Below are 72,089 nucleotides of genomic sequence, written 5' to 3' on the forward strand. Positions count from 1 at the left end.
CACACTATCACGTTATGGAGATGATGAGAGCTAACGGGACAGGTAGTTTCCATCCTGGCTGGTGGCGCAAGAGGAAGTAATCATGGATTAACACGGTCACTCTGACCATGTGACTTCACTCGGTCACCCATGGAAACGTGACAACGTTATCAAATATTGTGGCGTTTGCAAAAAAACAATGCAAGCGTAATAATAATAATAATATATATATATATATATATATATATATATATATATATATATATATATATATATATATATATATATATATATATATATATATATATATATATATATATATATATATATATATATATATATATATATATATATATATATATATATATATATATATATATATATATATATATATATATTGCACTAACCTGCCTTTTTTAAAACATCACATTGTATATATATACTACAGCACCAATTAATATTGTGGAAGGAAGTACTTGACAGGTGTGTCTTGGTATAAGTGTGGCAGCACCGCAGGCCTAAGAATCCCCCGAAACGACAGCGTCATAGGCTTTTCTTCCCTCCATGGAACTGTAACATACTCGTAAAAGCCTTAAAACATTGTTAGTAGGCTCTTAGAATGTCAACTTTAAACAAGTCATAACTCTCCTTATCATCCACTGACATCTTACAACAGATTTCAAGAGCCTTGCCATTCAGCATATTAGCAACAAGGCCTACCCAGCGTTCCTGAGGCCAATCAAATTAATTCTCAAATCTCCTGAACCATTCAGTAACCTTCTCATCAAACATCGGTATAAACTTCAAACATCACACAATCTGACTTTATTATACTGTATCTTCTTTCGCTCCTTCTCTCCTCAGGCCATATATATATATATATATATATATATATATATATATATATATATATATATATATATATATATATATATATATATATATATATATATATATATATATATATATATATATATATATATATATATATATATATATATATATATATATATATACAGTCAGCGCCAAACGAAACGCGAACTCCCAGTGCTCCTTGCGCCAATTAGTAGAAAAACGGTAATCTATTTGTTTCAGTTTGAAAAACGCACCGGGAGAAAATTAATACATGGCAACTTAACTCACACCCTCACACATTGACAGCTGATTTAACAGCTCCAGTATTTGACTTCACATCTTATAACGAAGTGATTTACTGACTGCTGATCAAGGATTTACTGCTGCCCGTAGCGTTGTGTGTACTTGAAATATTTCGTTGTTCCTCATTGTTGCATAATGTTTGGCAAACATACGAGCCCATTTGACATAATTTGTGTCATTTAGTTGCATAAAGTCGGGAAAAGAAATCGTGAAATAGGCCGTGTTACAGGCATACCCGAAAAAAAAGAGTGAGTGTATTGGTGATAAAATGGCGTAATAAGGGATGCAAGGGTGTTCCTCTCCACAAACATGGGGGTGGACCAGCAAAAAAAGTGTCTGACAATATTTTAAGTGTCATAAAGTAGGAGTCGAACAAAAATCCTTCCATTACAGCAAAACAATTAAAGGAACAGAACCCTCTCCTACTTAGAAATGTATTATTTCGTACTATTCAAAGAAATATACGGAAAAAGTTAGACTAACGAAAACTGAGGGCTCGTAAAAAACCTTTTGTAAATGAAAAGCAACCCAAGGTGAGATGTGTTTTTGCCGGGAGTCATAAAGACTGGGACCTTATGGAGTGCAGAAAAATGCTCTAGACTGATGAAACTACGTTCTCCATTACTGCTAATAAAGGAACAAAAATGTGGCGTCCCCGTGACTTATCAGCCTGTAAACCGTGTTTTACCGTAAAGAGCATTAAGCACAATCCCTACCTAATGGTGTGGGGAGCGTTTGTTTTCAGCGGCTTGTCTGACTTTGTCATCCTTCTTAAAAATCAAACGGTCAACAGCAAGGTTTTATTTCAGCATCCTTAATGATAAATAACTTAGCAAACTGTTTCGCAGTTACTGGTGCAGAGATCTTGCTGCAAGGCAAAGCGCTGTGTCACACCGATAAATCGTGAAGGGATGGCTCCATACCTGTGAAGCTGACTGTATTTCGGACTGGCCTGCTCAGATATATCACCTGCTGATATATCACCAATAGAAAACCTCTGCGGAATAGTGAAAGCAAAACTATGACAGGAAGACACTTCAACCATCCCAAAACTTGAGGCAGCCCTTTGTAAGGTGTGGTTGGAGATTGCCTGGTCTACTACCGAAAACTTATCAGATTCCGTCCTTGATAGGCTCAGATAAATTATGAAGATGAAGGGATTCCCCATCAACAAATAATGGAGACCAAGATGAGTACTGTATATGATTTTCCCTCTTTACTATCATCCAGGTCGTGAGGAAACCTTACAACTTTAGCTAATTACCATTGTTTACATGCAGTTCGCGTTTCGTTTGGCGCTGACTTTATATATATATATATATATATATATATATATATATATATATATATATATATATATATATATATATATATATATATATATATATATATATATATATATATATATATATATATATATATATATATATATATACACACACACACACACACACATTAAGTGAAGGTCGCCAGACTGTTTTACCAGTGCACAGACAAGGAAAATACACCAAAGAACAACTAACACCTACCGCTGCAGAAGAACTGACAATCATTTCTAGGAAAAAACAGTTAACATGCAATAACATGTATATGGTCATGATATAATACCATGTTGGGCTACTGTTCACTTTGACAGTCCTCCCACTGCCCAAGAGAGAGTTATAGACTCAAGCCCAGTAGTATTGTTTACTGGCTCCTGGGTGACAAGCCTTGTCAGGACCTGAGAAATGAGCAAAGTTTACTATGCGGCATTTAAGACAAACATGCAGCATTTAAGACAAACATGGTCAATAACAAGGGACAACAGAAACTACAGCAAAAAAGAATGGTCATAAACACACAGGAGGGTTAGTCATCCTTCACTGCGCCAGCTCAACCTGTACTCTCACACAGGGGAGGAGTAATTTCCTTGGATATAGCATGTAATTCACAATTACACTTACTGGTAGACTACTATGGAGACTCCTAGTCTATATAAGTAGGTTGGGGCGTACAACCCGTAATGACTCACTTATCCCATTAAGGCAACTGACCAGGGTAACTTTTATCTCGCCTTAGTCTCCTTCAAATATCAGAGCACATCTCAGTACGTCTGCTTCTTCCAACTCCTGGGTACTAACTGCGTGAGAAAGCGCTCCAACCACATTCTCGCGCTGCTGCTAAGGGGAGGGGGTACAAAGAAAAAGTGCGGGGGGTGGTGCGACTCACACACTTACAGACACGCACCCACACCCGCTCCCCATGCGGTCTTTACTTGAATTTTTTTTTTTTTTCCCAAAAACTCTACTGATTAAACAAAAGGGGCTAGATGAATACTGATTGTTTCTTTGTCAAGGGCAACTCTTCTGCTGTAAAATATGTGAGACTCAAACTGACTGAACAATGGGAAATAAGGTAAATTAATTAAGAAAAAGGAGAGTCTCTGGGAGCAAATATGCTTATGTAAAGTTAATGGCAAAGAGCGGCCAATCGTACATCTGGCATTCGTACCTAGTTCTCTCTCTCTCTCTCTCTCTCTCTCTCTCTCTCTCTCTCTCTCTCTCTCTCTCTCTCTCTCTCTCTCTCTCTCTCTCCTCGTTTATTATTTCATTCTTTCTAGTTCGTTCCTACTTTCTTCATTTTATGTTGCTTTATCTCGCTGTACATTACACGCTCCCTCATAAACAAACAAAAAAATAAATAAATAAATAAAATCGGAAGATAGATAAGAGCTTACAAAAATTTTAGGAATACACAAATTCACAATCAACATATAACTAGTAGAACGTAACATCAAACTCAAACAAAGGGCTTATTGAAATTACAAAGTATCAATCACGGCTATATCATTGATATTAATAGAATACTATTACAACAGACAACAACAGGACTCCCACTTGGCCCTCCAACTCGGACTGCCGCTTCTTTTTTATCCTCCTCCTACTCCTCCTTCCAGACCCATCTCTGGCACTGCGCCAAGACCTGTGGTCTCCACAGTTCCACTGTTGTGCAAGTTTTCTCCTGCAGGGCATCTCAGTCATCTTTGTTTTCCAGCAGCAACGGCTACTCCAACATCTCCTGTAACTCTGGCTCCATCGTCTTCTCTGTTCTCTGAGTCTCTGGTCCCAGCATCTGCTTCCATGTGAAAGAAAACCTCTCTCATCATCCCCGATACGTTATCGCTTCGAGGAAGCCGACATACATCAACACATGCTACACATCTCGGGCCCAACACCTGACAATCATCAACAGCGTATCGGCCAACAGCACCCCCCCAGCAATATTGAGGGTGCTTCCCAAGCGGCAAGAAATACACTAGCACATACAGCCTCACTCGGCGCTGCCTCTCGACTCTGCGCCATAACGCTCACGTCAAATACATCATAAACTTCCCCCGGAAGGAGGAATCGGGCGAGTAACATCGCAAATCACCCCTATCCTGGAAGAAACAACACTGGAGATAACACAACTGAGAAAAGCCTCAGATGAGAGGTCATCAGGGTTGCCAACCTGACCCATACGGTTACACCAAACAAACTTGGTCACAAAACCAAGCTAAACGCTCCTGAGTCAACCTGATTCCAAAATGGCCAAGCACCAGACTGCTACGTGCTTCCAGCTCCCGAGTCTCCTTAATTGCGGATGGCACATCAGAATAGAGTTCCAAACCTCTGTCTTCCTCTCTCCGCTGGTTATTCACAAAAGTGTTATCTCAACACACACTGACCGACCCTCTGCTTTCTTGCCATCCATTCTTGCCTTGGCAAATAGTGGGACAACACACACATGAGGGACAGAACCCTGCTTAACTACAATGACAACTGTTGCAGCAGCTGCCAGCAGGGGTGGCTCACCACATGAGCAATTACTCACCGTGTCTGTCCCGGCAGGTGAGTAGCCTGCTCCCTGCCTCCGGTACACTCAGCAGTGGAGAAATCTCCATCCTCCCTAAGAGAGTCAAGAGTCTCCCCGCCCTCGGTAGCGACCCCTGACACACCACACACAACTGACTGGGGTGTGGACTGAGTACCGACGCCCACAGTCTCAACACCAGGCGACAACTCAACCTAAGTGCCACCTCCGAGAGGCTCCACACGGTGAGACAAAGCCATCAAATACACAACCCAAACTCATCACTCCAGCCTCACCCTTGGCAACACTCTTACCAAAGTCAGGTAATTTTTGTGGTGGCTTTTCGCTTTTGCAGTCAGCCCCAGCACACTGACTCAAAGACAAGTCTAACTCTAGTTCATCAAAACCCTGACCAGCAACAGGAGAAGCATCTGGGCACTCTACCCCCACTGCAGTCTTGGTACTAAAACTGCGCTCCTTTTGTGGTGGCCCTGCCTTATTGCAGTCGACGCCTGGAGTCACGGATCCAGCGGGCACCAGACACTGGAGAGCTCGTCTCTCCTTAGGGGGAGTAACAACATAAACAACTGAGTTAGCACTCCCAGCAATCTCCACATCCGGATCGGTGTCCATAGACGATAGCTGCACCCAAACTCTTGTACCTGCCAGGTCATTCCTTAGAGGGAAAGTCATCCCCGACACTGGCAGATCCTCAGTTAGTGCCACCCGCGCCTCCTCGGTCTCTAGGTGGCATGACAGCTTAATCTCCACCGTAGAGAAGTTCTCTGCAGCACTAATTTCCCGTCACCACACAGGCTGACTGGAGACAACTCACCTTCCAGTCACATTCCTGCACAGCCACTGCTGTGCGGCGGCCTCTCAAAATTGTAACGAGATACATAACCCCATCAATCTCAACAATGCCTGACACAAATAAGGGCGTCATCAGTCCAAAATCAGACTTCACAGGGGACAGTGAGAGAACAACAGATAAAGGGGCGGCCAAGTCGGCGTTTCCTTCCTCGTGACCAAACATAGTCTGGATCTCATCACTCTCCTAGTCCCAATGCTGGAACACAAGCAAGGCCACCGGCTTCTGGGGCGTCTTTGAAGCTGTGCCAGTTATTAATATGGAATAATTAAATTAGAAGTATCCTGTACTTTTATAATAATATGTGGGCTGTACACCATACCTGGGAGTGTTGTGTTGTATGCTCCCAGACTGTCTCTATTGCAGGCTGGGTGGAGACTTATTACCTACAGGGCTAACTCTCCCTGACTTGTTATTGTAGCCACTATTATAACATGGACTCCGAGACAGATTGGGCGCCGGCCGCGCCACCAGACACATCACCAGCCCCACCAGATGTACCACCAATCCACAATGCCGTCGTGCGCCAACACTTGGTCATCTGCCCACGTAGTTGCCTCCTTCAAGGTTTTAGACATTTTCTTGTGAAGCAGTGGTACCAATTCTTTCTCGGCCACATTAATAAACGGGTCCATTACCATGAGTTCTTTTAACTCACGGCCTGCTCGCTAGAAATCACTTTTCAAATGTCTCCTCAAGATAGTGAGCACACTTAAGGTAAAAGTCACTAAGCCTCTTCTTTCCTCCACAGAACTGCAGCCTGTACGCCTCCGGCAGCAGCTCATAAGGTCTTAGGATATCTGCCTTAAACTACTTATAATCTTTCAAGTCCTCATCTGACATCTTGTCATAAACTTCCAAGGCCTTGCCTTTCAACATATTGACAATAAGGCCAACCCATCTCTCCTAAGGCCAATCAAATTCTGAGGCTTCCTTCTCAAATCACCTAAGTCACTGTGTCACCTTCTTTTCATGAAACTCAGGAATCAACTTCAAACTCATCACCATCTGGCTTTCACTGTATTCTCCTTATATCTTCCTCTCCTCAAGCTTTGAGGTGAATTCACTTCTATTCGAGTCTTCTCCAACTAAAATATCCTTTTATTTATTTATTTTTTTTTTTTCAGATTCTTCCCTCTCATACACCTTCGCCTCCTTCTCAGCCTCAAGACTATATAAGTAGGTTGGGACGTACGGCCAGTAATGATTCACTTATCCTCTTAAGACAACTGACCCAGCAAACTTTTATCCAACCTTAGTTTGCTTTAAATATTAGAGCGCATCTCAGTACGTCTCCTCCTTCCAACTGCTGAATAGTGACTGCATGAGAAGGCATTCCAAGGACTTTCCTCTGCTGCTATTAAGGGATGGGGTAAAAAGGAAAAAGAGGGAGTGCGATTCACACACATACAGACACGCGACAACATCCGCTTCCCGCACGCTCTTTACCTGAATGAAACATTTTTGCTTTCAAAAACTCTACCGACTAAACAAAGGGGGCTAAGTAAGTACCGACTTTTTCTTTGTCAAGGGCAACTCTTCTGCTGTAAACTACATAAGACTCAAACTGACTGAAGAATGGGAAATAAAGTAAATTAAATGGAGAAGGAGATTCTCTGGGCCCGGAAATGGTTATGGAAAGTTAATGGCAGCGAGCAGCCACTCTTAATCATGCTTCTGGCGTTTGTATTCTCTCTCTCTCTCTCTCTCTCTCTCTCTCTCTCTCTCTCTCTCTCTCTCTCTCTCTCTCTCTCTCTCTCTCTCTCTCTCTCTTTCCTCATTTACTAACATTCTTTCTCGTTCGTTCTTCATTTGTCACTTTATCTTACTATACATTATAGTATATAAATAAATAAATAAATTTATTATTATTATATATATATATATATATATATATATATATATATATATATATATATATATATATATATATATATATATATATATATATATATATATATATATATATATATATACATATATATAGATAGATAGATAGATAGATAGATAGATAGATAGATAGATAGATAGATAGATAGATAGATAGAGAAAGAGAGAGAGAGAGAGAGAGAGAGAGAGAGAGAGAGAGAGAGACAGAGGAGTCAGTAGGCACTTGCCAAAACGATAATTACACCCAGAGAGGTCTAAGGCACTGGAATAAGGAAGCACTGTGAATAAGGTGATGTGAACTTATCATTAAGCCCAGGTGTGACCTCACTGAACGTTTCTCTTTGTGTCTAACAAAACAAGGGAGCGGTCACAGCCTGCCCTCTAAAGACAACCATCTTCCTTCACACAAAACTACAAACACCTAATTACACACACACGCACACACACACTTTACCCAAATTCAAAATTATCATGACACCAGCCTCACAATCTGTTCGGTGAGGGACCACAAATATTCCTTGGTCGGACTGCTCTTCTGGTATCGACCCTAATTGTCTTGACACCCCCCCGCCCTCAATTTTTTCTTCATTAAGTTCTGCAATATTCGCGGTCTTAGATCTAATTTTCAACTTCAAGAACACCACCTCTCCTCTACTAAACCTCATTTTTTTTTTCTCACTGAAAAACACAGGCAAATGACATTATCCCATTTTCTGTTTCATACTATTTTCTCTATCCTCATTTTTAATCAAAAGCTGGATGTTACATTTATGTGCGCAACAAGTTAACCTGCTCTCGTGCACATGTTCTGGAATCTCCCGAGTTTTCCACTATCTGGCTACGACTACAGAGTCACTTATACTAAATTTTCATGTGCTGCTTACCTTTCTCCTAATTCCTCTGACCTTAAGAAATTCATAGTGGAACACATTCTGACGTTCTTCCCTTTTGCGGAGATCTCCATTCTCGGAGAATTCTGTGTTCACCACTGGCTTTGGCTTTCCCTTTCACCGACCATCCTGATGAAATACCCTTCAACTTTGCTATTCTCCATGACCTAGGGCAATTAGTGCAATACCCCACTCATATTCCTAACCGTCTTGGAGATACACTTAACATTCTTGACCTTTTCTAACCTTTAGTCTTTCTGCTGATGCTGTTACCTTCTCTTCTCTGTTGGGTTCCGGCAGTCACAATACCATGTCTCTATCTTTTCCTATCGCTCCAAACTCTCCTCAGGATCTCCCTCATTGCAGGTGCCTCGGGTGTGTTGCCTATGCTCGTTGGGAGGACCTGAGGAGGTATTTTGCTGATATTCCTTGGAATGACTATTGTTTCTTTGTCAGAGACCCGTGTTTGTGTGCCGAGCGCATAACAGAGGTGATAGTGTCTGGCATGGAGGCGTACATTCCTCATTCTTTTTCTATACCTAAACCTTCCAAACATTTGTTTAACACAGCCTGTTCTCGTGTTATACATGATAGAGAGGTGGCCCACATAAGGTACTTGAGCCTTCCATCACTAAAATCTCATGCACTTTATATTTCTGCCAGGAACCAAGCCAAGTCTGTTCTCCAGCTAGCCAAAAACTTCTTCATTAATAGAGTGTCAAAATCTTTCAAGATCTAACTACCCTAGTGACTTCTGGCATCTAGCCAAAAACATCCCCAATAACTTTTCTTCTTCTTTCCCTTCTTTATTTTAATTAGATGACACCAATGCTACCATATTTTTCTTTAAAACTGAACTCTTAACTCAAACTTTTGCTAAAAGCTCTACCTTGGACGATTCAGGGTTATTTACTCCCTATCATCCATCCACTACTTACTTCACGCTATCTATTAAAATCCTTCCCAATGATTTTTTGCAAGCCCTCGCTGATTTATAAACCCTCTGAAGGCTTATGGACGTAATGGTGTCCCTCCTATTGTTCTCCGAAACTGCGCCTCCGTGCTTGCACCTTGCCTAGTCAAACTCTTTAAACTGTTAGTCCACATCTACCTTTTCTTCTTGTTGGAAGTTTGCTACATTCAGCCTGTTCCTAAAAAGGGTAATGCTCAAATCACCGTCATAGTGATTAAATTTCCTGCCTATCTTTTTTTTTTTTTTTTAATCTATCATCAAAAGGAAGATTCTTAAACATCAATCACTTCACAATCTTCCATCTTATCACTAGTGTGGGTTCCATTAAGGCCGCCCTTCTGGCTTTGCTTACTAAGCCTTGGTCATTCTTGGTCATTTTGGTGACATATTAGACTTCTGATAACACTTGAAACACTTGAAACACTTTATTATACTTTGCATAAGTTAAAACATAGATTAAATATATTTTTGAATAGCAAAGCAGCCCATATAAAGCCGAGGCTTTTTGGGCTTTTTGATAGAGTCTAACACAAAGCTTTGATTTCCGAGCTACCCTCCTACGGCTTCCATCCTTCACTCTTTAACTGCATCTCAAGTTTGCTTTCTGATTATTATATTGCTGCTGTGATAGACAGTCACTATTCTTCTAATAAATCTATTAACAGAGGGGTTCCTGAGTGTTCTGTCCTGTCACCCACTATCTTACTATTATCCATCGATGATCTTCTAAACAAAACTTCTCGTCCTATCCACTCATACTCTGGTGATACCACCCTCCACCTTTCCACATCTTTTCATAGACGTCCAACCCTTCAGGAAGTAAACACTTCACGCAGGAAGCCACAAAACGCCTGACTTTTGATCTCCCTAAAATTTCTAATTGGGGCAAAGCAAATCTGATATTAATGTCCCAAAAACTCAGGTTCTCCATATATCAACTCAACACAACTTTCCAGACAACTATCCCCTGTTCTTGAAAAACACTCAACTGTATCCCTCTTCTGCATTGAACATCCTCAGCCTGTTCTTTTCTTATAATCTAGACTAGAAACTTCACATCTCACCTCTAGCTAAAATAGTCTCTGTGAAGTTAGGTGTTCTAAAACATCTAAGCCAGTTTTTCTCAACCCCTCCCCTCCCTCAAGCTGCTAACTCTGTACAAGAGCCTTATTCGTCCATGTAAGGAGTATGCTTCACATGTCTGGGGGTTTCCACTCATACCGCTCTTTTAGACAGGGTGGAATCAAAAGTTTTTCATCTCATCAACTCCTCTCTTCTACCTTACTGTCTTCAGGCTCTTTCTCATCGCCGTAATGTTGCATTTCTAGGTATCTTCTACAGCTATTTTCATGCTAATTTCTCTACTGATCTTCATGCCTCCCCTCTTCCCGCAGCCTCGCTACACAGGACTTTCTCTCACCCCTATTCTGTCCACCTCCAGAATTCTCAAACATTCATCCCTTTCTCTGGTAAAATCTGCAACTCCCTGCCTGCTTCTGTATTTCTACCTTCCTATGACTTAAATTCCTTCAAGAGGAAGGTTTTATGACACTTAACCTTCAATTTGTTTACTACCGCTTCGGACCCGATTCGGGGACTGGCATCTAAGTTGTCTTTTTCTTTTATTGTATTTTTATTGCCCTTGGCAATATATATATATATATATATATATATATATATATATATATATATATATATATATATATATATATATATATATATATATATATATATATATATATATATATATATATATATATATAGATAGATAGATAGATAGATAGATAGATAGATAGATAAGAACATAAGAACATAAGAAATAAGGGAAGCTGCAAGAAGCGACCAGGCTTACACGTGGCAGTCCCTGTATGAAACACACCTACCTATTTCCATCTGCTATCCCTATCCATAAACTTGTCTAATCTTCTCTTAAAGCTCTCTAGTGTCCTAGCACTAACTACATAATTACTGAGTCTGTTCCACTCATCTACCACTCTATTTGAGAACCATTTTTTTCCTATCTCCTTCCTAAACCTAAATTTTTCAAGCTTGAACCCGTTATTTCTTGTTCTACCCTGGTTGCTGATCCTAAGAATTTTGCTTACATCTCCCTTGTTATAACCCTTATACCACTTAAAGACTTCTATCAGGTCCCCTCTTAACCTACGTCTCTCTAATGAATGTAAATTTAACAGCTTCAACCTCGTCTCGTAAGGGATACTCCTCATCCCCTGTATCCTTTTAGTCATTCTCCTCTGTACTGATTATATATATATATATATATATATATATATATATATATATATATATATATATATATATATATATATATATATATATATATATATATATATATATATATATATATATATATATATATATATATATATATATATATATATATATATATATATATATATATATATATATATATATAATTTTTTTTTTTTCATTACACATTTTTATGAATTTACAGACTAAAGAAAAAAACTAGAAGGTGATGAAGAATCTGTTATACCAGAGAAGTGTATTAAGTCATGTGTTTAGTGTTTCTTCCCATCGAAATCGAAACGTTTACGCTTCACACACCGATGCCATGACTGAAAGATTTACCATGACAGCAAATCTCAATGCAGCACTGTCTCATCGACTCTTCTCCGATGAACTGAATAATCTCAAAGGAACAGCTCTTAGGGTAAGCTCTCATTTGTTTATTGTTGTTATTATTATTATTATTATTATTATTATTATTATTATTATTATTATTATTATTATTATTATTATTATTATCATTATTATTATTATAATAATTACGGTAAGGTAAGGAAAATCAGACGATCGTTATAACAGAATTGCAATAAAGCCCTTAAATTTTAATAAATATTTAATCGGAATAGCGAACCAAAATTGGGAAGACGAACTTCACTTTTTTCAAGCACTGATATTTTAATAAATATTTAATCAGAATAACAAAGAAAAAACTCGTAAGACTAATCCAGCTGTGAGAGTCTGCTCACCTATCCGCCGCCTGTCCTTTGCTCTTTTTTTTTTTTGCTTTCCTCTCCCTTCTTTTGTCTTGTCTGAAACCTCCTTCCTTCTCACTTCTCTTTCCCCTTATCTGTCAGTAATAAGGGACTAGGAAGTGATTCTCTCTTTCTCTCTCTCTCTCTCTCTCTCTCTCTCTCTCTCTCTCTCTCTCTCTCTCTCTCTCTCTCTCTCTCTCTCTCTCTCTCTCTCTCTAACCCTTATTCTTTTTGTCATTTTCGCTTCATCTTTTTTTACTGTCTTACATGTAATTTCATTTTTCGTTCCCAGTCTTATTCTATTTAGCAAGCCTTAGGGGGGAGAGAGAGAGAGAGAGAGAGAGAGAGAGAGAGAGAGAGAGAGAGAGAGAGAGAGAGAGAGAGAGAGAGAGAGAGAGAGAGAGAGAGAGAGAGAGAGAATTAATGAAGAAAAGAAAAGGATGGGAATGTTGAGAGAGAGAGAGAGAGAGAGAGAGAGAGAGAGAGAGAGAGAGAGAGAGAGAGAGAGAGAGAGAGAGAGAGAGAGAGAGAGAGAGAATTAATGAAGAAAAGAAAAAGATGGGAATGTTGAGAGAGAGAGAGAGAGAGAGAGAGAGAGAGAGAGAGAGAGAGAGAGAGAGAGAGAGAGAGAGAGAGAGAATTAATGAAGAAAAGAAAAGGATGGGAATGTTGAGAGAGAGAGAGAGAGAGAGAGAGAGAGAGAGAGAGAGAGAGAGAGAGAGAGAGAGAGAGAGAGAGAGAGAGAGAGAGAGAGAGAGAGAGAGAGAGAATTAATGAAGAAAAGAAAAGGATGGGAATGTTGAGAGAGAGAGAGAGAGAGAGAGAGAGAGAGAGAGAGAGAGAGAGAGAGAGAGAGAGAGAGAGAGAGAGAGAGAGAGAGAGAGAATTAATGAAGAAAAGAAATGGATGGGAATGTTGAGAGAGAGAGAGAGAGAGAGAGAGAGACGAGAGAGAGAGAGAGAGAGAGAGAGAGAGAGTGGATGCTTCTCTTACGTGTACAAGCTATGGCCCAGAGATACCGTAACTTTAGTGTAAATTTAAAGTTAACCTTCCTCTTTTTTTTAAATTAGCTCCCTTCCTCCTTTTTTTTTTTTTAAGAGTTGAGACTACAAAGGTGTGTAGAGGAAGAGGTGCTCTACCCTATTTGGTACTTTGTTTTGATTCAGCTAACCAAATAAAGCCTCTAGATTTAATTTTTTTTTTTTTAACATAAATGATTTACTGTGATACACAGCAGCGTAGAGTGATGGGTGTGCCGGTGTAGCATCAAACAGGGGACCTTTTGCAAATCTGGGAACAGAAGGGATCTCCGCATACGTGGGATGTTGCTTCCAGCAGATATCGTACAGCATCACACCGGAACCCCGCCTTCCAACCTCTAGCCAAACCTGCTTTATGCTTTGTAACAGCCATTTAAGTGAATTATGCGAATAATAATCTCTCTCTCTCTCTCTCTCTCTCTCTCTCTCTCTCTCTCTCTCTCTCTCTCTCTCTCTCTCTCTCTCTCTCTCTCTCTTGGTTCTTTGTACTTCTCGTTATTTCGCGTGTGTAACAATATATTGTTACAACCACAAACCCCTGTCCTTTCCACAACTCCCTCAACTCCCTCAACTCCCTATGCGACACGGCCGGTCGTAACGTCAGGTCAGACTAATGAGGTCGCAAGCCTGTTTTTACCCACTCACAGGCTAAGGAATATAATACAACAACTACAAGTTCCAACAGCTGGGAAACAGTTGACCGTCATGCACAATAAACATCGAACACATATAAGGTCAAAATATAATAACCCGGGGGAAAATCACCCTCATAACGGATCGCCCAATTCCGGCGAGATATTACAACATTCTCCCTGCACCGTAATACAGTATCCCTCGCCCCTTAGAAGGAAGAGAGATAAATTACTACCGAGCAACATAATGTCAAAAAGGGAGTTGAGGATGCCGCTCCCCCCCACCGGATCGCAGTAGTATTAAACATGACACAAATACAGAGGAGTGCCCACGCACGAACAGGAGAGCAATTCAACTCTCACTGTAACAGAGCTCGGCCCTCACACACACACGCAGTCGAGGAGTTACTTCCCTGAATATGGAATGCGTTATTATTAATTACATTCCCTGGCTGAGTACAATGGAGACTCCTTTACTACCCATATAGGCCGTGGGATACGGCCAGTACTTACTCAATTATCCCATTAAAATAACTGACCCGTCTAACTGTAAAAATCCCCACAACCTCCTCCAAACCATGTGGTATGACTTCGTTCGTATGAGTGGTAGCTGAACTGTAACTGCCCGTAGGAATGCCTCGCACATTGAGCTCTCAGTGGTCACGAGTGCATGATTCATGCAAAAAGGAAGAAGGGTAGGGAGGGTGCACCCCACCCAACCGCGCTCGCCTCGCCTCCCACTCATGGGCTTTTAACTGAGATAGATAAAACGCTTTGTTTCTGAAAATTCTAGTTACTAAACTATTGAACCGGGATGAAATTTAATCACTTTATCTTCAAGAGCAACCCTTTTGCTCTTAACTACACGAGGCTTAACAGGAGGAACGAAAGGGAAAGTACTGAAATTAATTTGAGAAGGAGGTGGGGTCAAGAGTATAAAACTGTTACTTTCACTGGAAGCGAGGCAAAGACTCATCGCACAGCGTGCACCTTCTACCTCCCTCTTGCCCACTCGCTCACTTACTTGTCTATCTTTTATCGTCACTTGGCGTCTCTCTCTTCCTTCATTTTTTTTTTTTCTGTTTCGTACTCTCACTTCTTTCATTAGTTCTTACTTCTCTTCGTTTTACATCGTCGCTCACAAAAAAAATAATAAATAATATATATATATATATATATATATATATATATATATATATATATATATATATATATATATATATATATATATATATATATATATATATATATATATATATATATATATATATATATATATATATATATATATATATATATATATATATATATATATATATATATATATATATATATATATATATATATATATATATATATATATATATATATATATATATATATATATATATATATATATATATATATATATATATATATATATATATATATATATATATATATATATATATATATATATATATATATATATATAATTTCTTGAAGGCATACAAGATTGAAGGCTATAGCACATTTTATTTATTTTCTTCTGTGTGGTTTCTATTTGCCGTAGTGTTCCTAGACATCCTCGTCACGGCAAGCAACACCGGCTTCAAGACAAGTCTACACCAAATTCACAAATAATAGACTCTGTCTACACAGAAACAGGGAGTGCCCCAGGCGCTACACTTCACCATCAGCCCCTATGCCAGAAGAGCCCTCACGCATTGTTTCAGCTGGAAAGACACACACCAAGAACTACTCGTACAACGTGTAATACAAGTTATCATCAACAATGATTACGCAGACCCGGATGTATCCCATATCATAGAGATGCATTGAAAAATTATATATATATATATATATATATATATATATATATATATATATATATATATATATATATATATATATATATATATATATATATATATATATATATATATAATGAAATGATAAAACGAGTAAGAGCGAAAAAAAAAGTCTCTTCAGGAATGTTAATTAGGTGTTGTGTAATCTAGAAGGTAAAAGAGGAAAAAAAAAATAAAGAACAGGTGAGGGTTGTAGGGAAGATTTAGGAATAACAAGTCGCTAGATGTCATTCTCGTGTGTGGTGCACTCTTTATGAGACACCAAAACCGGTTAATATTTAATTCCGGCATTGAAAAGAAGATACAAAGGATATTCAAATTTAAGTTTGGTTTGACATATAAAGTTTTATATGAGCGCAATGTCACCAACACTAAAATAAAGGGGATTTGATATAACGAGTGGTAAGCCGAGTATTGGAAGAACTGAGATAGACAAGGATAGCTTGTCTATCCTAAGTTTTAAATTGTAACTTAGCATAGTCATCTAAATTATACAGAGGAAGCAAAACTTTGTAAGACATGCGTTTCTCTTTGACAGAGAAGACGAAATGAGCTGACTCATTGATACTAGAGTTAAAGGAGAATTTATAGATAATGCAATATCGGAAAGCAAAACATCCCACGTATGAAGAGAGCCGTCCCTGACATTAAAAGACATTCATTTTCTTTTGTTTTTTTTTAAGATTTTTTTTTTTACCGAGGTCATTAGAGGTAAAGTGATACATGTCCAATGATGAAAGACTGACGAATGCTGAAAGTTACACAGGATTTGGCAGCTCATATATGGCAAATAAAACAATTTGTTATATGAACATCAAGGTCGTGTGCCGTTGAGGACGGAGTGTTATATCCATCAAATGAACTAGTATGACGTAACGAGAGAGAGAGAGAGAGAGAGAGAGAGAGAGAGAGAGAGAGAGAGAGAGAGAGAGAGAGAGAGAGAGAGAGAGAGAGAGAGAGAGAGAGAGAGAGAGAAAAAATTATCGGCACATATAAAAACTAGCGTGTGAAAGTTGCAATAGATCTACACGTTTATTTAGGTAGGGTGGAAGGGAAGGGCTGTCTTAGTATACGTATGTCGAGCATGGGACATATGACATGAGGATGGTAACGACGAAAGGATTGAGCGCTCGACGCCTTAGATTGCTGTTTGAGCAGGATCGTGAACCATGAATAACCTCTCAAATAGAAAGGAATCAGATATAATATTAATACCTCGTCACGACATGGACAAAGAGACCGTCATACAGGTTAAATTGACCAGCAGAATGAGTTAAGGAAGATATGGATGATCAATCACCATTCTCAAGTCAGTGAATAATTCAGCCTCTTAGTTCGTCACTTCGTTGTGCATACACAAATAGATGGAGATGGAAAAAGTAAAAAAAACAGGCTGCAATGATAAATTTACAATGACACTGAATTTGCTAGGAATGTATTCGATGATGAAACTCAAGACTCACCATCCATCACACAAGATGTCCGGTAAGATTATAAATGTATAAGTTGTTTACAGCGGTATGGTCCTGAAAAATTGAAATCGCAGAAGTCGTTACATTAGGATCCATCCCACCGCTGCATCCATGTGTTATGTTTGGAAATAATACACAATGTAGAGTGTTGCATACATAATGAATAATAGACTGTACAAGTTAGTACGTGGCAGGAAACTGCATGTCTCTCACGCCGGGGTGACGGCCAATGATTAGTAAGCACTGAGTAAACTGCTCAGAAAGTGTGATTTGGCTTTCTATCAAGACCCAGAACGTTGATATTATCTCGCCATCACCAGATAAATAAAGTGACGCATCATTCAGAAATGCAGATAAAGGCCTTGACTCGCATTTATGTAGCGGGCGAACTACTCATATGAAGATTCATTGATAGGGTGACGATGGGTGGTGTGGTCATTGGTACGACAGATAAGCCGAAGGTCAAAGCAGTAGTCAAAAATTGATAAATAAATGTCTTGAAACCTCCCTCTTGAAAGAATTCGAGTCATAGGAAGGTTGAAATACAGAAACAGGCAGGGAGTTTCAGTGTTTACCAGAGAAAGAGATGAATGATTGAGAGTACTGGTTAACTCTTGCGTTAGAGAGGTGGAAAGAATAGGGGTGAGAGAAAGAAGAAAGTCTTGTGCAGCGAGGCCGCGGGAGGAGGGGAGGCATGCAGTTAGCAAGATCAGTAGTTAGCATGAAAATAGCGGTAGCTAGAGATGCAACATTGCGGCGGTGAGAGAGAGGCTGAAGACAGTCAGTTAGAGGAGAGGAGTTGATGAGACGAAAATCTTTTGATTCCACCCTGTCTAGAAGAGCAATATGAGTGGAACCCCCCCCAGACATGTGAAGCATACTCCATACATGGATGGATAAGGCCCTTTGTAGAGAGTTAGCAGCTAGGGAGGTGAGAAAAACTGGCGGAGATGTCTCAGAACACCTAACTTCATAGAAGCTGTTTTAACTAGAGATGAGATGTGAATTTTCCAGTTCAGATTATAAGTAAAGAACAGACCAAAGATGTTCAGTGTAGAAGAGGGGGACAGTTGAGTGTCAATGAAGAAGAGGATGTATATATATATATATATATATATATATATATATATATATATATATATATATATATATATATATATATATATATATATATATATATATATATATATATATATATATATATATATATATATCTCCAATCTCTACTCAAGATCCCCCTAATTGAAGATACCTCTGGCGTTTTACCTCTGCTAGTTGGGGGAACCTGAGGAGGTATTTTCTGCTTTTTCTTGGAATGACTACTGCTTCAATGACAGGGATCCGTCTCTGTGTGCCGAGCGCATAAGAGAGGTGATAGTGTCTGGCATGAAGGCGTACACTCGTGACTCTTTTTCTCGACCTAAACCTTTCAAGCCTTGGTTTAACACAGCCTCTTCTCGCGCTATCCATGATAGAGAGGTGGTCCACAAAAGGTACTGAAGCCCCTATCACCAAAACCTCATGAACCTTATATATTTGCCCGGAACCATGCCATGTCTGTTCTTCAACTAACCAAAAACTCCTTCATCAATAAAAAAAAAAGTATCAGAATCTTTCAACCTCTAACTCCCTTTATGACTTTTAGCATCTAGCCAAAACCATCGACAAAAAATTTGCTTTTTCTTTCCCTCCTATATTTCAACCAAATACCACCACTGCTCTCTAAATCTGAACTCTTCCCTCATACTTTTGCTAAAAACTCTACCTTGGATGATTCAGGGGTTGTTCCTCCGTCTCCTCCACCCTCTGATTACTTCATGCTACCTATTAAAATTGCTTGCAATGATGATTTCCATGCCCTCGCTGGTCTAAACCCTCGGAAGGGCACTACCTATTGTTCTCTGAAACTGCGCCTTCGTGCTTCCAACTTCTCTAATCAAACTCTTTCAACTTTGTCTGTCAATATCTACCTATCTTACTGGAAGTTTATCTACATTCACCCTGTTCCTAGAAAGGGTGACCGTCCTAATCCTTCAAATTACCTTCCTATTGCTTTAATTTTCTGCATATATATATATATATATATATATATATATATATATATATATATATATATATATATATATATATATATATATATATATATATATATATATATATATATATATATATATATATATATATTTTTATTATTATTATTTTTTTTTTCAATCTATCCTCAACAGGAAGATTCTTAAACATCTTCACAACCTTCTATCTGATCACCATGATGGGTTTCGTCAAGGCCGCTCTGCTATTGGTCTTCTGGCCTTCCTTACGGAGTCTTGGTCATCCTCTTTAGAGATTTTGGTAAAACTTTTGGTGTTGCCAACGAAAAATTTTGTTAGAGTCTGGTACAAAGCTTTGATTTCCAAATTATTCTCTTACAGTTTCTATCTTTCACTTTGTAATTTCATCTCAAGTTTCATTTCTGACCGTTCTATTGCTGCTGTGGTAGACGGTCACTGTTCTCCTAAATATATTGACAGTAGTGTACCTCAGGGTTCTCTCCTGTCACCCTCTCTCTTCCTATTGTTATTCATCAGTTATCTTTTAAACCAAGCTTCTTGTCTTTTCCACTGAACTTTTCCATGTCTTTTCACAGACGTCCAACCCTTCAGGAAGTAAAGAGTTCACTCAGGGAAGCCACATAACTCCTGACTTCTGATCTCTCTAAAATTTCTGATTGGGCAGTGCAAACTTGATGTTCTTCAGTGCCTCAAAAACTCAATTCCTCCATCCATCAACTAGACACAACCTTCCAAACAACTATCTTCTCTTCTTCAGTGACACTCAACTGTCCCCCTCTTCTACACTGAACGTTCTCGGTCTGTCCTTTCCTTATAATCTAGACTAGAAACTTTAAATCTCATCTCTAGCTAAAACAGCCATGTATGGAGTATGCTTCACATGTCAGGAGGGAGGGAGGATTCACTCATACCTCTCTTTTAGACAGGATGAATCAGCTTTTCTTCTCATCAACTCCTCTCCTCTAACTGACTGTCTTCAGCCTCATGCAGCCGTTATGCTGCATCTGTAGCTGTCTTTTACCGCTTTTTCTATGGTAACTGCTCTTCTGATCCTGCTAATTACATGGCTTTCCTTCTCCTGTGGCCTTCGCAACACAAGAGTTTCTTCTTTCTCTCACCCCTATTCTGCCCACCTCTTTAATACAAATATTTTCAGTCATTCATTTTTTTTTTTTTTTTTTTGTAAAATCTGGAGCTCCCTGCCTGTTTCTGTATTTACAACTTCATATGACTTCATCTCTTTGAAGAGGGAGGTTTCATGACACTTATCATTAAGTTTATGACCACCGCTACGGACCCTTTTCAGGGACCTACATGTCAGCAGGCATTTTTTTTTTTTATATTTTTTTTGTTGCCCTTCGCCGGTGTCCCTCGTACATAATATATATATATATATATATATATATATATATATATATATATATATATATATATATATATATATATATATATATATATATATTGTTATGACCACAATTTCTGGCCCCTTTGCGCAGCTGCCGCAACTGGGTTAGTTTCCCTGAACCACCCTCTGCGTGAAATCAGCAGTTCCTTGTGACTCCTGCACCCATTTCACAACAGGTCGTAACGCAAGGTCGCACTAATGAGGTCGGCAGTCTGTTTTACCCACTTATAGACAAGAGAAATACTTTAATAGCATTTAACTCCCACAGCTGTGAAATGATCGACAACCAAGTCTAGGGAGAAACAATTACAAGCAATAATACATATATGGTCGAGATATAAAACCCTGTTGGACAATTGCCCTCATTAACAAATACTTCCATTTTCCAAAAGCGTGTGATAGCCTAAAAATGATTAGTGTCGTTTACCGCTTCCTGGACGTCAGGCCTGATCAGGGCCTGGGGAGTGAGTAAATTTTACTACATTGCTAATTCTTAAGTCCTCTGCAGGTCAAGCACTCTTCAAAAGCCTGATGCAGTAGCATTTAACACAAAACAAGCTCACTAACAAGAGATACAATTACAGACGAGTGCCCACGAACACAAAAGAGGGTAATTCACCACTCACTGTACAAGAACTTGGCCCTCAGACACACACAGCCGAGGTGTCAATTCTCTGGAAATGGATTCTGTTACAAGCAAGTACTCTCCCTGGCAGGCTACTATGGAGACTAGTATACTATCTAAGTAGGCCAAGGCGTACAGCCTTTAAAGCAATTGACCCAACTAACTGTAATTCCGCCTCAGTCTCCGCCAGATATTATTGCCGGTCTCAATACATCTGGTTAGTGATCGACTGTGGGAAAGCACGCCAAACACTCCCCCCCCACTCAGCTACAATGAAAAGCGGTGTACAAGAGAGGGAGGAATTGGATGGTGACATACATACACACATACACCCACCCACTTGCTGTTCTGTATCCCAAGCTGTCTTATATGAATAAGACACTTCAATTCAAAAAAATTCTAATAATTAAACTAGAAGAGCTATATGAATACTGATTACTTTACTGTCAAGAGCAACCTTTCTACTATATACTGGGCGAGATTAAATCGAATGGCCAAGGGAAAGTAAGGAAATTTATGTGGAAAATATGAGTGACTGTGCGGATAAATATTATCTTATGGGTTTCAGGTTCAGGAGGCTATGTGTCACAGAAGCATCCAAACCTTGTCCCCATCCTATTTGATCATCTCTCTCTCTCTCTCTCTCTCTCTCTCTCTCTCTCTCTCTCTCTCTCTCTCTCTCTCTCTTCTCATTCACTCTTACTTCATTCTTTGTTTATATCGTGTTATCTCGCTGCACACAACAATATATATATATATATATATATATATATATATATATATATATATATATATATATATATATATATATATATATATATATATATATATATATATATATATATATATAACCTGTTTAAACCCCTCTCACAGCTTCCACTGAGTTGGGTCAACTTTTCTAAGCCACCTATTACATAGCTTATTTCAGGGTACAAATACGATTAATCCAGACACCTGCTGATGGTCTATAACTATCAGAACTCTGGGGCCGTCACTTGATTTAACCTACCTACCGAGAAGGCAGTATAACAAACATCAACTTAATTCTCCAAGCAGGATAGAACTATTAAGCCACGTGTCAGGGATTACAGACAGTAGCGACAACACATTTTGAGGTGTAATACCTCATAGGACAACTGCCCACTGTAGTGAACTGCTCACATCCAATAAATCATTATACACCATGGCCAGGCAACAGTACATCTACGATCTTCCTGAAGACAAATCCCCACCTCCTATAAAACTGGTGTGAATTCGGGATGTAGACATTTGTAACCTAGCACAAAGATCCTTCAATCTTCTGGTCTGCCTCACTCACAGATGTGGACCACAGAAATAAACTGGCATTTAACGCACATATACACGGCACAAGATGACTCACAACAATACACTGCACTTAGGCAGAGAGGGGGGATGAAAGAACTAGCATCTCCTCCCATCAGAATGGTATAGATAACGAGACAAGCCCTCAGAAGGCTTATGATGGGATCCCTCCTATTATTCTCCGGAACTGTGCATTCGTGCTTGCACTTTGCCTAATGAAATATTTCCTGTCCTCTTTAAGCTCTTCCAAATCATCTACCTTTCTTTCTTGCTGGAAGTTTGCCACAAATCAGCCTGTTTCTGAAAAGGGTGACCGTTCTAATTCCTTAAACTACCATCCTATTCCTTTAATTTCCAGCCAATGTAAAGTTTTTTTTTTTTAATCTATCCTTAAAAGGAAGATTCATAAACATCTTTTGCTAGTATGGTTTCTATCAAGACCGCTCTACTAGTGATCTCCTGTCATTTTCTACTGAATCTGCGTCATCCTCTTTTAGGTATTTTGGTGAAACTTTTGATGCTGCCTAAGACATGTCAAAAGCTTTTGATAAAGTCTGACACAGAGTTTTGATTTCCAAACTACCATCTTACGGTTTCTATCCTTCTTTGTAACTTTTGTAACTTCATCTCAAGTTTCCTTTCTGACCATTCTATTGTTACTGTATTAAACAATCACTGTTCTCCTAAATCTACTAACGGTGGTGTTCCTCAGGGACAAGGCGCTCCACTCTTTTAGCTCTTTTAGAAAGGGTGGAATCAAACGTTTTTCGTCTTATCAACTCCTCTCCTGTAACTGACTCTTCAGTCTCTCATCGCTGCAATGTTACATCTCCTGCTATCTTTTGCCAATATTTTAATGCTAACTGCTCTTCTGATCTTGCTAATTGCATGCCTCCCCTCTTCCCACGGCTTCAGTTCACAAGACTCTTCTTTCTCTCACCCCTATTCTGCTCATCTCTCTGATAAACTCTGGAACTTGCATTCTGCTTTTGTATTTCCTCTTTCCTATGAATTGAACTCTTTCAGGGGGGAAGTTTCAAGGTACTTATCCTTTCATTTTTGACGACCGCTTTTGACTCTGTTTGGGGACCGGTACCTCAGTGTGCCTATTTTTTGTATTACAGTTATGTTGCTCTTGGTCTCTCCTACATAAAATAAAAAGAGCAACTACGTGTGAAACCCTAACTCAACTCACATACTAGTTGTAGGATCAGCCTATTTCCGTCATTCAAGCAATATCTGGATCCGCCTAGTACCTGGCCTCCTATATGGCCCAAATATTACTTAATATATAAGGCGTCACAATAGAATCCCACCTATAGATTTAAATAATAATAATATACTCTCCTTATCCTGGTATTAGTATGCTCTGCTTTACTCCATGTCTACCCTCTTTGATATCCTGCCAACTACTGTGGGAATGTCAGTTACTTGCTCTCATCATCCCAGACTTAGGATGGGGAGCTTAGGAGAGAAGGAGGGAAAAAGAAAGTTGAGCCGGGCAGTGAAAGCCTGCTTCCCGCCTCGCACCATGCAACCCCAACTCATTGCTTCTCTCTCCAAGAGTAAAGACTTAAGTTTCAAAAATTATTGTAGGGCTACAGGCCTACGGGTAAGAGCAATTCCTCTTCTACGAGATCTATCAATTTCAACTTTGAGAAGGCACGGAAATCGGAGAAATCAAGTGGGGAAGAATCACTTTCTATTTCATATTGTTTCTAACTCTCTGGCCCCTGGCCAGATATATACTCGTATATATATATATATATATATATATATATATATATATATATATATATATATATATATATATATATATATATATATATATATATATATATATATATATATATATGTTACAGTCAATACCTGAATCCAGACAATTTGTAAAGTGACTTATTTTTTCAGGCAATTTGTGAACTGCCTGGTTAGGTTAGGTTAGGTTAGGTTAGGTTAGGTTAGGTTAGGTTAGGTTAGGTTATAACCTAACCTAACCTAACCTAACCTAACCTAACCTAACCTAACCAGGCAGTTCACAAATTGCCTGAAAAAATAAGTCACTTTACAAATTGTCTGGATTCAGGTATTGACTGTAACATATATATATATATATATATATATATATATATATATATATATATATATATATATATATATATATATATATATATATATATATATATATATATATATATATATATATATAATGTGTGTGAAATTTTATTATATAATTTTCAGGTAATAACCTTTGCTTTTCCTCCTGACGTCCTGTATCGGAGGGGGAGTGACGGGCAATTACTGGAGCGTTTTGGTCATAACATTCGCCTTGTGGAAACGATTGCTGAAGTTTTCAATTTCACCATTACTTTTTTGGAACCACCTAAAGGTTAGATTGTATAATCTTTTTTTTTAGAAGCACCTAAAGGTTTGATCGTATCAACATTGTCTGTCAACATCTACCTTTCCTTCTTGCTGGAAGTTTGCCTACATTCAGCTTGTTCATAAAAAGGGTGACCGTTCTAATCCCTCAAACTACCGTCCTATTCCTTTAATTTCCTGGCTATCTAAAGCTTTTGAATCTATATTCAACACGAAGATTCTTAAGCATCTATCACTTCAAAACCTTCTATGTCATCACCAGTATGGGTTCCATCAAGGCCGCTCTACTGGTAATCTTCTGGCTTTCGTTACTGAGTCTTGGTCATCCTCTTTTAGAGAATTTTGTGAAAGTTTTCCTATTACCTTGTATATATCAAAAGCTTTTGATAAAGTCTGGCTCAAAGCTTTGATTTCTTTTTTTTATTAGTTTTAGTTTAGAAAAAAAAAATCCTCTTGCAGGTAGTAACACTGATAGTAATTGTGAGGAAAATCCGCAGCATAACTACTAGATTTGGAACCGAATTCCCAAGATTATATTTATGAATAAACTGCAAAAGCTCCAGGGGGCCTTCTTTCCACATATTCGTTTGACCTTGACTAGTAGCAACACCAATAAAATGCTAAAGTCTTTTTCTTTCAAGTAGGAACTCATCTTTATTAATGTCATCATGATCTATTTGAGTAAGCTGGCACTCATACATACACTCATACATATTTCTCAGCAAATTCACGAAGCTGTTGAAATCTCAGATTTATTTTTTGGATCACTCTCTCCATTGAAGAAAACATTTTTTTTTCTTTTTAATTCAATGTCATATGGCAATCAGCATCTTGTGATCTTTCACCAAAAATTTGTTTCTTCTTTCTGTTCCGACGATGACGCTCCATGACTATACCCAGATTATCACAAACTTCTTTAGCACAGTTAACTCCATCATTTACTAGCTTTTCTCTGTTCTTAACCCCTTAAAAATGCATCGAGTTTTATATCACATTGTTGTAAGTTAAGTCCTTTGGTTTGGAGGTAGTCCTGTGTCTCATTAATTTCTAGGAGGACAGGTTCCCACAGGCCAAGAAAGCACAAAAATGTAAATGACTGCAAGGCACCAAGTAGCACACCAGCCTCTGATCTCATAACTGTATTTTCTTCGGCGCAAGCTAACTTTTCTAAGACACTTAAAATTTCTGAGAAATATTCCTTTACAACACATACAGCATTTCCCCCCGCACTCCACCTTGCTTCAATTATGCGTTTCACACTTTGACCAGTGGCATAAGTTAGAACGTCCCAGCGATGGGTTGATGATGAAAAAAATATAAAAACACGCTCTACAGTTCCAAAAAAAGGTAACAGAATTTACACCAATAGAAACAGCATGAACACCAGCCAAATTCAGTGAGTGATTTGTAAAAGCAACACATTCCGCTTCTGGATTTATTTCCTTAATACGCTTCTGAACATCAGAATGTTGACCATTACTATAGTAATATCATATGCCTGCCCTCTGCAGTTTTTAATATAAATTCCACCATTTTGTATTATTTTTTTTCCAAAATCACAGTTGCAATATTTTGGCCCGTTTTACCTTTTGTTTCAATGAAATCAACAAATGATTTCACAGCTTTCACTTGATCTCCATTGATCATAACATAGCGAAAAACTTGGCTAATTTGATCCTTATGTGAAATATCAGGAGTGCTGTCGAATATCATTGAAAGTACTTGGCTTCTTTTACTTGAATGATGATTTTGCTTCTTATATTTTCTCCCAAAATATCAATAAACTCGTTTTGAATAGTAGGTGACAGATAAGTAGTGAACTTGTTTCCTATCTGGATTCTTAGATGTTCACTTAATACTCGTACTGGGTCATATTTTGCCAGCAAATCAACTAATTAAAAAAAAAATCCCTTTTTTCTGTTACAGTCTCTTTACCATCAAAATCCATTGCTTCTCGATGCCCTGGTAAAAGGAAATTTTGTTTTGCTAGATATCAAGCAATTTTGAAAGGATCTTCCTTTTTTTTTTTTTTTTACTTTATTTTCAATAACTTCTTGTTCCTTTTTATATATTGTTATTCCAATAGCAGTCCTAATTTCTAGATCCTTCCATTTTGGGAAATTCTGAATATGTAGTGCACTGGATTCATGCTGAGATACTCTAGGATTCAGTTTCTACCATATGTTGAATTCATCCAGGAATTAAAACTTCCTTCTGCAAAGAGTTTGCATCAAAAGTAGTAAAAAGCTTTCTTGGAAGGGTAATATACCATCCACGATCTTAATATTTTTTCACCATTTGGCAAAGTTTTAAAAAACACTCACGTGTTAGATTTCTGGTTTGTCCTTTGGTTGATTCACCTTGACGCATTACTTCACAAAGATTTGAATCTATATTATGGATCACAGATGCACCTAGATGTACCAGTAAGAACCGTGTGTCGTTGTTAATCTTGCTTAGCCATAGACCAACATCTTTTAAATCCACTCTGTCCACATCTGATTTTTTTTTTTTTTTTCTCATGAGGCTCATGTTCTACATTACTTGTAGTTGACAAATCACTTTGAATCTGGTAATGGTTTGGATTCGCAAACTTCTCCAATTTCAGTAGTGGTTTGGACGATGTTAGTAGTGGTTTGGACGATGTTTTTTTAGGCTTGATGAATTGCGATAGTGCTCCTTCATGCTTTTTAATTAATTCTTCTTTTTTTTTTTTCTAAAAGCAGCACCACTTTCCTTCATTCGCTTCACCTAGGGAAATAGTGAGAGAACAATAAAATATTAGTGAATGTTAAAAACTTATCTATCTATTTATCTATTCTACATCAGTGGCGTAGCTAGTGTTTTTTGCCGCCAGGGGTGGCCCACGGCCTTCAATTAATTTGACGCCCTTTCCAGAAGTAATATAATATTTTAATGTATATATATATATATATATATATATATATATATATATATATATATATATATATATATATATATATATATATATATATATATATATATATATATATATATATATATATATATATATATATATATATATATATATATATATATATATATTCAGACATAATTAGCTTTTTTTCATTGATTAATGATGGAATTAAATCCTTTAAAAGGAAAATTTAATAATTACTCAATTATTATTATTATTGAACGATTTTAATCAGTTGAAAATTATCATCTCTTTCTACAATGCAATTTTTCTTGTTTTTTTGTTAAAAAAAATCATCAATAACATAGTCAAAATCTATTTCATCTGCAAGTTCTCTCTCTATAGACAACTTGGCAAGATTTCTCAACCTCGGGTTGCTCATAGTAGACATCAACTAATTTTTTTTTATTAGTTTTAGTTTAGAAAAAAAAAATCCTCTTGCAGGTAGTAACACTGATAGTAATTGTGAGGAAAATCCGCAGCATAACTACTAGATTTGGAACCGAATTCCCAAGATTATATTTATGAATAAACTGCAAAAGCTCCAGGGGGACTTCTTTCCACATATTCGTTTGACCTTGACTAGTAGCAACACCAATAAAATGCTAAAGTCTTTTTCTTTCAAGTAGGAACTCATCTTTATTAATGTCATCATGATCTATTTGAGCAAGCTGGCACTCATACATACACTCATACATATTTCTCAGCAAATTCACGAAGCTGTTGAAATCTCAGATTTATTTTTTGGATCACTCTCTCCATTGAAGAAAACATTTTTTTTTTTAATTCAATGTCATATGGCAATCAGCATCTTGTGATCTTTCACCAAAAATTTGTTTCTTCTTTCTGTTCCGACGATGACGCTCCATGACTATACCCAGATTATCACAAACTTCTTTAGCACAGTTAACTCCATCATTTACTAGCTTTTCTCTGTTCTTAACCCCTTAAAAATGCATCGAGTTTTATATCACATTGTTGTAAGTTAAGTCCTTTGGTTTGGAGGTAGTCCTGTGTCTCATTAATTTCTAGGAGGACAGGTTCCCACAGGCCAAGAAAACACAAAAATGTAAATGACTGCAAGGCACCAAGTAGCACACCAGCCTCTGATCTCATAACTGTATTTTCTTCGGCGCAAGCTAACTTTTCTAAGACACTTAAAATTTCTGAGAAATATTCCTTTACAACACATACAGCATTTCCCCCCGCACTCCACCTTGCTTCAATTATGCGTTTCACACTTTGACCAGTGGCATAAGTTAGAACGTCCCAGCGATGGGTTGATGATGAAAAAAATATAAAAACACGCTCTACAGTTCCAAAAAAAGGTAACAGAATTTACACCAATAGAAACAGCATGAACACCAGCCAAATTCAGTGAGTGATTTGTAAAAGCAACACATTCCGCTTCTGGATTTATTTCCTTAATACGCTTCTGAACATCAGAATGTTGACCATTACTATAGTAATATCATATGCCTGCCCTCTGCAGTTTTTAATATAAATTCCACCATTTTGTATTATTTTTTTTCCAAAATCACAGTTGCAATATTTTGGCCCGTTTTACCTTTTGTTTCAATGAAATCAACAAATGATTTCACAGCTTTCACTTGATCTCCATTGATCATAACATAGCGAAAAACTTGGCTAATTTGATCCTTATGTGAAATATCAGGAGTGCTGTCGAATATCATTGAAAGTACTTGGCTTCTTTTACTTGAATGATGATTTTGCTTCTTATATTTTCTCCCAAAATATCAATAAACTCGTTTTGAATAGTAGGTGACAGATAAGTAGTGAACTTGTTTCCTATCTGGATTCTTAGATGTTCACTTAATACTGGGTCATATTTTGCCAGCAAATCAACTAATTAAAAAAAAATCCCTTTTTTCTGTTACAGTCTCTTTACCATCAAAATCCATTGCTTCTCGATGCCCTGGTAAAAGGAAATTTTGTTTTGCTAGATATCAAGCAATTTTGAAAGGATCTTCCTTTTTTTTTTTTTTTTTTTACTTAATTTTCAATAACTTCTTGTTCCTTTTTATATATTGTTATTCCAATAGCAGTCCTAATTTCTAGATCCTTCCATTTTGGGAAATTCTGAATATGTAGTGCACTGGATTCATGCTGAGATACTCTAGGATTCAGTTTCTACCATATGTTGAATTCATCCAGGAATTAAAACTTCCTTCTGCAAAGAGTTTGCATCAAAAGTAGTAAAAAGCTTTCTTGGAAGGGTAATATACCATCCACGATCTTAATATTTTTTCACCATTTGGCAAAGTTTTAAAAAACACTCACGTGTTAGATTTCTGGTTTGTCCTTTGGTTGATTCACCTTGACGCATTACTTCACAAAGATTTGAATCTATATTATGGATCACAGATGCACCTAGATGTACCAGTAAGAATCGTGTGTCGTTGTTAATCTTGCTTAGCCATAGACCAACATCTTTTAAATCCACTCTGTCCACATCTGATTTTTTTTTTTTTTCTCATGAGGCTCATGTTCTACATTACTTGTAGTTGACAAATCACTTTGAATCTGATAATGGTTTGGATTCGCAAACTTCTCCAATTTCAGTAGTGGTTTGGACGATGTTAGTAGTGGTTTGGACGATGTTTTTTTAGGCTTGATGAATTGCGATAGTGCTCCTTCATGCTTTTTAATTAATTCTTCTTTTTTTTTTTCTAAAAGCAGCACCACTTTCCTTCATTCGCTTCACCTAGGGAAATAGTGAGAGAACAATAAAATATTAGTGAATGTTAAAAACTTATCTATCTATTTATCTATTCTACATCAGTGGCGTAGCTAGTGTTTTTTGCCGCCAAGGGTGGCCCACGGCCTTCAATTAATTTGACGCCCTTTCCAGAAGTAATATAATATTTTAATGTATATATATATATATATATATATATATATATATATATATATATATATATATATATATATATATATATATATATATATATATATATATATATATATATATATATATATATTCAGACATAATTAGCTTTTTTTCATTGATTAATGATGGAATTAAATCCTTTAAAAGGAAAATTTAATAATTACTCAATTATTATTATTATTGAACGATTTTAATCAGTTGAAAATTATCATCTCTTTCTACAATGCAATTTTTCTTGTTTTTTTGTTAAAAAAAATCATCAATAACATAGTCAAAATCTATTTCATCTGCAAGTTCTCTCTCTATAGACAACTTGGCAAGATTTCTCAACCTCGGGTTGCTCATAGTAGACATCAACTAATTTTTTTTTATTAGTTTTAGTTTAGAAAAAAAAAAATCCTCTTGCAGGTAGTAACACTGATAGTAATTGTGAGGAAAATCCGCAGCATAACTACTAGATTTGGAACCGAATTCCCAAGATTATATTTATGAATAAACTGCAAAAGCTCCAGGGGGCCTTCTTTCCACATATTCGTTTGACCTTGACTAGTAGCAACACCAATAAAATGCTAAAGTCTTTTTCTTTCAAGTAGGAACTCATCTTTATTAATGTCATCATGATCTATTTGAGTAAGCTGGCACTCATACATACACTCATACATATTTCTCAGCAAATTCACGAAGCTGTTGAAATCTCAGATTTATTTTTTAGATCACTCTCTCCATTGAAGAAAACATTTTTTTTTCTTTTTAATTCAATGTCATATGGCAATCAGCATCTTGTGATCTTTCACCAAAAATTTGTTTCTTCTTTCTGTTCCGACGATGACGCTCCATGACTATACCCAGATTATCACAAACTTCTTTAGCACAGTTAACTCCATCATTTACTAGCTTTTCTCTGTTCTTAACCCCTTAAAAATGCATCGAGTTTTATATCACATTGTTGTAAGTTAAGTCCTTTGGTTTGGAGGTAGTCCTGTGTCTCATTAATTTCTAGGAGGACAGGTTCCCACAGGCCAAGAAAGCACAAAAATGTAAATGACTGCAAGGCACCAAGTAGCACACCAGCCTCTGATCTCATAACTGTATTTTCTTCGGCGCAAGCTAACTTTTCTAAGACACTTAAAATTTCTGAGAAATATTCCTTTACAACACATACAGCATTTCCCCCCGCACTCCACCTTGCTTCAATTATGCGTTTCACACTTTGACCAGTGGCATAAGTTAGAACGTCCCAGCGATGGGTTGATGATGAAAAAAATATAAAAACACGCTCTACAGTTCCAAAAAGAGGTAACAGAATTTACACCAATAGAAACAGCATGAACACCAGCCAAATTCAGTGAGTGATTTGTAAAAGCAACACATTCCGCTTCTGGATTTATTTCCTTAATACGCTTCTGAACATCAGAATGTTGACCATTACTATAGTAATATCATATGCCTGCCCTCTGCAGTTTTTAATATAAATTCCACCATTTTGTATTATTTTTTTTCCAAAATCACAGTTGCAATATTTTGGCCCGTTTTACCTTTTGTTTCAATGAAATCAACAAATGATTTCACAGCTTTCACTTGATCTCCATTGATCATAACATAGCGAAAAACTTGGCTAATTTGATCCTTATGTGAAATATCAGGAGTGCTGTCGAATATCATTGAAAGTACTTGGCTTCTTTTACTTGAATGATGATTTTGCTTCTTATATTTTCTCCCAAAATATCAATAAACTCGTTTTGAATAGTAGGTGACAGATAAGTAGTGAACTTGTTTCCTATCTGGATTCTTAGATGTTCACTTAATACTGGGTCATATTTTGCCAGCAAATCAACTAATTAAAAAAAAAAATCCCTTTTTTCTGTTACAGTCTCTTTACCATCAAAATCCATTGCTTCTCGATGCCCTGGTAAAAGGAAATTTTGTTTTGCTAGATATCAAGCAATTTTGAAAGGATCTTCCTTTTTTTTTTTTTTTTTACTTTATTTTCAATAACTTCTTGTTCCTTTTTATATATTGTTATTCCAATAGCAGTCCTAATTTCTAGATCCTTCCATTTTGGGAAATTCTGAATATGTAGTGCACTGGATTCATGCTGAGATACTCTAGGATTCAGTTTCTACCATATGTTGAATTCATCCAGGAATTAAAACTTCCTTCTGCAAAGAGTTTGCATCAAAAGTAGTAAAAAGCTTTCTTGGAAGGGTAATATACCATCCACGATCTTAATATTTTTTCACCATTTGGCAAAGTTTTAAAAAACACTCACGTGTTAGATTTCTGGTTTGTCCTTTGGTTGATTCACCTTGACGCATTACTTCACAAAGATTTGAATCTATATTATGGATCACAGATGCACCTAGATGTACCAGTAAGAACCGTGTGTCGTTGTTAATCTTGCTTAGCCATAGACCAACATCTTTTAAATCCACTCTGTCCACATCTGATTTTTTTTTTTTTTTTCTCATGAGGCTCATGTTCTACATTACTTGTAGTTGACAAATCACTTTGAATCTGATAATGGTTTGGATTCGCAAACTTCTCCAATTTCAGTAGTGGTTTGGACGATGTTAGTAGTGGTTTGGACGATGTTTTTTTAGGCTTGATGAATTGCGATAGTGCTCCTTCATGCTTTTTAATTAATTCTTCTTTTTTTTTTCTAAAAGCAGCACCACTTTCCTTCATTCGCTTCACCTAGGGAAATAGTGAGAGAACAATAAAATATTAGTGAATGTTAAAAACTTGAGGAGGAGGAGGACGAAGAACAATGAAGAAGAATGATTAGTATCAGTAGTAGCCAAGCCTAGTTAAATTGATAGGTGATATAAGTATTAGTAGTAACCTAGCATAAAGGTAATAGTAGTAGTAGCACACCACCACCACCACCACACGCAACAGTAGTAGTATTATTGTAATAGTAGTATTAAAGGTATTACTAGTATCAGGAGTAGCCTAGTCGTGTAGGAGCCTAGTGGAAGTTATATTATTATTATTACTATTATTATTATTAATAGTAGTAGTAGTAATAGTAGCAGAAGTAGTAGTAGTAGTAGTAGTAGTGGTGGGGTTGGTGGTGAATGGTGATGGCGGTTATGGTGGTTGTTAGCATGTGTGTTGATTATACGCACTGTGTATTTATATACTATTGTTGTATTTGCTGTTACATTGTTAGCGTGAACTCCCTTGAAGTGAGCTAGGCTAGTTAGTCACTTATAAAAAATATATATATTTTGATCGACAATAAGAAACATAAAAAAAAAATCATGTTAAACAAGAAAATAGAAATTCACAGCACTGTGTAAGTTTCTAACACTCACGCCCCACGAATTTGGACATCTAATAGTACCTCGCTGACTTGTGACTGAGACACCCTTTATTGCACGTACAGCACTTCAACCTGCACACACGTCACCCACGATATTGCTCATTACGCACCCCACAGTCTAGCCTACAGCAGAGGTTAATTTTCTATGTATTTACATAGTCAAGTCAGGAAAGAAATTTTAATCAATGGCCGTGTGGCGTCACTTGTTCCTGCTACAACACCGGGGCATATTTACAGAGAATATATTTCCTGCTATTTGTAACTCTTTTTTTTTTTTTTCACTTGTCATGTTGAGCATGTTCACGATATATTCATCAACAGAAAGAATGAGTGTTGCAGTAGGACAACAGTAACACACGATAATGCTTGAGAATAATGATACGTACCACCTCTCAGTGCCGCAACAAACCTCATTAGCTGATCAGTGAGCAGAGGGAGTGAGGGAGGGAAGATGACGGATAGCTGCCTAGTGTTGCCATCAGGTGCTTTTATTCCATCAATTAAGTAGAGCATAGCAAATGTGAAAAAAAAAAAAAATGAAACTTCGCTTATTATTATTGTCATTGGAGATGCAATCTACGTCACAGAGAAGGTACATTGTATCACGCCCATGTAAATATGCGTTAGAAAAAGAATGCGCGCGCTCTTCCTCTAGTGTTGCTAAAACATGATCCCTTAATTTAACAATTCGTTCATAACATTTAAAACATTACAATATAGAATAATTTCATTCATGACCTCATGAAAACACCACAACTCATTCTTGGTAACGTAGAAAAAATAATATTACGTTTTTGATCAGCTAAATATCACCATTATTTGTTCTCTGGGTTTCACCGTTTCAGCCTCCAGAGAGTGCGAGAGCACAGCCTAGCCACCTGAGCTCGTGTGTAATCCAGCGTAGATAGAGTAGTCTATGCCTAAGTATATACTTTGTTATTTTTAATGTATCAGTTTTCTCGTGATTCATTTCTAGTAACCCGAGTATTTGTTATCAAAACAATGTAAAATATGTAAAAAATGTAAAAAAAAAATGAGGCACGGTAAAGGAAAAGGTGGTAATACGAAGTAACGTCAATTGTCAATTATATTTATGTCAATTATACAATGGACCTAAGTGCCGCCCCCCAAAAAGTGCCAAACGTGGCGGACCGCCTCCTCCGTCCCCGCCCCCCCCTCCTTGCTGTCCCACTGCATCATATTACTTAACTTTATTTTGACACTTAAGAACATAAGAAATAAGGGAAGCTGCAAGAAGCGACCAGGCTTACACATGGCAGTCCCTGTATGAAATATACCTATCTATTTCCACCTATCATCCCAATCCATATACCCGTTTAATCTTCTCTTAAATTTAGCTCCCTAATGTCCTAGCACTAACAACATGATTATTGAGTCCGTTCCACTCATCTACCTCTCAATTTGAGAACCTTTTTTTTTTTATCTATTCCTAAACCTAAAGCTTGAACCCATTATTTCTTGTTCTATCCTGGTTGCTGATCCTAAAAATTTTGCTTACATCCCCTTTGTTATACCCTTATACCACTTAAAGACTTCTATCAGGTCCCCTCTTAATCTACGTCTCTCTAAAGAATGTAAATTTAACAGCTTCAATCTCGCCTCGTAAGGAATATTCCTCATCCCCTGTATCTTTTTAGTCATTCTCCTCTGTACTGATTCTAATAGACCTATATATTTCCTGTAATGTGGGGACCAAAACTGCACAGCATAATCTAGATGAGGTCTGACTAGCGCCAAGTATAACTTTAATATTACTTCAGGCCTTCTACTTTTAACACTCCTAAAAATGAATCCTAATACCCTATTTGCCCTGTTTCTGGCCTCTATGCATCGTTTTTCCTAGACGAAGTTCAGAGCTAACTATAACTCCTAAATCTTTCTCGTACCCTGTACCTACCAGAGTATCGTTGTTTAATGTTTACCTACTGTGTGGGTTTCCTCTACCTACGCTAAGTACTTTGCATTTGTTGATATACTTTTTATATCAATAACTTTTGGTATTTATTATTTTTTTTTCCTTTAAAGATGATTTAGGCTCCCTTATTTATGAGAATAGAGAGGTACAATCATGAATATATTCATGTATTTGTGCTGGGGACTAACTAATATTTCAACTGTACAGGCAACAAGCATCCTTCCAGGTAGCATTTTTTCGGCCTATGCGTTCGCCTGTGAAGACGTTCGGCTGTAACTCTGAAACTATCCATACGATAATCTCATAAATACTTTCTGTATTTTACTTTTTACTGTAACTGTAATGCCCCACCCGTTATGTCACTCGCAAGCTAGGTTATTATTATTATTTTTTGTTTTCCTTTTTTTTTCTAACTAGTTGATAAGGAAATACCTACACTCGCTGATTTATGTTCTTTATTTTTCCTTCACTTGTGGTAGCGTTAATACTAATTCACACGTCATACATACTACATCAGGTAGCATAAAGTATCCTTTTAGTAGCGCTGAAGATTTCATTACAGTAGTGTAAATACTGGCCGAACTAATCACTTGACACACCTCACACATTCACCAGTAACAATAATGGGCATTAGTGTTTGGGTATTATATGAGTATACAGTCTCGTTCACCTGGCGAGGGTGGTATTATTCACGCACGTGACTCGAAAAATAATTCACTGGTGCTTACATAAGAATAAACAATATCCTTATAAAATTTTCCTATAACCCTGGTATAACACAGCCTAATCAGCATTCCGAGGACCGAACCAGGTGGTTACATCCAAGTATGATAACGGAAACTACTGCACAACCTTAAAAATCCGTGAACTAAACACTCCGTGTTCACACTATTAAGTATACCTAACCAAACACACACACGAGGGACGCACAGACAAACTTTTCCTTTACCTTTACTGGCTTCCCTGTAGTGTAAGTAAGCCAAGATCTCTCTGAGTGATGTACTGATAAGAAAATATATCTACAAATATGAATAGTAATTACTTCAAACTTAGAGCGACATACCTGTAATGTAAGCAAGCCAAGATCTCTCTAAGCGAGAGTCGGGTCGGCGTCTTCCTACGCCACGAACCTCCGTAGTTTTCAGATTCTTCCTCAAGGTAATTCACAAATTATTGGTTTTAACCGTATAATAAACGTTTATATTACTTTACTCATATTATGTATTTGTTCCTCTGAATAGCAAAGGAGAACAATTCTAGCCACAAGCTAATACCTTGTATGAAAATAATGCCTTTATTCATAAAGAAAATCGATCACCCATTTCCCGCGGGCGCCAACATGTTGTCTGTCTGTCTGTATGTCTCGGGATGTATGCATGATGTAATAATGACTAAATCTTACCAATAATTCTTATATTAACTTAATTCTATTTATATTAACCTAATATTATATTAGCTTAATATTACGTCCAGGCACTACATAACTTTCTGTGGGAATCAAAATGATTCTCTCAGAAAGTTACCAACTGGCGTATTACTTATCAAGTCCTAACTTAAACTTAATTTAATCTAACCTGGCATAAAGCAGTCTACCGTGTTAAAAAAAAAAAAATGATTGCCACCTAGGCTCCCAGATTTCGGAAATATGCGTCCAGGCTGCGGCTGTCATGTCAGTGTGTCAAGGACGGATATAGTACCACGACTAATTCTACTTATATTATCCTAATATTATATTAGCTTAATATTACGTCCCGGCTCTACATAACTTTCTGTGGGAATCAAAATGATTCCCACAGAAAGTTACCAACTGGCGTATTAGCTATCAAGTCCTAACTTAATTTAATCTAACCTGGCATAAAGCAGTCTACCGTGTTCAAGAATGATTGCCACCTAGGCTCCCAGATTTCGGAAATATACGTCCAGGCAGCGGCTGTCATGTCAGTGTGTCAGGGACGGATATAGTACCACGACAAGACACATTGGCGTTGTCTTGTCTGTCACCACTTCAGTCTCATATATATATATATATATATATATATATATATATATATATATATATATATATATATATATATATATATATATATATATATATATATTACTCACTGGGAGTAATTATCGTTTCGGCAGGTGTCTACTGCCTCCTCCTCCAATATATGTATATATATATATATATATATATATATATATATATATATATATATATATATATATATATATATATATATATATATATATATATATATATATATATATATATATATATATATATATATATATATATATATATATATATATTTTGGAGGAGGAGGCAGTAGACACCTGCCGAAACGATAATTACTCCCAGTGAGGTCTAAAGCACTGTTCAGGGGGTGCTGTGAACTTATCATTAAACCCAGCTGTGACCTCACTCAACGTTTCCCTTTGTGTCTCACAACACAAGGGGACAGTCACAGCCTGCCCTCTAAAGACAACTCTCTTCCTCCACACAAAACTACAAGCACCTAATAACACACACACCCTTCACTCAAAAAGTTTAAAATCATCATGGCGACTCCTACACCAGCATCGGAGTCCCCATCTGGGGAGGGGACCATAAATGTCCCCAGGTCGGACTGCGTTTCTGTCGACGACCCTAAGTGTCTTGACACCCCCCCTCAACTTTTTCTTCATTAACTTCTGCAACATTCGCGGTCTAAGATCTAATTTTCAATCTGTAGAACACCACCTCTCCTCTTCTAAACCTCATCTTCTTTTCCTCACTGAAACTCAGGTGTCTGAGGCAACTGACGGTAGCCCCTTTTCTGTTCCCTCCTACTTTCTCTATCCTCATTTTCGATCCAAAGTTGGATGCTGCGTTTATGTGCGCAATGACTTAACCTGCTCTCGTGCCCACGCTCTTGAATTTTCCGAGTTTTCCACCATCTGGCTACGACTACAGAGTCACTCTCATACTAAATTTATCTGTGCTGTATACTTCTCTCCTAACTCCTCTGGCTATAAGAAATTCTTTGACTACTTAACTTCCAAAGTGGAGCACATTCTGACCCTCTTCCCTTTTGCAGAGATCTCCATTCTTGGAGATTTCAATGTTCACCACCAGCTTTGGCTTTCCTCTCCCTTCACTGACCATCCTGGTGAACTAGCCTACAACTTTGCTATCCTCCATGACCTAGAGCAATTGGTGCAACACCCTACTCGTATTCCTGACCGTCTTGGAGATACGCCCAACATTCTTGACCTTTTCCTGACCTCTAATCCTTTTGCTTATGCAGTCACCCTATCTTCTCCGTTGGGCTCCTCCGATCACAATCTCATATCTTTATCTTGTCCTATCACTCCAATCCGTCCTCAGGATCCCCCTAAGCGAAGGTTCCTCTGGCGTTTTGCCTCTGCTAGTTGGGGGGACCTGAGGAGGTATTTTGCTGATTTTCCTTGGAATGACTACTGCTTCTTTGTCAGAGACCCGTCTTTGTGTGCTGAGCGCATAACAGAGGTGATAGTGTCTGGCATGGAGGCATACATTCCTCACTCTTTTTCTCGTCCTAAACCTTCAAAACCTTGGTTTAACACAGTTTGTTCTCGTGCTATACATGATAGAGAGGTGGCCCACAAAAGTTACTTAAGCCTTCCATCACCAGAATTTCATGCACTTTATATTTCTGCCCGGAACCATGCTAAGTTTGTTCTCCAACTAGCCAAAAACTCCTTCATTAACAGAAAATGTCAAAACCTTTCAAGATCTAACTCCTCTCGTGATTTCTGGCATCTAGCCAAAAATATCTCCAATAACTTTGCTTCTTCTTCTTTCCCTCCTCTACTTCAACCAGATGGCACCACTGCTATCACATCTATTTCTAAAGCTGAAGTCTTTGCTGAAACCTTTGCTAAAAACTCTACCTTGGACGATTCTGGGCTTGTTCCTCCCTCTCCTCCACCCTCTGACTACTTCATGCCACCTGTTAAAATTCTTCGCAATGATGTTTTCCATGCCCTCGCTGGCCTTAACCCTCGGAAGGCTTTTGGTCCTGATGGGGTCCCTCCTATTGTTCTCCGAAACTGTGCCTCCGTGCTTGCACCTTGCCTAGTCAAACTCTTTCAGCTCTGTCTGTCAACATCTACCTTTCCTTCTTGCTGGAAGTTTGCCTACATTCAACCTATTCCTAAAAAGGGTGACCGTTCTAATCCCTCGTACTACCGTCCTATTGCTTTAATTTCCTGCCTATCTAAAGTTTTTGAATCTATCCTCAACAGGAAGATTCTTAAACATTTATCACTTCACAACCTTCTATCTGATCGCCAGTATGGGTTCCGTCAAGGCCGCTCTACTGGTGATCTTCTGGCTTTCCTTACTGAGTCTTCGTCATCCTCTTTTAGAGATTTTGGTGAAACTTTTGCTGTTGCCTTGGACATATCAAAAGCTTTTGATAGAGTCTGACACAAAGCTTTGATATCCAAACTACCCTCCTCCGGTTTCTTTCCTTCTCTCTGTAACTTCATCTCAAGTTTCCTTTCTGACCGTTCTATTGCTGCTGTGGTAGACGGTCACTGTTCTTCTCCTAAATCTATTAACAGTGGTGTTCCCCAGGGTTCTGTCCTGTCACCCACTCTCTTCTTATTATTCATTAATGATCTTCTAAACCAAACTTCTTGTCCTTTCCACTCCTACGCTGATGATACCACCCTGCACTTTTCCACGTCTTTTCATAGACGTCCAACCCTTCAGGAGGTAAACATATCACGCAGGGAAGCCACAGAACGCCTGATTTCTGATCTAAAATTTATGATTGGGGCAGAGCAAACTTGGTATTGTTCAATGCCTCAAAAACTCAATTCCTCCATCTATCAACTCGACACAACCTTCCAGACAACTATCCCCTCTTCTTCAATGACACTCAACTGTCCCCCTCTTCTACACTGAACATCGTCGGTCTGTCCTTTACTTATAATCTGAACTGGAAACTTCACTTCTCTAGCTAAAACAGCTTCTATGAAGTTAGGTGTTCTGAGACGTCTCCGCCAGTTTTTCTCACCCCCCCCCCAGCTGCTAACTCTGTACAAGGGCCTTATCCGTCCATGTATGGAGTATGCTTCACATGTCTGGAGGGGTTCCACTCACACTGCTCTTCTAGACAGGGTGGAATCAAAAGTTTTTCATCTCATCAACTCCTCTCCTCTAACTGACTGTCTTCAGCCTCTCTCTCACCGCCGCAATGTTGCATATCTAGCTGTCTTCTACCGCTATTTTCATGCTAACTGCTCTTCTGATCTTGCTAACTGCATGCCTCCCCTCCTTCCGCGGCCTCGCTGCACAACAAGACTTACTTCTTTCTCTCACCCCTATTCTGTCCACCTCTCTAATGCAAGAGTTAACCAGTATTCTCAGTCATTCATCCCTTTCTCTGGTAAACTCTGGAACTCCCTGCCTGCTTCTGTATTTCCACCTTCCTATGACTTGATTTCCTTCAAGAGGGAGGTTTCAAGACACTTTTCCACCAATGTTTGACCACTGCTTTGACCCTTTTATGGGACTGGCATTTTAGTGGGCATTTTTTTTATTAGATTTTTGTTGCCCTTTGCCAGTGTCCTTCTTACATAAAAAAAAAAAAAAAAAATATATATATATATATATATATATATATATATATATATATATATATATATATATATATATATATATATATATATATATATATATATATATATATATATATATATATTTTTTTTTTTTTATGTAAGAAGGACACTGGCAAAGGGCAACAAAAATCTAATAAAAAAAATGCCCACTAAAATGCCAGTCCCATAAAAGGGTCAAAGCAGTAATATATATTATATATATATATATATATATATATATATATATATATATATATATATATATATATATATATATATATATATATATATATATATATATATATATATATATATATATATATATATATATATATATATATATATATATATATATATATATATATATATATATATATATATATATATATATATATATATATATATATATATATATATATATATATATATATATATATATATATATATATATATATATATATATATATATATATATATATATATATATATATATATATATATATATATATATACATGTGTGTGTGTGTGCGTGTGTGTGTGTGTGTGTAGCAGGAAGTAAATCCTCTTTCTTACATTCTTACAGACGATGTTGAAGTCATGGGAAATTTCAGCATCATTGAGTTGTGCTGTGAGGGGCAGGAATTTGTAGTTGTAAAAGAAATTAGAAACCTCATCAGGATTGCTGGAAGATTTGTGGCCATGCTTATTGCTTATTTATTTCGTTGTTTTTTCTTTGCCCACACTCAGTTTATGCCATGGAGAGTACAGGTAGTAGCTGAGGTGATTCGTTACCAGTGTCTTGTTTTTTGCCCAGAGTGGTGGCATAGATCTGACCCAGCATGGTGTCAGGTCACAGTCCCACGGGTAGCGTCCAAGGACGACTCAGCCCTGCTCAAAGTACTGATGGATTCTCCCAGACACAAGGCATGTCTGAGGAAATGAAATTTAAATTGGAGATGAGGAGAATGGAGTTGGAGGAGGCTAGAAAAACTAAGAGTCCTGAGTTAGAGGCAGAGAAGGTGAGATATTTGAGAGGGCTCCAGTTGGAAGGTGAACCCAAAGAATGGAGATTTAAGAATGAGGAAACTAGGGAAGCCAGAAAGCTTGAGGCCGATGAGAAGGCAAGATGATTTGAACAAGGGAAAGAATTGTGGTTACTTGAGGCAGAGGAGTCAAAGATGTATGAAAGGGAAGAGGTTGAAATGAATAGAATATATGAGTTGAAGAAGATGTGGATAAAAGTTAACTCACCTAATGGCTTGAGAAGAGAATGAATTAGGGAAGATGCTGTAAAAACCCAAATGGTGAGTTTGAAATTGATTCCTGAGTTTGATGAAAAAAAAGCTGACACATTAGTTTCAGAGATTTGAAAAAGCCTCAGAATTTGATTGGCTTCAGGAGAGATGGGTTGGCCTTGTTGCCAATATGTTGAAGGGCAAGATTATCGAGACTTATGATGGGATGCCAGTAGAGGACGAGGAGGACTACAAGGAATTTAAGGGTGACATCCTGAGAGCTTATAAGCTATGGCCAGAGGCGTATAAACTGCAGTTTTGTGGAGAGAAAAAAAGGCCTTGTGATTCCTACCACGAGTGTGCTCAGTATTTCGAGATGTTCAAAAAGTGGATTCCTATCGAGCAGGCCAACTCCCACATGAGTTAAGAGAGCTCACGGTAATGGAGCAATTTATAAACGTGGCTGTGAAAAAAACTGGTGCCTCTGCTCCAAGAAAAAAAATTGAAAAGCCTAAAGGAGGCACATACGCCGACAGATGACCACGCGTTGGCCTGTGCCAAGTTGGATTGGTGGTACGTTTGGCGGGCAAAGTGATGGTTTGTCGGGAGGCACGACTGGCGATAGTTTGTCACCAAGTCCACGCTATAGCAGTGGCTTCGGTAATAAGTCTGTTGGTAATAGTCTGCTGGTAAGTCTTCGGCAAAAGCTTGAATGACTTGAATTCCTTCAAGAGGGAGGTTTCAAGACACTTATCCACCATTTTTTTACCACTGCCTTGACCCTTTTACGGGACTGGCATTTCAGTGGGCATTTTTTTTATTGATTTTTGTTGCCCTTGGCCAGTGTCCTTCTTACATAAAAAAAAAAAAAAACTCTGTTAGTAGTAAGTCTCCACCCAGACCTCAGCAGAGACAGACTGGGAGCACACAACACAGCACATTATGCAACCCATGTGTCATTATTGCAAAAATACTGGGCACTTTATATTGAATTGTCCCAAGTTAATAATAGCCACAGCTTCCAAGACCTCCCCCAGAAGATGGTGGCTTCAGCCCAAGCACATTGAATCAGAGACGAGTTCAATTCTGACTCACCCAGACCCTCACCGGCAGCAGGACAGGCCTCTGGGCACTCCATTCCCACAAGGCCGAGACTAGGATTGTGATGAGGTCTGGCTGGCGTTTGGTCGTGAGGGTTTAAAGGCAGGTAGTACCGCCCCGTCATCTGTTGTTATCTCACCATCCCACGTGAGCTCTGGTTTGGACTGGTGCCGCTCTTTTTTGTGCAGGGCCACTGTTGAAATTGATGGGATTGAATACCCAGTAACTTTTCTGAGAGACAGCCGCATAGCAGTCTCTGTGCAGGAATGACTGAAATTTGAATTGATTCAGTTAAGTCTGTATGGTGCCGGAGAATTGGCGCCGTGGAAAGCTTCGCTACGGCGGAGATCAGGCTTTCATGCCCACTAGTGACCACGGAGGCGCGGGTGCCACTAGCAGAGGACCTGCCAGTGTCTTGGGTAGATTTTCTTTTAGGGAATGACCTGGCAGGTGGGAGAGTTTGGGTGTAGTCCCCATCCACGGACACCAACACGGATGTGGAGGCTGGTCAAGTTCCTGACTCTCTTAGTTATGTTACTCGCCCGAAGACTAGGCGAGGCGAGGCGAGGCAGGTTCTGAGACTCCTGGGGTCGACTGCAATAAAGCAGTGTTCGAGATGATGTCACTGTGGGGACGGAGTGCCCAGAGGCCCGTCCCACTGTATGGGTCTGGACAAGTCTGAATTGAACTGGTCTCTCTGAGTCAGTCAGTGTGCTGGGGCTGACTGCAGAAGCGCAGAACCACCCCAGAAAGCACCTGACTTTGTTGAGAGTGTTACCGAGAATGAGGCCGGAGTGTTGAATTCGGGTTGTTTGTTTGATGACTTGCCTTGACCTACAGAACCTCTCGTAGGTAATGATCAGGCGGAGTTATCGTCACCCGGAGTTGAGGCTGTGAGCGCTGGTACTCAGTCCGAGCCCCAGCCGATAGCTGGGAGACTCCTGACTATGCTGGAGAGGTGGGAATTTCCTCCACTGCGGAGTGTGCCGGAGGCTGCGAGGAGGCTGTTCCCATGTCAAGAGCAGACAAGGTGAGTGTTTGTTTGCTCACGTAGTGAGCCACCCGTGCTGGTAGTTGCTGCTACAGCTGCCAATGTAGGATCTGTCTCTTGTGTATGTGGTGCCCCACTACTTGCCAAGACAGGAGAGGACGGCAAACAAACTAAAGGATCGGGCAGCGTTTGCTCAACGTAACAGTATTTTGAATAGCCGTAGGAGCGAGGAGGACAGACGTTTGTTGCACCACTTTGTTTTGCCACCCACAGTCAAGGAGGCACGGTTCTAATAGTTGGCAGTAGCCTGGTATTTGGCCATTTTGGAGTCAGAATGACTCGGGAACGTGTGGCGCGGTTCTAGGGACTGGGTTTGGTTCCGTTTGCTGGGTGTAACCGCGTGGGTCAGGCTGGCAAGTCTGATGACCTCTTGCCAGGGGTCCCTCTCCCCTGTGTTATGTCTAGATTTGTTTCTCCTAGTGCAGAAATGATTAAAAAAGTTGCTCTTCCGTCCCCTTCTTCCAATGTCGGTTATGATGATGTAGTTGGCGCGAGCGTTACGGCGCAGCGTCAGGAGGCAGCGCTGAGTAAAGCTGCCGGTGACATGCTGCTTGCCACTCGGGAAGCACCCTCAGTATTGCTGAGGGCTTCACTTGGCCGAGTTCCTATTGATTGTCAGGTGCTGGGACCGAGAAGGGTAGTATCTGATGATGGTTGCCATCCTCTTCGAAGTGACAATGTATGATGAAAAAAGATTACACGAGAGCGGTTGTGGGATAAGTGGGGCTGGCCCAGAGACACGTTGGCCGGACTCATGGTGGAGCCGGTGGTTGTTGTATTGTGATGGCCACGTATGGGAGTTTAGCTGAGTATGCGGGAATAGGTGTACTGCATCCTGAAGAGAAGCATCCGTTAGCTCGTTGTGGCGATACCTGTGTCATCAGGTGGTCGGCGGGAGGGATGAGGTGAAAGAATTGCTGTGCCTGACATTGAGATGCAAGCTTGGCCTTGTCGCACCTTACAAGAAGAATTTTGTTTGATTAAGAGCGGCCAGATGGCAACTTCAAATGAAGTAGTATTTTTGTTTTATGGATGTGGGACGGAGACTCCAAGGAGCCAAGAGCAGGCAAGCGGGAATAACGTTGTGGACAGTAAAAGCCCAGATGGAAGATCAATGTGCTCTCCAGAGAGGAGAGTTAAAGTGGCTAACCAGTTAGATTTGCTTGGCAGCCCGATGGAGGGCATTGTTTTACCAGGAAGAGTATTGCCTGGCGGTGCCGTGACGATGCACCAGGAGACTACTGTCCCTGGTGGGCTAGTTGCGTGTTGCAAGGACGCAGGGATGTCGCTGCTTGGTGATTCTGATGTTTGTACAGTATGAAGAAAAGGATACAGAACATGGAGTAGGAAGTGTAGTAGAGACCGTAGGTGTGAGTGAATGGAGGAGTAGTGAAGGCAGAGCAAAGAGAAGACGATGGAGGAGGTGAGATAAGAATCACAGGAGAAGGTGGAGCAGGCGTAGCTGCTGGAGGAGAGATCTACATATGACACCGTGCAGGAATAAACGTGCTCAACAATGTAGCCGGGGAGATCGCAGGTCCTGGCTGAAAACCAGAGATGGATCTCGATGGAGGAGGAGAGAGAAGAAACGGCAGGATGAGAATGGAGGACCAAGTTGTAGCGCTGTTGATTCATGTTGTTTTGATGATTGTTTATAGTCGTGTTTTCGTACCTCTCTGTTATTTGTGATTCCTATGTATGTCTCTGTTTTGAGGATGATGTAGTCAGCCATAATAAATTATGTGCAGAGTTTGAATTTCGTAAAGGTAAAAATATTTCGTAAGCTGTGGACAACTTACGAAATTTTCTTTTGGAGCGGAGCGTGTTGCGCATACCAAGTCAGAAGGAGGAAGTAATGAAAGTACAAAAAAAGGGAAGAACGAAAAAAAAAAAAAGATGGAAGGAAGGTAGAGAGTGAAAATACAAATGCAAGACCTTTAATTGTTGGGTGGCCGCGTGCTGAAGTTACCATGAAATCTCTCATATGTAGCTACCCTCCTTAATTTAATTTACCATACCTTAAGTTAATTTACCATATTTCTAATTACCATATTTGTAATTTCTAATTAGTTTGAGTCCCACATGTTGTGTAGATGAAGAGTCCCTCTTGCCGATAAAACAAATCGAATGCTTCCAGACCACATAGTGTAATATAATTATTTCTGAAAGTATTGTTTATTTAGTGGCCTACTGAGAGTGGGAGGCGAGCGAGCCTGCGTTGGTGGGGTGCACCCTCGTCCCCCTCTTACCTTGCCACATGAGTCATACCCTTGTGATAAGCTTGATGATAAGCTGGGTGTTCTCACGCTTCAGTCACTGTCTTAAGCTTGAACGAATCAAACATGCCATACAACAAACATACCAATGGAAGCAGCATGTTCTGAGAAGACTAGGGAGGATACAGCTAGAAGGGCCAGTTATTTCAAGGAGTATTTGAGTCATTTATCGGAGTACGAACTGGGTATGACTTCTCTTCTCTTTTCTTTATGAGTCAAGTACCTGGTGACAGTAAGCGATCGATGACCCTCCTGTTTATTTTTGTGGCCAGTTTGTTTGTGCACAAGATGTTTTGTTAAATGCTAGTTGTTCAAGGATCCTGCAGAGGGGCTGGCCGCAGAGGATTAATAGTATGCTGCCATGTATTATAATATTCTTCTTCCCCGGATCATGTCGTTTCTGTTAAGGGAGCATGATCTGTTTCCTTGGAAGTTGAATATAATATTGCCCAGCAGAGAAAGATAGTGTCTTCTTATTTGTGAGAGCGATATGCCATAGAACATTATAACCCTTATATATGAGTGATTGTTACATGATGTAGCTGTTCCCTCCTAGAACGTGGCTGACGATTCTTTCCCAGAGAGTGGAAAGTGATTCGTTTGTTATAATATTCCTGTGTCCGTTGGTAGGTGAAACAGACTGCCGACCTCAGTCGTGTAACCTGGTGTTATGACCGTCTGTATAAAAAGAGAACCTTGTAACCCATATTAAGCCCTGCACCAAATCACATAGGTAATGATTTGGGGGAAGTTAGCCCAGTTTGAGACAACTTGATGAGGGGCATGAATTTGTGGTTGTAATATATATATATATATATATATATATATATATATATATATATATATATATATATATATATATATATATATATATATATATATATATATATATATATATATATATATATATATATATATATGTGTGTGTGTGTGTGTGTGTGTGTGTGTGTGTGTGTACTGTTACAGCCTCAGATTCCTGCCTTTCCCACAGCTGCCTTAACTGGACTAGCTTCCCCAAAGTCATCCTTTACATGACTGGGTATAGGGCTTAAGACAGGTTACAAGATCCTCTTTTTGACTCTTGCTCCCTTTCACCTCCAGTCATAACACCAGGTCACACAAATGAGGTTGCCAGTCTGTTTCTCTCCACTAACAGACAAGGAAATAGTTCACCAACTACTAACTCCAATAGCAGGGAAATAGTATCTAGCCACGTTCTAGGAAAAAAAAAATTACAACGGGCGACAACCACATATAAGGTCGAGGTATAAAACCCCGTTTGGCAACCGCCCTCAGTAACAAATGCACCCACTGTCCAACAGAGTGTTATATCGTTCGCTGAATAGTGCTTTTTTTTACTGCCTCCTAGGCGACAGGCCTTGACAGGGCCTGTGGAGTGAATACAGTTTCACTATATTCCTGTGTCCGTTGGTAGGTGAAACAGACTGCCGACCTCAGTCGTGTAACCTGGTGTTATGACCGTCTGTATAAAAAGAGAACCTTGTAACCCATATTAAGCCCTGCACCAAATCACATAGGTAATGATTTGGGGGAAGTTAGCCCAGTTTGAGACAACTTGATGAGGGGCATGAATTTGTGGTTGTAATATATATATATATATATATATATATATATATATATATATATATATATATATATATATATATATATATATATATATATATATATATATGTGTGTGTGTGTGTGTGTGTGTGTGTGTGTGTACTGTTACAGCCTCAGATTCCTGCCTTTCCCACAGCTGCCTTAACTGGACTAGCTTCCCCAAAGTCATCCTTTACATGACTGGGTATAGGGCTTAAGACAGGTTACAAGATCCTCTTTTTGACTCTTGCTCCCTTTCACCTCCAGTCATAACACCAGGTCACACAAATGAGGTTGCCAGTCTGTTTCTCTCCACTAACAGACAAGGAAATAGTTCACCAACTACTAACTCCAATAGCAGGGAAATAGTATCTAGCCACGTTCTAGGAAAAAAAAAATTACAACGGGCGACAACCACATATAAGGTCGAGGTATAAAACCCCGTTTGGCAACCGCCCTCAGTAACAAATGCACCCACTGTCCAACAGAGTGTTATATCGTTCGCTGAATAGTGCTTTTTTTTACTGCCTCCTAGGCGACAGGCCTTGACAGGGCCTGTGGAGTGAATACAGTTTCACTATCTAGCAATACACTTACGATCCTCTGCAGCCAAACATTCTCCAGAAGCCTGGACCAGCAGTAGCATTTAGCATAACACATACCCTGACAGAGTGCCCACAAAAAATAAATAAATAAATAAGTAAATAAATAAATAAATAAATAAATAAATATAAGAAAAAAATAGAAGGAAAATTCACCTCTCACTGTAACAAAGCTTGGCTTGTGCACACATGCAGCCGAGGAGTCACATCACTGATATGAAGTGCTTTACATTTAATTATACTCATAGGCAGGTTGGTATGGAGACCCCTACACTACCTATATAAGCCGGGCTTATCAATTACTGTCAATTGGGCTGTCAATTACTAACTTATCTCCTTAGAGCAACTGGCCTGTTTAACAGTAAAAATCCCCACCTAGTCTCCTCCCTGTGTCTGTTTGCTGAAGGCATGTCTATCTCATCTGTTAGCTGGGGTATGACTGACTAGAGTCACTAGACCGTGAGAACGCAGCTTGGAGCTGCTTCTCGGGCAGTGACACAGGCTTGAGAGAAGGGGGAGGAACTGGGACACACCCCACCCGCGCCATCACTCGCCTCACACTCAGTAGGTTGTTAACTGATATAAATAAAACATTTTCTTGAACTTCTGGTGACTAAACTATGGGAGCTGGATGACTATTGATTACTTAATTATAAAGGACTTTTCTACAAAATGCTTGTTGAGACTCAAATTGAATGAACAACGTAACGTTGAAAGTAACGAAACGTGAAAGTAACGAAAATTGAGTGGGGATTATGAGTGACAATACACGGTAAATATTATATTAAGTGCTGCTAATAAGCTATTCATCAGAGACGTGTCAAATTCTCAAATTCTCGTCACCAGCTCTCTCTCTCTCTCTCTCTCTCTCTCTCTCTCTCTCTCTCTCTCTCTCTCTCTCTCTCTCTCTCTCTCTCTCTCTTTCATTCGTTCTTACTTCTCATCTATAATTACACTCTACATGACAATATCTATACATCCCTTTATCTGTCTATATATCAATCTCTATCTATCTATCTATCTATCTATCTATCTATCTATCTATCTCTCTATCTATCTCTCTCTCTCTCTCTCTCTCTCTCTCTCTCTCTCTCTCTCTCTCTCTCTCTCTCTCTCTCTCTCTCTCTCTCTCTCTCTGTATATATATATATATATATATATATATATATATATATATATATATATATATATATATATATATATATATATATATATATATATATATATATATATATATATATATATATATATAAGAGACTAGTGGAAGAGAAGAAGATAATGAGTATGAAGGAGACAAGAAGAAAGATAAAGAGAGAAAGAGAGAGAAGGAGTGGAAGGTTGACAAGCCCAGCGTGGCACCATGGTCTTCCAGTTGCATAAGCTACAACATTTTCTTATTTATTTCCCACACTTCCCTATGGAGCACCACATTAAAACCACGACCACTTTGAAGAGTATTAATTTGCGTATCATGTGCCAGATTTAAATTGCAATAAGTTCCTTCAGGGACTTGCAATAAGCAAGATATTGCTATTAGTATTGCCTTATAGCGAGAACAATGCGGGTTGGCGGTTCGTCACCCTCCCCCATCAAAATCTTATCTCATTACCCCTCCCCTTAGTTTTGTCATACAACTCACCCACCCCAGGGAGAGCGGGGTGATGACGCTTCTTAGTCAATCGTTGCTTGTGTAACGTGGGAGACAGATGTGCATGCTGAGGCAGATAAGACTAAAGGGGGGGGATAAAGCTTAGAGGTTTTTTTTTTAATGGGATATTATCTACATAATTAGAGCAGTACGCCCCTGCTGATATAGATAAGAAATAGGAGTCTCCATGAATCTGCCTGTTGTTGCTGTGCCTCTTAAATTTGGATAAATATTTTTTTCAAACCGATTTCTCAGCTATGGGTTGGATTTTTCATGTATTGGAGAGTGGCTGGCTGCCTCTCCCTTTTGTTTTTGGGTTGTTTGTTCTTGTATTTGTAGTATTTTGTTGTACAATTAAATGCTACTGGGCTTCATAGTTCTTTTAAGAGTTCTGGATCCAAAGGATTATGGTTACTCTGCTGTGCAGTAATGTATAATCTTTCTCCAGGCCTTGCTTTTCCTGGCTGGCAGTAGTCTGTCTTCTAGGAAACTTTATATGATATTATTCAGCAGGAGGAGGTAATATTCTATGAAAGTGGATGGTTTTATTGTTTCGTGAGAGGGAAAACTCGTTGAATATTACAAGCCTTATAGCCGTTGTCCCTTGCCGTAGGTGTGATTTCTAGAATGTGGCTTGTGACTCTTTCCCAGCAAGTTCGAGTTGTTTGGCAGTTGCAATATTTCCTTACCTGTAAGAGATAAAACAGTTTGGCGACCTCATTTATTTAACTCATCTTAGGAAACCAGATGGACCCTGTGAAATTGACTTTCAGCACCACACTACACTGGCCAGGAAGCAGTGTAGGGTGGCTGACCCCAAATAGTGGCAGCCATGAAGATAGGCGGAATCTGGCGTTGCAACCATCTGTTTAAGGGTTGCAGGAGACCAGAAGACCCTGTAAATCCGAGGATGGGCCCAGCACTAGATTATGTAGGTAAAAAAGGGAAGCTTGGCAAAATTAAAGGCAACAGTGACAGGGGGAGAAATTTGTGGATATAAAAAAAAAAGTTTATACAAGTGTGTGTGTGTATATATATATATATATATATATATATATATATATATATATATATATATATATATATATATATATATATATATATATATATATATATATATATATATATATATATATACACGGCAAAGTTCTGAGACACAATAGGGGTGGGCAGGGATAACGCACAGAGTTCTTTCTTTTCTTCACTTTAATACTTCCACCGCTTCAATTTTACTGAAAGTATCTTCAAGCTAAAATATATAATTATATTTAGCACAATATAGATAAAAATATATATAATTTAAAAAATAAGAGCTCACCACAACACAAGGAACAATAAAAAAAAAAAAAAAAAAACGACAAATGTATAACCGTGGGTCACATTGTTCAGTTTTAGAGATAGATGTGATAGCTGTGGTGCCATCTGGTTGAAATAAAGGAGGGAAAGAGGAAGAACCAAGTTATTGGTGCAAGAAGTCACAAAGGGAGTTAGATCTTGAAAGATTTTGACACTTTCTATTAATGAAGGAGTTTTTGGCTAGCTGGAGAACAGATTTCGCATGGTTCCTGGCAGAAATATAAAGCGCATGAGAACCTGGTGATGGAAGACTCAAGTACTTTTTTTTTTTTTTGTCGACCGCCACTGTATCATGTATAGCACGAGAATAGGCTATGTTAAACCAAGGTTTGGAAGGCTTAGATCGAGAAAAAGAGTGAGGAATGTACGCCTCCATGCCAGACACTATCACCTCTGTTATGTGCTCAGCACACAGAGACGGGTCTCTGACATGGAAGTAGTAGTCACTCAAAGGAAAATCTGCAATATACCTGCTTAGTTCCCCCAAATAGCAGAGGCAGAACGCCAGAGGCACCTCCCCTTAGGGTGATCCTGAGGAGGGATTGGAACGATAGGACAAGATACTAATATTAGATGGTGATTGGAGGAGCCCGTCGGAGAAGAGAGGGTAACACCATAAGCAAAAGGATTAAACGTTAGGAAAAGGTCAAGAATGTTTGGTGTATCTCCAAAACGGTCAGGAAGACGAGTAGGGTATTGTACTAATTGATCTAGGTCGTGGAGGATAGCAAAGTTGAAGGCTAGTTCATCAGGATGGTCAGGGATCGGAGAGGAAACCAAAACTGGTGGTGAACATTAGTCTCTAAGAATGGAGTTCTCTGCAAAAGGGAAGAGAGTCAGAATGCGCTCCATTTTGGAAGTTAAGTAGGCAAAGAATTTCTAATATTTAGAAGAGTTAGGTAAGAGGTATACATCACAGATAAATTTAGTTTGAGAGTGACTTAGTAGTCATAGCCAGAAGGTGGAAATCTTGGAAGATTCATGATCGTTGGCATGAGAGCAGGTTAAGTCGTTGCACTCATAAACGCATTATCCAACTTTGGATTGAAAATGAGGATAGAGAAAGTAGGATGGAACAGAAAAGTTGCCTCAGACACCTACGTTTCAGTGAGTAAAGGAGGAGGAGGTTTAGTAGAGGAGAGGTGGTGTTCTACAGATTGAAAATTAGATCTAAGACCATGAATGATGCAGAAGTTAATGAAGAAAACGTTGAGGAAGGTGTCAAGACATTTAGTATCGATACAAGAAGAGCAGTCTGACCCGGGAACATTTGTGGTCCCCCTCCCCAGAGGGGACTCCAAGACTGGTGTACGAGTTGCCATGAAAATTTAAAATTTTGAGTGAAGGGTGTGTGTGTGTGTTGTGTAGTGAAGGTGATTGTAGTGTTGTGTGAAGAAAGAGAGGTGGCTTTAGAGGGCAAGCTGTGACTGATCCCTTGTGTTGTGAGACACAACAGGAAACGTTCATTGATGTCACAGCTGGGTTTAATGATAACTTCACATCACCCCCTGATCTGATGCTTTAAATATCAGCTGGGAGAAATTATCGTCTCGGCAGGTGCGTACTGCATTAATATCGGACTTTTGGCCGTCTATGTTACAATATATATATATATATATATATATATATATATATATATATATATATATATATATATATATATATATATATATATATATATATATATATATATATATATATATATATATATATATATATATATATATATATATATATATATATATATATATATATATATATATATATATATATATATATATATATAATATACACATAATCATATTTGGCGATAATCATGTTTGGCATCATTGGAATCGATTTGTCATCATAATTGGGTTTTTGTTTCTCCCTCTCTTTTCTTCCATTGACAATATAAAATATGTATCTATATAGCTAAGTTGCCGCAGGTTCCTAATGCATAATCCCTTTACAGGGTTTAGCCGACAGATTTTTTGCTATGTCGAATATTGAAGAGATATACAAGAAACTTATAAGTGGCTATGGAGTTTACATATCATCCCGAAATCATCTGGTGTACACAGGCTCCTCCTATGCGTCCTCAGTGGGTGTTCCCACGCTGAAGATAATACCTGTAAGTTAACAAGATTAATGAATTTCAGATTTTGAGTGTGTGTGTGTGTGTGTGTGTGTGTGTGTGTGTGTGTGTGTGTGTGTGTGTGTGTGTGTGTGTGTGTGTGTGTGTGTGTGTTTGTACCGATATAACATACTACTACTACTACTACTACTACTACTACTACTACTACTACCATCTCAGAGTAATCAAGTGATGGACCTCACCTCACCCCACCACTCGCCATATGTCTATGTTCCTTGAACATAGACATACACAATCATGTGTACAAACACAATCCTTTCCCTTTCCTCCCCTGAGGAACCACATTAGTCTTGCCTTCTCTGTGTTACCCGCCTTTATGTCCGCCGATGTTTAAAACACCACATAGACTTAACTTTATTCTCTGTGGCTTTCCTGGATTTTCGTTCTTTCCTATCAGAGGGTCGTGTATTAAGTATGAGTAAACATCACCGGGCAAAGAATATTCTATAGATCGGCTCGCGGCAAAACGCCTTAACATATCATACAGCGCCATTCCGTCCGATTAATTATAGTGTACTGCATATTCTATTTTTTTTTTTTTTTTTTATGTAGGAGGGACAGCGGCCAAGGGCAACAAAAGTCTAATAAAAAAAAATGCCCACCGAGATATCGATCCTGAATACGGTCCGAAGTGGTTGTCAAAAATTAAAGGATAAGTGTCTTGAAACCTCTCTCTTGAAGGACTTCGTCATAGGAAGGTGGAAATGCAAAAACACGAAAGGAAATTCCAGAGTTTACCAGAGAAGGGGATGAATGATTAGGAATACTGGTTAACTCTTGCATTATAGAGGTGGACAGAACAGAGGTGAGAGAAAGAAGAAAGTCTTGTGCAGCGATGCCGCGGGAAGAGGGGAGGGATGCAGTTAGCAAGATCAGAAGAGCAGTTAGCATGAAAATAGCAGAAGATAGCAAGAGATGCAACATTCTGGCGATGAGAAAGAGACTGAAGACAGTCAGTTAGAGGTGAGGAGTTGATGAGACGAAAAGCTTTTGATTCCACCCTGTCTAAAAGAGCGCTACGAGAGTTTACAGAGAGGTTACAGTGAGAAGGATAGAAGCCGTAAGAGGGTAGTTTGGAAATCAAAGCTTTGTGCCAGACTCAGTCAAAAGCTTTTGATATGTCTAAGGGAACAACAAAAGTTTCACCATAATCTCTAAAAAGAGGATGACCAAGACTCAGTAAGGGAAGCCAGATCACCAGCAGAGCTGCCTTACCGGAACCCATACTGGCGATCAGATAGGTTATACATTGATAGATGGTTAATAAACTTGCTGTTAAGGATAGATTAAAAACTTTATATAGGCAGTAAATTAAAGCAATAGGATGGTAGTTTGAGGGATTAGAACGGTCACCCTTTTTAGGAACAGAATGGATGTAGGCAGAATTCTAACAAGAAGGAAAGGCAGATTTTGACAGACAAAGTTGAAAGAGTTTGACTAGGCAAGATGCAAGCACGGAGGCGTAGTTTCGGAGAACAATAGGAGGGATCCCATCAGCTCCATAAGCTTTCAGAGGGTTTAGGTCAGCGAAGGCATGGAAAACATCATTGCGAGGAATTTTAATAGGTAGCATAAAGTAGTCAGAGGGTGCAGGAGAGGGTGGAACAACCCCTGAATCGTCCAAAGTAGAGTTTTTAACAAAGTTCTGAGCGCAGAATTCAGCTTAAGAGATAAATGTGATAGCAGTGGTGCCATCTGGTTGAAATAAAGAAGGGAAAGAAAAAAAGAAGCAAAGTTATTGGAGATGTTTTTGGCTAGATGCCAGAAGTCACTAGGGGAGTTAGTTCATGAAAGATTTTGACACTTTCTATTAATGAAGTAGTTGTTGACTAGTTGGAGAAAAGACGTGGCATGGTTCCAGGCAGAAATATAAAGAACATAAAAACAAAAAAAATAAGGGAAGCTGCAAAAAGTGACCAGGCTTACACGTGGCACTCCTTGAATGAAATATATCCACCTGTTTCCACCTATCATCCCCATCTATAAACCCGTCTAATCTTCTCTTAAAGCTCCCTAATGTCTTAGCACTAACAATATGATTACCGAGTCCGTTCTAATCATCTACCACGCTATTTGAGAACCAATTTCTTCCTATCTCTTTCTTAAAAAATTTTTTTTCAGGCTTGAACCCATTATTTTTCTTTCTATCCTGGTTGCTGATCCTAAGAATTTTGCTTACATCCCCATTGTTATAACCCTTATATACTCGTAACTTAAAGACTTCTATCAAATCCCCTCTTAACCTACGTCTCTTTAAAGACTGTAGATTTAACAACTTCAATCTCGCCTTTATTCAGCCCTGAAGCTGGAGTGAGAAGGATAGAAGCCATTGGAGGGTAGTTTTGAAATCAAAGCATTGTGCCAGACTCTATCACTGTTTAAAGCAACAGCAAAAGTTTCCCAAAAATCTCTAAAAGAGGATGAATAAGACTCAGTAAGGAAAGCCAGAAGGTCACCAGTAGAGCGGGCTTGACGTAACCCATACTGGCAATCAGAATCAAATAGAAGGTTGTGAAGTGATAAATGTTTAAGAATCTTCTTGTTAAGGATAGATTAAATAGCTTTAGATAGGCAATAGAACAATAGGACGGTACTTTGAGGGATTAGAACGTTCACTCTTTTTAGGAACAGGCTGAATGTAGGCAAACTTCCAGAAAGAAGTAGATGTTGACAGACAAAGTTGAAAGGCTTTGACTAGGCAAGGTGCAAAAACTGAGGCGCAGTTTCAGAGAACAATAGGAGGGACCCCATCAGGTCCATAAGCCTTCCGAGGGTTTAGGCCAGCGAGGGCATGGAAAACATGATTTTCGAAGAGTTTGAATAGATTGCATGAAGTAGTCAAAGAATGGAGGAAAGGGAGGAACAATCCCTGAATCGTCCAAGGTAGAGTTTTTGGCAAAGGTCTGAGCGAAAAGTTCAGCTTTAAAGATAGATGTTATAGTGGTGCCATCTGGTTGAAATAAAGAAGGGAGAGAAAAAGGAGCAAAGTTACTGGAGATCTTTTTGGCTAGAAGCCAGAAGTCACGAGTAAGATATTCAAAGATTTTGACACTTTCTATTAATGAAGGAGTTTTTGTCTAGTTGGAGATCAGACTTGGCATGGTTCCAGGCAGAAATATTAAGTACATGAGATTCTGGTGATGAAAGGCTCAAGTACCATTTATGGGCCACCTCTCTATCATCTATAGCACGAGAACAGGTTGTGTTAAACCAAGGTTTGGAAGGTTTAGGTCGAGAAAAAGTGAGGAATGTACGCCTCCATGCCAGACACTATCACCTCTGTTATGCAATCGGCACGCAGAGACGGGTCTCTGTCTCGAAAGCAGGAGTCATTCCAAGGAAAATCAGCAAAATACCTCCTCAGGTCCTCCCAACTAGGAAAGCCAAAACGCCAGAGGCGCCTCCGCTTAGGGAGATCCTGAGGAGGGATTGGAGCGAGAGGACGAAATATAGATATGAGATTGTGATCAGAGAAACCCAGCGGAGAAGAGAGGTTAATAGCATAAGCAGAATTAGAGGTTAGGAAAAGGTCAAGAATGTTGGGCGTATCTTCAAGATATGTGTGCACACTGGCACACATATCAGTACACTAGACCCGACTGCTTGTCTTAGTTATAATATTATTACAAAAAAAAAAGAAAATATACCCATGATAAATACCCGACAATCTAAGGTTTGCCCCGGTTTCCCGCTTGGATACTTTGTACTCTACTACCGGGTAGCTACCCAGGGTTCCGCCCATCCCTAACAGACGTCACCGCGAGCTAGTCAGTCTCTCTGTAGAAATAATTTTTAATATACTGGAGCCGCTTTACGCAGTGTTTACGGTTTCTTCAGCACAAGGACAATCTTTCAGTGGCTTATTTTACTTCGTGGCAAATAGTCGCCATGTAATGAAATTCAACTATAATAAACGAATGGACAAATGCAGTACAATATTATCAAATGCAAAACACATGACCTTCATTAAGAAAAGGAACATTATAAATGTAATAAAAAAAATAGTAAAATGAAATGTGAAAATATTTAGAATATTCAGGTAACTTAGAACTCCATCAAACAAAACTTTTTTTTTTCTCTTGGCATGTTTTTCGAGTCTTAATAGACTAAATATTTTTGTCGGTTCTCATTCACAAAGTCTGATTGTACACATCATCATCCTCCTCCCCCCTGCCTCTCTCTCTCTCTCTCTCTCTCTCTCTCTCTCTCTCTCTCTCTCTCTCTCTCTCTCTCTCTCTCTCTCTCTCTCTCTCTCTCTCTCTCTCTCTCTCTCTCTCTCTCTCTCTCTCTCTCTCTCTCTCTCTCTCTCAGGTCCTCCATTGCACAATACGTCCTCCTAACTTTTGATCTTCCTCGTCTCTTGCCCTATATTTACATCTGCAATACTATTAGTATTCTAACTGCAAAAGCGTTTTCTCTTCTTTTCGCATAGTCTTGTCACTATCTTCTGCTTTCTAGTAGCCTTTTCACAGAATTGTGTATAAACCAGAAATAAAGTAATTTATCAGATTATTTATTTATTTATTAATTCATCTATTTATTTATTTATTTTTATTTATGTTTTTTAGGGTGGGAATACTGAAAGAATTTGTCCCAAAGATGTGTCAGTTATATTTTGTAGTGTTCAAAACTCATTTCGAGTATTGTGTCCAGTTTTAGCCCCAATGTAATGATATAACACTATTGGAATTACTTCCCTCAAGAAAAGAAATTATAACTTGTACACTAACTGTCATATTCTGCAGAAAAATGATGATTAAGATGTGATCTAATGGAGAAATATAACTAAAGTGTAGGTTAGGGCAAAAAAAAGTACCGGATTCAACCATGAAAAAAGGTTAGATTTAAAAAGGAGATCAAATAATTAGTTCTCATATAGAATGGTAATTCGCTGGAAGAGATTAATTTTTTAATTTTCTCCTTAAATTTCAAATTCTACACCAGTCGCAGCGATTCTTTCAATAATCATCCAATGGACCTTAATTATCTTCAAGTGGCCAGTACCTTTCCTGTGCCGCATTCTCTGAGTTGGTTTTAAGAAAAATTAATCTCATCATAAAAAAATATATCATACGGATTTTTTTTATCATTTATTTAACATGTTATTTGTACTGTATATACATGGTTTATATTGTTACAATATCCTTGCGGCATGTGAAATGTGTTAAGATAGCGATGAAAAGTGACACATCGACATAAGGCACATGTTTCTGAAAGGTTCACGTAATGAAAATAAAATAAACATAGTTACCCAAACTTCAATCGAAGGATGAACATGAGACAAATGGTTGGTTTTACAATTGCAATCAGTGAACACCAATTATCATACTTTTGTACCAGTAGTCCATAAGGGATGGATTTGTTTCTTCCCTTTCTTTTACATTACCTCGATGAAGTTATGTAGACACACGATGAGGAGATCGTTAAAATTTATATTCATAGATATAAGATCATAAATGTACTGATTGCACAACCATAATCATTGATCTGCCACTTCTCGCTCACTCTTCTATACGTTAATAATTTTTGTAATTGTATATTTGACAACAAACCAGTGTTATCTTATTAACATCAGTTCATAAAGTAGCTGCTAAAATGAAAATCTAGAAAAAAAAATGCTAGGAGACATTTTACGCTGCAAGTCATCTTATTGGTTTAATCCTAAGTGATCATGCAACGATATAACTTCTTACTTTATATTTGTAATATGTATCCTTTTCACTAACCATGTATTTACGCAAAAATTCGAATGTTTATTTTCATTGCATATGGAATTCTTAATGTTTGTATTTTTATTCTTTAAGGAATGCTTTCAACCTTTCAACGTGGCGATAGGACTTCAAAGCCATTCTCCTCTGAAGAGATATTTTGATACGGCTGTGCTTTGGCTGACTGAAGACGGGTTTCTGCACCATTGGTTTGATGAGACACTCCTACAAGCAAGAATTGTAAGTAACGAATGTGTGTGTAACTGTTTTTTTTTTTTTTTGCTTGCATATACACGATAATGATGTATGTATATTATTATTAAAGGTACAAGGAAATATCCTAACGGACATTTTTGTTTAAAAATGTTAATGCGTGGAGTTAATTTACTTCATACATTAAATTTATACATTTAAATTATACATTAAAAAGTATTAATATATTATCACTCCATTTGTGATATATATATATATATATATATATATATATATATATATATATATATATATATATATATATATATATATATATATATATATATATATATATATATATATATATATATATATATATGGGCAAAAGATTTTTTATGATACATGTGTTGTTAAAGGTGATGGATAATTCAGCATTCACTATTTTTTTTTTAGGATATTCTCTCTATTCCTCAAGAAGGTTTTATTCCCTTTCGAAAGCCTGTTTAAGACCTCTCCGTATGTGGTCATTTCTGGTAAAACCAGGATTTCGGCTCCTAGAGCCCTCTTTAGTAGCGCTGTTACTTCTCAGGGTATAGGTGAGAATATGTTGCGCTAGCCGCGCGAACGTGCTGATATCTCTGAACCGGCCTGGGAGGTCTGTCTCCCTGCCTGAGCGTCTGATTGGCTCTTGCCTCCCTGCTCCTCTTAACTTGTTGCTGGTCGCAGATTGGCTGCTGTCTCCCGGTGTTGGCTGGTTGTTTCCTCCCATCCCGCGGTGCATGTTAGGAAGAGCTAGGAGGTTGTCTGCCTGTGTATTTAGCGTAGGTGCCATTTCTTTGATGAATAAAACTTCTATAATGCTCAATCTTCGCAAATCTTTACAAGTTTCCAAGATTTCTGTATTTAGTCTTCACGAGACCATACGCCCTCCTGACTAAGAAAAAAAAAAAAAAAAGGTGGAGTGCAGTTACCTCCCGCTCAAATGTTTCGGCCAAAACCCAAACGCTCTGGTGTGATAAATGTACTCCAAGCCTGGCATAGGTGTTTTTGCCATAAAAGCGATCGCAGTTGTCGATGAATCTCCATCCCTTATTTTTACAATGATTCGCGAGCCTGCAATTCACCACTGTAATAGCCCTGGGCAGTCATTCAGCATCAGTGGGTGCCATCATCATAAAAAATGGAAAGATAAAAAAGTAAAGTTATTGGAGATATTATTTGTTAGATGCCAGAAGTCAAAAGGAAAGTTGAATCTTGGAAGATTTTGACACTTTTTTTTTTTTTTTTATTAATGAAGGTGTTTTCTGCTAGCTGGAGAACAGATTTGGCATGGTTCCAATCAGAAATATAAAGTGTATGAGATTCAGGCGATGAAAGGCTCAAATACCTTTTGTGGACCATCTCTCTACCATGAATAGCACGAGAATATGTTTTGTTAAACCAAGGTTTGGGAGGTTTAGGGCGTGAGAGAGAGGAATGTACGCCTCCATGCCAGATACAATGTTACGTGTTCAGCACACAGAGACAGATCTCTGATACGGGAGCACTAGTCACTCCAGGGAAAATCTGCATAATACCTTCTCAGGACCATTTCAATTAGCAGAGGCAAAACGCCAGAGGCACCTCCGCTTTGGGGGATCGTGAGTAGGGATTGAAGCAACAGGATAAGACATAGATATAAGGTTATGCTCGGAGGAGCCCGATGGAGAGAATAGGGTGACAGCACAAGCAGAAGGATTAGAGATGAGCCAAGCCGGTCATGAATATGAGTATGATGTTGCACCAATTGCTGTAGGTCATGGAGGATAGCGAACTTAAAGGCTAATTCATCAGAATGGCCAGTGAAGGGAGAGGAAAGCCAAAGGTGGTGGTGAACATTGTAGTCTCCAAGTATGGAGACCCCTGGGAAAGGGAAGAGAGTCAGGATGTGCACCACTTTGAAATTTAAATACCTTCGCTGACATATCTAACCAAAGTTTTCTACACTTGCCATTTCTCTAAGCAAGTCTTTTTATTCAAAATACTTCTATGATTCGTGTAATAAACGCTTAAGATATTCCTCACCTACGCTGAGCTAATTACCTTTCTAGATTTAACTAATTTGTCCTTCCTTTAGTCTTCACGAGCCTATACGCCCTCCTGGCTAAGAAAAAAAACAAAAATACAGTGGAGTGCAGTTACCTCCCGCTCAAATGTTTCGGCCAAAAACCCAAACACTCTGGTGTGATAAATACTCCAAGCCTGGCATAGAAGGTGTTTTTTGCCATAAAAGCGATCGCATTTGTCGATGAATGTCCATCCCTTATTTTTACAATGATTCGCGAGCCTGCAATTCACCACTGTAATAGCCCTGGGCAGTCACTTAGCATCAACTACCCTTTTAGGCAAGACACCACATACCACTCGAATCCATCCGTTGTCTCTAATCCTATCCAACGCCTGTCTAAACTTCCTCACTCACTCAACTCACTCCTGACCTTACCAATCCTCACTCAATCCCTTCCGTGCTGAGAAAAACACTGGATTTGGCCCCATCATTTTCTAAACACGTTTCTAGCCTATCTGCTACCTTCTCTATCCCTGCCCCTGACAAACATACCTTCGTCCTTCGCTTCGTATTTCTGGCAAAAAAACACCATCTAAATGCCTAAGTTATCTCCAAGCACAAGCACTCTACCCTGGGGCACTTTACCTGAGGGCAGGGTTAACTGCGTCTGCCCCTTCCTTCGTTCAAGGCGAAGCGCCTTGAAGACCTTCATCCTCTTGGCGACCCTGCACACAACCGACTACTGTTCCACCATTACCTTATTTGGTCAAGTGATGGCCAGGCCCGACCATCCCTAAGGTGCTGAGATCCGCTCACAGAACTCAACCTGTAGGGTTGGGATCCTCTCACGAAACTCAGCCTGCAACTCCGAGATCCTTCGATGGAACTCAGCCTGCACCTCTGAGACCTTCACAACGAAAGCCTCGAGAACAGAAGAACTAACACAACCAGACGACTCGGCAACACAAGGCACCATCTCTAGCTACTGTAGTTAGCCTCAGGTCACTAGCTCACTAACATAGACACGTTCGTTCACCAGTAATCCTGACCTGAAACTAAGGAGCTATGACTTGAGACTGAAACTCTGAACGGGGACTGAAGAACTCTGACCTGATACTCATGGCGATTGTTGATGAAGTCTGAGAGCCAACGATAGGAAATGGTTACAGGGCGTGGTTGAATATTTTCTGCAAGATGATGGTGTGAGTAATAAGATCTAAATTTTTTGTAAAGTCAGTGAAGGTAAAAATCACGCCTTTCTTCTTGCCTGATCTGGCAATGAGTGGTGAAATTGCTATGCATGTATTGCTCTGGTTGCTATGCCATTATAAGATCATTCAAACACAAAGTCTACTTAGATATAAGGCTGGGAATGGAGATGATGGTTATTGGCTGGATTTGGGTGGCATTTCCGAAGTTAAGGAAAGGGGAAAGACAAGCTTTTCACGCAGATTGGCAGTTTGCTAGCATTAATGATATAGGAGAGGGAAATGACAAGCTCTGGGTGGAACTCCATGTGACCAAAGCTATAGATAGTCCATGAGACGCCTGTAGTGCATCGCGGTGACAGCATCTAACGGAGGGTTGTGAGGGGCATGGATTGGTGTTTACCAATCCAAGGCATGGATTGGTGTTTACTGTATTAAAAAGCAGGGAGAGATGATGGAAAGTGTGTGAGTGTGTGTGTAGGTCCTAAGCTCGCGTCATTATACCCTGGCAGCAATCCTGCAAAACTTGATCTGGAACTTGTGAAAAGTTTCAAGAACAGGAAATTTCAAACGCTTACCAGATCTCATTATCTTGAGCCTTCTACCATCTTAACCTTTATATTTTTTCCCCAGAATCATGCGAAATCTGTTCCCCAACTAAAAAAAATAATCATTAATAGAAAATATCAAAATCTCTCAAAATCTAAACCCCCTCGTGATTTCTAGCACCTAGCCAAAAATATCTCCAATAACTTTGCTTCTTCATCTTTTCATCCTTTATTTCAGTCTGATGGCACCATTGCTGTCTCATAAACTTCTAAAGCTGAACTCTTTGTTTAAACCTTTGCTAAAACTCTACCTTGTATGATTCAGGATTTGTTCTTCCCTCTCCTTTACCCTCCGACTACTTCATGCTACCCATTAAGATTCTTCGCAGTGATATATTCCATGCCCTCGCTCGCCTTAATCTCGTAAGACTTATGAACTTGATGGGGTTCCTCCTATTGTTCTCCGAAGCTGTGCCTTAAGCTTGCACCTTCCCTAGTCAAACTCTTCCAACTCTGTGTATCAACATCTACCTTTTTCTTCTTGCTGGAAGTTTGCCTACGTTCAGCTTGTTCCTAAAAAGGGGTGACCGTTCTAATCCTTCATACTACCGTGCTATTGATTTAATGACCTGCTTTTCTACTTTTTTTTTTAATCTATCCTTAACAAGAAGATTCTTAAACATCTATCACTTAACAAGTTTCTATGTGATCGCCAGTATGGGTTCCGTCGAGGTCTCTCTACTGGTAGTCTTCTGGTTTTCCTTACCGAATCTTGGTCATCCTCTTTTAGGGATTTTCGTGAAACTTTTGTTGTTGTCTTACACATATCAAAAGCTTTTGAGAGTGCGGCACAAGGCATTTTTTTTCTTAACAGCTACGGTTTTTGTCCTTTTCTATGTAACTTCATCTTAAGTTTCCTTTCTGACAGTTCTGTTATTGTTATGGTAGACGGTCACTGTTCTTTTTCTAAATCTATTAACAGTGATGTTCTTCAGTGTTCTGTCCTGTTACCCACTCTTTTCCTATTATTAATCGATGATCTTATAAACCAAACTTCTTGTCTTATGCATTCCTACGCTGATGAAACCACACTGCGCTTTTCCACGTCTTTTCGTAGACGTCCAACCCTTCAGGAAGTTGACAGTTCACGCAAGGAAGCCACAGAATTCCTGACTTCTAATCTCTCTAAAATTTCTGATTGGGGCAGAGCAAACTTAGTATTGTTCAATGCCTCAAAAATTCCTCCATCTGTGAACTTGACACAGCCTTCCAGATAGGTATCAGCTCTTCTTTAATGATACTCAACTATCCCCCCCCCCTCTTTTATACTGAACATCTTCAATCTGTCATTTACTATTATATACTAATAATCTAACCGCTATTTTCATGCTAACTGCTCTTCTGATCTCGCTAACTGCATGCCTCCCCTCATTCCGCGGTCTCGGTGCGCAAGATTTTCTCCTTTCTCTCATTCCTATTTTGTCCACCTCTCTAATGCAAGAGTTAATCAGTATCCTCAACCATTCATCCCTTTCTCTGGTAAACTTTGGTACTCCCTGTCTACTTCTGTATTATTTCCCTCTTCCTGTATCTTGAAGAGGGAGGTTTCAAGACACTCATCTTTTAATTTTTGACGACTGTTTTTTTTTTGTCCTTGGTTGTTGCTCTCCCTACATTAAATATATATATATATATATATATATATATATATATATATATATATATATATATATATATATATATATATATATATATATATATATATATATATATATATATATATATATATATATATATATATATATATATGGTCATGGTAATCTGGAAACGTTAGGATCTTTCCTGATCTACTTTTCCTCTTGGCTTCTGTCACTTTACAATAAACATCTCTCTCAATTTTCTCTTTTCTTTATCGAGCATACAAATAAAGTTTTTTCTGTTAATTCTGTTCTGATTATGTGTTCCCATTTAACTTCAGATAAGTTTGAAATGTTGCCTGAGATTCCTTAAAGAAAGCTGGGATAACCTCAGAAAATATTGATAAAAGTTTTATATATAACTGATATCAATCTTATTTTGTTTAAGTGTAGTCGTATTGTCAACATCTACAGCTGAGAAATATGTATTTCATGCTGTCTGTCATTTTGCCAAGCACGTAAAATTGAGGTATACACTATTGCTGTGTTTAGCCGACTTGAACCTGTGGTAGATCCTGAACGAAACTCATTGGATAGTGTGGCAATACTTTCTATAACCAATTACCATCTTGGAGGTATTTCAAGATTTACTGTTAATGCTTTTATTTGAACAGTTGCTTTCTATGCAGCTGAAAATATGATATTATGTGCACGCAAGATATTACATTTTATTTATTTATTTTTTTTTCAGTATAGAATGTCTGAAAAAGAAATGGAAGAGGAAGATAAAAATATTAAAGGCAATGCAAAAGAAAAGGAATTCTGTGAAATTCAGAAAAAAATCGCTTTGACTGTGGAACATATTCAAGGAACATTTATGATCCTCGGTATAGGATGTGGAATTTCATATTTAGCATTTATTATTGAGTGTTCTGCGGTGACCTTGCTGCGAAAGTGATGCCAAGATGTTTTTTCCATACAAACAGTTGAAGGAATTTTGGCAATATTTACAGAAGGATAGAACATAAACTATTGCCAAGAGTAAACTACGTATATATAAGAATTAAAGATTAATAGATTATTCTTATAGATTTCTTATGTTCTTATGTTTGTAACGGTGTCACATAATTAATAATAATATGTATTGTATTTATAATGTCTTGCCTGATTAGCAATATAAGTGTATGTATACATATATGCATAAGTGTAAATAGTGGGTGTTGGCGCATAAGGGTGGGGCGGATATGATCACGCCACCCTACGTCACACACACACACCATGGAACTTTCCATACTCCTTTTATTGCCATCGATAAGTAATCGGTAGCACCTACATTACAGTATCTAAGTATTCTCCATAGTTAATCTCTCCCTAATGTATTTTGGCATGTATTACTCTTAGCTATAAGTAGCTTTTCCCTTGCCTTATTTATGTAATTAGAGAGTAATAATTATGAATATATTCATGTACTGTGAGTGCGGTCAACCCGCCCCTATTTCTAATGTCAGCACTTTTTGAAGGCGCTAAGCGTCCCTTGTGCCGGCTTCGGCAGTCTCTTGCCAGGGTGTAACGCTGTACCACGCAGAGGACATCCGTTGTCCCGTACGCGCCACACCCTTCTCCAGAACTCTGTACATATATCTAAATATACCTATTTTTATACGTTCACCTTTGACATTCACCTGAAAACCACAGAAACTCATCAAGAGTGACTTTACCTATTATATAAAGGTAAGAAACTAATGAACAGTGTCCAGTGGTAATTGATAATTCAAAACCACACCGGAACATGTTATATATATATATATATATATATATATATATATATATATATATATATATATATATATATATATATATATATATATATATATATATATATATATATATATATATATATATATATATATATATATATATATATATATATATATATATATATATATAAGAATTAAAGATTAATAGATTATTCTTATAGATTTCTTATGTTCTTATGTTATATATATATATATATATATATATATATATATATATATATATATATATATATATATATATATATATATATATATATATATATATATATATATATATATGGCAGAATAAATATCATTAAGGTGGGTAAGATTAATACAAAGTAATTCCTGAGTCTAGAGTAGCAGGCACCTCTCTTTTTGTGAGGGAAGAAAAGTATCTCTTTGATGTCTCTCTAGAATAGATATTCCTTAGCAATGGTAATCAAGTAAAATAGGCGAATTTATGCGCATAACTGTGAGATAAGCTGTATGCACTTAGAGTTAAGAATCTGATCAATTTTCATTTAGATAAGTTGTTATTTACCTCTAATAGTTTTTGATTTACTAATTTGATTTATTTACTTTGAATTATTATTATTTTTTTTTTCATTTCCTTTTCATGATTGATATGCCAACTAGATTACTAAACACTAGTGAGGGCAGATTTATTTTGAACAATTACCTGTCCATTATAACACAGAATGTATCCATAATTATTTACCTGTCTGTTATTCATGCTTTCATATCCTTGCGATCTTGTGCTTCACCAAACTCTTAGAGTCCTTCGTATTTTTTCTATATTTCTGCTGGTGTCCTGTCCTCATCACCAACTGCATTAACTTCAGCTGTCACAATTGCCCACACCCTGTGCTAAGTGTGTTTGATTTCTGTGGTTACAGGGGCACTCAGCGCTTCCAGCAGGACTGCCTTTCTATCTTGTACTTCTCTGATAAGTACATAACACTCTTCGTCACTGAATTTCTTTGTTTTTTTCTAAGTCTAGCTTACCATGGTATGCTTTTACTCGTGTCCACTAATGTTCACAAACACAATTGATAAATTTCGCTTATGTGATTGGCTGCATGTGACTGTAATGTCTGCATTTTATTGGCAGAGACGCTCTGACGTCATCAGATGCCGTGATATCTGTACTCCTAACACAACGCTCCCTTAAGAAAACGAGACACTAAAGGGAGTTTTGAGCATCGACTTTTACTGATCGCTTTTAAGGTGATAGTAGCAGAAGGTCCTTTTCAAGGCGCGCTAAGGGAGAGTTTTGAGCATCCGGCCCTTTATCCGTTAAAAGAGATCCATCCACGCGCTCTGTACAGTGTACCGTGCAGTGATCTTCGGCGTGCTGTGTGCGGAAGTGTATCGCGATATCAGCAAGTTATCTCAGAGTTCAAACGTACTGTAACTCGGATTCATTGTTAACCAGCAGCATGACATCATACTCATAATCCCAACATCATGCCATCCGTTATGGTTTCTCTATTTGATTGTTTATCGCGCCAACGACAGGAAAATGTTATTGTAAGGTAGCGTTATGTTAATAGGCTTGAGAGAAAATTTCAATTAACAAGTTTATTATTGTTACAATTGGAAAATTTTACCATTACGGGAACTAAAGTAACGTGATGTTTCTGAATATTTTTTTGAGAGAAGCGAGAGAGGCACTACTAGAGGGACGTTAGGGATGTTACTGCGTTATCTGCGTCGCTGGTTACTAAAGAAACGTCTGGAATATGACTCTTTTTTTTTTTTATCAGTTAAACATTATCACAGCATTTAATTTTTTTTAGTTTGTTTAGAGTTTTTTACACACACACAAAAACGAGACACACATTCCAATGAAAAACACCTAGAATCTCAATGTGGCTTTCCACCGCACTTAAGTTTCGCTTGACCAAGTCATGAACAGCGAGCGTCACTCTTCCCCGAAGCACACAGTTTTCTGCCTCCTATTACGCTTCCTCTGGAGGTGCCACCGGCAAATGTTTCATACAGGGACTGCCACGTGTAAGCCTGGTCGCTTCTTGCATCTTCCCTTATTTCTTATGTTCTTATGTTCTTATGTTCTAAATGCACAGCGGACATAGCATCCATATTTGCATCAGCACCACATGTTCAGGATGGTGTTTGCTATTGTGCTTAGTTGGGGATATTTCATCAGACGGACAGCAGGGAAGTGTCGCAATCTAAATGAACAAAGGACAACTTCCTAGCTATCACTGTTTACCCATGATTACACTGCAGCAACAGTGGTAACATGAGCTAAAGCTGTATTACACTGGGAGGATTTTCCCACTGAACACACTCTGTTTTGTGGTTGTTGCTGTTGTTGCTGTAGAAGCAGCAGTAACAGTAGTATCATCACCAGCAGCAGCAACAGCAGCAAGAGCAGTAGTAGTAGTAGTAGTAGTAGTAGTAGTAGTAGTAGTAGTAGTAGTAGTAGTAGTAGTAGTAGTAGCAGCAGCAGCAGCAGCTATTTTTTATTTTTTTTATGTAGGGAGGATACTGGCCAAGGGCAACAAAAATCTAATAAAAAAAAAAATGCCCACTGAAATGCCAGTCCCATAAAAGGGTCAAACCAGTGGTCAAAAATTGATGGATAAGTGTCTTGAAACCTCCCTCTTGAAGGAATTCAAGTCATAGGAAGGTGGAAATACAGAAGCAGGCAGGGAGTTCCAGAGTTTACCAGAGAAAGGGATGAATGATTGAAAATACTGGTTAACTCTTGCGTTAGAGAGGTGGACAGAATAGGAGTGAGAGAAAGAAGAAAGTCTTGTACAGCGAGGCCGCGGAAGGAGGGGAGGCATGCAGTTAGCAAGATCAGAAGAGCAGTTGGCATGAAAATAGCGGTAGAAGACAGCTAGATATGCAACATTGCGGCGGTGAGAGAGGGGCTGAAGACAGTCAGTTAGAGGAGAGGAGTTGATGAGACGAAAAGCTTTTGATTCCACCCTGTCTAGAAGAGCAGTATGAGTGGAACCCCCCCAGACATGTGAAGCATACTCCATACATGGACGGATAAGGCCCTTGTACAGAGTTAGCAGCTGGGGGGGTGAGAAAAACTGGCGGAGACATCTCAGAACACCTAACTTCATAGAAACTGTTTTAGCTAGAGATAAGATGTGAAGTTTCCAGTTCAGATTATAAGTAAAGGACAGACCGACGATGTTCAGTGTAGAAGAGGGGGACAGTTGAGTGTCATTGAAGAAGAGGGGATAGTTGTCTGGAAGGTTGTGTCGAGTTGATAGATGGAGGAATTGAGTTTTTGAGGCATTGAACAATACCAAGTTTGCTCTGCCCCAATCAGAAATTTTAGAAAGATCAGAAGTCAGGCGTTCTGTGGCTTCCCTGCGTGATATGTTTACCTCCTGAAGGGTTGGACGTCTATGAAAAGACGTGGAAAAGTGCAGGGTGGTATCATCAGCATAGGAGTGGATAGGACAAGAAGTTTGGTTTAGAAGATCATTAATGAATAATAAGAAGAGAGTGGGTGACAGGACAGAACCCTGAGGAACACCACTGTTAATAGATTTAGGAGAACAGTGACCGTCTACCACAGCAGCAATAGAACGGTCAGAAAGGAAACTTGAGATGAAGTTACAGAGAGAAGGATAGAAACCGTAGGAGGGTAGTTTGGAAATCAAAGCTTTGTGCCAGACTCTATCAAAGGCTTTTGATATGTCCAAGGCAACAGTAAAAGTTTCACCAAAGTCTCTAAAAGAGGATGACCAAGACTCAGTAAGGAAAGCCAGAAGATCACCAGTAGAGCGGCCTTGACGGAACCCATACTGGCGAT

The sequence above is a fragment of the Scylla paramamosain genome, chromosome 16, assembly GCF_035594125.1.
Source record: "Scylla paramamosain isolate STU-SP2022 chromosome 16, ASM3559412v1, whole genome shotgun sequence".
NCBI classification, from domain to species: domain Eukaryota; kingdom Metazoa; phylum Arthropoda; class Malacostraca; order Decapoda; family Portunidae; genus Scylla; species Scylla paramamosain.